The 71,408-nt window shown below is 36.3% G+C and overlaps 1 protein-coding gene across 1 annotated transcript; it reads left to right on the forward strand.

Annotated features, from left to right (window-relative positions):
* The first annotated feature begins 11,923 nt into the window (after positions 1 to 11,923).
* Positions 11,924 to 56,990, forward strand: HMGN3 (high mobility group nucleosomal binding domain 3). Its single transcript, XM_058176072.1, is given in 7 exon segments — positions 11,924 to 12,207; positions 43,714 to 43,764; positions 50,285 to 50,314; positions 51,076 to 51,123; positions 54,906 to 55,019; positions 55,129 to 55,186; positions 55,189 to 56,990. Coding segments are annotated over 7 exon segments (399 nt in total). The 5' UTR covers positions 11,924 to 12,192; the 3' UTR covers positions 55,272 to 56,990.
* Positions 56,991 to 71,408: the final 14,418 nt, after the last annotated feature.

The following is a 71,408-nucleotide window of genomic DNA, read 5'->3' on the forward strand; positions in this document are numbered from 1 at the left end:
GGAGAAACTGTGAAGTTCATCTGCCATTCTGTACTCCAGCTTGCATGCTGGAGAAGCAGGCATGTTTCTGCAATCATCAGCTCTTTGCATTGCTGAAAAAAAGTGTGAACCAAATGTGAGTTTTTTGGAAACACATGGGCAAGCTGCCAAGGTACTAATGAAAGCTCATTCCAAGAAGAGTTGTCAGTCTTTTTATTGTACTGTGTTTCAGTCATCCACCTCCACAAAGGCTACAGCTCATTTAGTTCCAACTCTGCTGTTGGTCTTTGCAGGAAAAAAAAAAGTCAGTTCTGTCACTTGCATGATGAAGCTTCTTCTGGAACGTTTTAACATTCACCCAAACCTTTGGCTGAAACATCTTAATGTTTTAACCATACATTCTCTGTTTATTAACCCCAGCTCTTAATGGTTTTGTTTTTGCAATATCCATATTTTAATGTTGCAGGTTTTTTAAAAAAAATTAACCTCATATATTAATAAGCAAAAATTAAAAGTTGGTTCTATACAATTAGCTGAATTAAAGTATGGTTGGCTAATTTGTGGATCAATGTGTTGTACAAATACAGCCATGATGAAGGAAAGAACTGTTAAATTCCAGCTGCATTCATACTGCTTAAATCCTTCTTAAATTTTTATAGAATATGAATAGAAAGGAATGGAACAAATAAACCATGATAGAAATAGTAAATATATGCTAACTTTCCTTGTATCCTAGATAAAGTCATTTCTCCACAGTTGGTATTCTGTTTGGTTTTCAGCAGCAACTTACGGTACTTACGATCTGTAAGGTTTTTTTTGCAAATTCAAATTTCTTACAATATTAGACAACTCTAGGATTGAATTTAATTATTTCTTGTTCATAAAAGTTCACAGGCCATCTCCATCCCTCTAAAAATAATTGCCATTGATCAATTAAATCCCCACATAATATTAACCCAGCACGGCTTAAATGAATGCTGCCAGCATTTCTTTGAAAATTGTGTTTATTGAACAGAACACAAAAAAAGAAAAACGAAATTGTGCATACTGGTATGTATGTGTGGTATGTGTGTGCATCTCTTGTTTGTTTATAGAGTTTTACACAATTGTTGCAACAGAGGATGACAACATTTCATTATAATTGTTCATTCAAAAGTCTACTATTGTTAATTCATAAGCAACAACTAATGCCAGGTATTCAGTTCATCGAATAATTGGGATCATACATTTATCTTTCCAGTACTGAAGAACAATATATTGACAAAAAGAATGGTGTAGAAATTGCATCTATCTCCATTTTCCAGCCACTAGTTTCCATGTAGGTACAGACATTAAAACCTGATCAAAATCAAGTTAATGTACGTAATTATTTCCTGTGGTAAATTCAACAAGAACAGACAAGCCATAGTTTGCAAAATAAAACAGGTATACAGAGAGACCAGATAGATACAGACACACATACTGACAGTGTATTACATGCTCGGGACTATAAATTATATTGTAGGAAATATCTTTGACCCTGTTGACCCTATTGCTGCTGCGGGAAGTGATGCCTCAGATTCCTTTCAGGGGAATCTTTGAAATAAAATCTGTGACTCATGTCACAAATCAATATAATTATTTGGGAATCAAATTCTAATGTTTAACAAAATAATATGGTGCCAACAAAAAAATATGCAAAAACATCAGTGGCGTTGTTTAATGATTTGGGGGAGTTAAGACTTGCAAGCCATCTGCTAATAGGAAATTAACTAACCATTTAACTGATCAATTACCAGCTGCAACTGCAGATCCAGGAGCATTTTGTATGTGTACTGATGATACATCCTGTACAGCATGTAAGTTTTTTTTTTAAACAATTCATTTTTTTAAAAAAAATATTATTTATTTTAAAATAATGACATACAACAGAGTTCTACGTCACCAGCATCAACAACAAAAAGGACAGTGATTATATTACCAAGAAATATAATTATAGTGAATAAAAGAAAACATAACAAGAAATGTCAAACAGGAAAATAACTACATAGTTAATTCAATAATTAAGGTGATATGTAAATATAGACCACTTAGCAACCTGCTATCTCCTCAAGTCTAGACTCAGTCTAGACTGCTGATACTTTTCAAAAATAGGTAATATATTCATATTCCTGATCCATTTCTTAAAATCAAGAGAATAATTTCCCTTCCAATTACATAAAATTATCTTAGTGTCCATCTCTTTTGCAGGGGCGGGTCCAGTGGTGGGATTCATGTAATTTAACAACCGGTTCTCTGCCCTAATGATTTCTTCCAACAACCAGTTTGCCAAACTGCTCAGAAAGTTAACAAACGGTTCTCCTGAAGTGGTGCAAACTGGCTGAATCCCACCACTGGGCGGGTCTTCCAGTAAACCCCCAAAAATATTTTCTGATGAATTAATTCCATTAATTCATACCTCCTGCTAAGACGTACATTTAATTTTTTAAATCCTTCAAGCCACCGTTTTTCCAAAACATTATATTCCAATTTGTCATTCCTCAATTCAAATATATATCTAAAACTGACTTATATTTCTCATTGTAATACCTCTTTTAAAGAAGCTAAGATTTCAGGAACCATGGAAGGTGATTTAGATTTTGATCCAGATTTAGGATAGATTTCAAAGGTGTTAAATCCATGCTTTCCAACAGGTCCAACAAGCAGAATAATCATACTAAATCTTATTCTCAAAAAATACAGATATAAACTATAGGTGATATTATTACCTGAGGATCCAGATTGTTGGGGGCGATATGCTGACTCTAAACCGCTTAGAGAGGTCTGTAAAACACTGTGAAGCAGTATATAAGTCTAAGTGCTATTGCTATTGCTATTACAGTATCATTAACCAAAAATTAATCTTTGTTTTGTGCAGCAAAAACATTTGATCTGCTTCTCAGTATAAAATTACTATAAGTCATGTTTAAAAATATCCTAGTTTATCTTTTTCATTTCACTGCTGTTACATAGTGGAATCTCAATTTATAAGACATGGATACAAAAAATACATTCAAGAGACTTAATTCTATGGTGAATTATGTCATTTACATAATTACATAATTCATTTAAGTGATGTAAAATTGCCATGATGCATTCTTCCCTCTCTTCAATAAGTCTCTTAAAATGAGGTTTCATTATGCTTATTTTCATAAGATTTTAGGTATTACAAGTTGTGTTCAAGCAGCAGATGCTGGTGGGCAAGAAATCAAGGTAAAATGTTGGAAGACAGAGCCCTGTATATTATACATTAAGACAAAATCATCAGAAATGCCCCGCTGCACTGAACTATTGTGAAAGATATCTTCCTACCCATGGTGTTTAAGGTAGAGTCATCTGTAAGTTCCAGCAACTCTCTATTCATGGAAGGAAAGATGAGACGTCAATTTGCTGTTCCACTCAAATAAAATCTCTTGGACTATCTATGTGCAAACTGCTTATAATGTATTTAAAGATTTCTTCCATACAACAGGCACCACTATATCAAGGAATTGTGCAGCAAGTGTCCAAATGGTGTCAGAGACATTGACACGAATTTGTTGTTTTGTATAAATAAATATATTTTACATTATATTATGTTATATACAGCAGACAAGGTAGTCAGGAACACAGGAACATCATGAGATAAATCATACAGCATCCAAAGCACACAGAAGAAACAAAGCTGGGGCGGGGGGGGGAAAAACTCCTCCTCTATACCCACAGCAAACAAACTTAGCCTAGATTGCCTCACGCGGGAGTTAGCACTCTCCAATCAATCAACTACAACTGTGTACTCTGGCCAACTGTACACTTTGCTAGCTACTACATTTAATTTTTTTTTTTTTACATTTATATCCCGCCCTTCTCCGAAGACTCAGGGCGGCTTACAGTGTGTAAGGCAATAGTCTCATTCTATTTGTATATTTACAAAGTCAACTTATTGCCCCCCCCCAACAATCTGGGTCCTCATTTTACCTACCTTATAAAGGATGGAAAGCTGAGTCAACCTTGGGCCTGGTGGGACTAGAACCTGCAGTAATTGCAGGCAACTGTGTTTTAATAACAGGCTTCTTACAGCCTGAGCCACACCGCGGCCCTACTAAATTATCCTACTAAATTTAATATCCTAATACACTAACTCTAAACTTATCCCTTTTTACCCTTTTTATGAGGTAACTATTTGAATTTTCTTCAAACTATTGCAAATAACTGTGATTTAGCTTCACTGGATTAGAGTGCTAATTGACTGGCCAAATAAACATTCAGGCATGGAGTGTCCTATGTTTTAATAACACTAACTTTGTAACTAGACTTCTCTGGATCCAATTCAAAAGATTAATATGTATCTTGACTGCTTTTAAATCTCTGCCTATTCATACTAGGACTCTATTTTCTGAACTCAATTTATAGTGGAATATGATAGTAAGCAAAGAAATGTCCGCTGTCTGCATAAACCATTTTATTAAAGCTTATCAAAATCAATATACTGAAGCCAGATTCATACCTTCTAGAAACCTTTCTAACAGAGGTGGGATTCACTTACCTTCCCTACCGGTTTGCAAATGTGAGCGTGCACGCACATGCACAGTAGTTGCGCATTACGTCCGGGCAGGTGGGCGGAGCATCCTGTAGTCGCTGCTACCTGTTTGCGCGATCCAGACAAAACCAGCTGAATCCCATTACTGCTTTCTAGCAATATACATAGGGAATCCACTGGTAAGTTGGTGAGTTTTTAGAAATTTCATTTTATAATTTGGAGCTGCTTTTCCTCTCTGAGGAAAATAATTTTCTCCCTTTTGTTTTGAATAGGAATTGCTTCTTAACCTAAAGTTGAGAAGGACGATGAGGGAGCACTGAAACAAAAAACTTCCAAGTGTAGAGATTTCCACAAAAGATGATTTGCTGTTTACAGAATAAAGATCAGACTATTGTCCTCTTACTCTCCTGTCTCCTATGGGTGTGTTTTTTCAGCCTGCAAGTCTCCACATATTTTAATTACAGTACAGAAACCTTGAAAAAAAGCCGTCCCAAAGTCAAAACTCAAGCAGAATTACAGAAATAAAGAACCTGAACCAAATATAAGCTTAGTAATATTAAAACTCCAAAGAGATGATGAAGTACCAGTGAACTATCCTCTTCCCTCCCTCTAATAGTACTGAAGATCTGGTATAAAGAAGGCAGTTTTGGGTTTCATAGAAAACTGCTTCTTGGAAAAATCAACAAGACACAAAGAAGATTAGCCTGGTCTCAGATAAGGATTGAACAGCTTCCTCTAGAGCAGAAGTGGAAAACTAAGGCCCTTTTATGACTTGTGGACTTCAACTCCCAGAATTCCTGAGCCAGCTATACTGGCTCAAGAATTCTGGGAGTTGAAGTCCACAGGTCATAAAAGGGCCATAGTTCCCCACCCCTGCTCTAAAGCAGGGGTCTCCAACCTTGGCAACTTTAAGACTTGTGGACTTCAACTCCCAGAATACCTTAGCCAGCAAAGCTGCTTTCTATTTCTTGCTAGAAATAGCCTTCTAATACCAGTTGCTAAAGGAAGACAGTTAGCGGTTTTTGCCACCTGAAAGAAGACCAAAGGCCTACTAGGAGCTTCTATCTCTTGTCCTCCAGAAGAGTAGGAGCCAAGATTTCAACTGGGTGTCAAAAGGGCATTTTTCTGGGGTGGTTGATCTTGCGCATTTGGCAATACCAAAAGAAATAAGTGGTTCTTATACTGCCTATGAATAGTAGAAATGATCTTTACATGTAGGTTGCTACGGAGGGATTTTAATTAATGTACACTTTCCTCTTTTGTGTTTAAACTTTGAGATGCTGGGAAGAAAATGAGTCATCAAAATCAAGAATTTAGAAAGAATGCTGGCAATGAAGCGATGGTACTTGGAAGCTCTAAAGAAATTATGAGTAATGGAAAGCTTGAGAATGCTACAGTCATTTCACCCAGTTCAGATATAGACACTCCTATTATTCAGGAGAAAGGGCCTCGATATGCATATTTTTGCATGTATGATATGTAGAAGACAGAACAAAAATCCAGAAAAATATCTAGTAAATTAAAGTATCTTGATTGACATCTGCTTTCCTTTCTTGTTAGCAAGTAACAAAAAGTTCAAAGCACATTTCTGGCATGGATTTCAATCTATAAAGATAAAGCGCTATACTTATCACTGACATCAATCCATAGTGGAATCTGAATGAGGTTGGACACTGGCTATATTAGCCTAGACAGGGCAATGAGACACATTCTAAGGCTTAAATTATCCTAAAATTTCCTGCAGTGTTTAAATCAGTGTTTATCAGCGTTACCAACTTTAAGATCTGTGGACTTCAGCTCCCAGAATTCCACAGCCAGCATACTGGTTGGGGAATTATGGGAGTCGAAGTTCATGTATCTTAAAATTGCTAAGGTTGAGAAAAACTAGTCTAAATAAAAGGTAGCTGTGAACACCCCTACATAAGGACTATATTCCAGAGGAGCACTGATGGGAAAAGAACAAGGAACAAGTATCAAAGCCAAGCTTTTCCATGATTTAGGGTTGTCTTTGCTTTTTATTTCTTTTACCTATGGTACAGATTTTGTGCAGCTTTCAACTAGAAATAATGGACAATCTTGCTCTGAATGTTTGGGTATTATAGTAAAGAGGAACCCAGGGCCACACGTCGTTGTAATGCTACAGAAAACATCCTTGTAATCAATGCCCTGATCAGAGCACCTCTTCTACTGTCATTTTTCAGCAGACAGTTTTTAAGGTGTGAGGTCTATGGTTCTGGACTAGACAGCTAGCAATATTAGCAGCTACTGATAGCGTTTGTCCATGGACCAGTTTTTCTCTCTTTCATAATGCTCAAATTGGCTACAATGTTACAGCAAATTCCAAAGTTTAATTATGTACTATTAAGAGTATTTCCTCTTCTTGGTTTTGAATACCTTTGTGTTTTGTGTCAGTGGGCAGCTTCAGAATCTTATATTGTGAGGGGGAAAATAATTTTTTCTATCCACTTCATGTATGGCTTACCTTTCTCTTGAGCAATATTGCTCTCTGTGCAATTTTCAAGGAAACTTTCCTTCTATTATTTAAAAAAGTCATTTTACTGTTTGTTCTTGATTTCTGCTTTCTCTTTTTTAAGTAGTTGCTCATCTGTAAGACAGTTGTCATTTATTCCACAATAGTTAAAACCTTTTTTAATAGCCTTGGGTCAGGATTTTTATCACAGCCATTTTAAAAGTTCACAGGCACAATACTTATTAGAAAACTTCTGTCAAATGATTGTTCACCTCTAAAAAGAAGTCTTCATGTAAATAACATAGGATATAACTTCGCAGAAGATATGCTGCTTTGTGAACAAAGTTTATTCTTCATTTTGCTTGACAATTTTATTTTATAATCTGTATCTTGCTTCCTAGCTGTGCTGCTTTCTGTTGTTTTTGCTGGAACAGGACATTAACTGAATGAGGCTTAAGGATTTTTGAAACCCTTAAGTTCAGCTGTAGAAACACAATACAGTGTGACGATATTGTCTGTAAAGATTAAAAAAAAATTCACTCTGGAATAAAATGTAAATTAATACTGTTATATACCTTCATGGCTGTGGGTGTCCTTTTCTTATTACCATTTTATTCTTTAAAATAACCTGAAATCCTATAACCAATGGAAGATACCTACAGAATCTCTTTGCCTTTGCTGTTATCCCTAAGCCACTCCTTTGGTTTAGAAATTCATTCATTCTTTTCCTTTATTTCTTTATACCTCTTAGGAAACTTGACTAAGTAGAATGTGGGGGAAATATATATCGGCAGTCACTTGGTTAAATTTTTAAAATGTCTTTTATTAAATATCTCTCAACTATTTATGAATAGGTTCACTTAACTCTACAATATACCTATAGTCAATACCTGTCTGTCCCTACAGTAAATTGGTTCCTAACCCTGTTTTCAGATTAAAGTCTTTCTAGGCTAGACCTCTGAACCTCCACTCCAACCCATACCTTCTAAATCCCTCTCTGAGGGAAGAGAATATTTGTAGCTCAGGGTTGAGCTGTTGGTATATTAAAAACATCTCAGAAACCACCAACTAATTATTATAACCACATGGCTTCACAATAGCACACAAACCAACTAAAGCCCTGCCAACTCAGACAAACAAGCTAACAGTAAACAGCAGCCTAATCAAGGAACTACCAAGAATACTCCCACCAACAGTGACAGGTATACTATGGAAAAAGAGAGCAAACCTCATTCCCTTCTACCACTGATGGTGCTGCCTAGTTGAGTTATGAAACATCTGTAAGAAAACAACCAAATTCAGGGAACACCAAGGATTCCACAAACTCATTTTTCCTAAGTCTCCTACTACTCTTAGAATATAGCACAGGAAGAGGATTCTTGTAATCCTCTGCTCTGATTGGCAGTTCCGTCATCCAATTATTACACTACACAATGTATATTTCTTAATAGCTGATAATTAACTACTGAAATATCTGCCTTTTAAAAAATTATCATAACAGTTCCCAAGAAAACCCTTTCTGGCCAAACTGCATAGGGATTTTAATAGGCATTCTATTGCATCTATTGCATATAATTGCCAGCATTTTTTGGTTTATGTCAGCCTTTCCAAAACCTGGTGATCTCAATATTTACTGCAACTACAACTTCTAGAAATCTCCAACATTGGCCATTTTGGGAACTGAACTGAAAAAACAATTTTGAATACAGCAAAGGCATTTTCCATTTTCACTGGGCTTCAAACTTTTTTTGTTACTGATTATAGCAGCTAAAATACCTGATACATCTCAAATGCAAGTGTTTATTCTGGCATAGGATGAATTCCTTGAATTATGCTGTTCCCAGCCTGCTAGAATGGTAAAGGCAGGTGTGATTTTGCATATCTAACACTACGTCTCTTTTCAGAGCAATTCTGCAGAATACTGTTTCTCCTTTTTGATTCTCAGTGGGTAGGCTTTCAAAGTTTATTTTGGATCAGATGGTACTGAAAACACACAGAATATCTTGGCAAGAATCTATTTTTTTCAAGGATGAGGATGAGAAGGGATTAAGAAAATAAAATTAGAAAAATAGGCAGGGCTGGCTAGTTCCCAAAGAAGAATCATTTAATAAAAGCCCACAAACTTCCTGTCTCTATTCAGCAATTTACACAGCTTGTGCCAAATCAGGTTCTGCTTGCAGTTTCTCAGAAAATTCAATTAATTCTACTTGGTTGGAGGGAGGGAAAATCAACAGCTGTATAAGTGTCTTCCTTTAAATAGTAATTTATACATTAGACTTTTCCACCTGTTTGTTGTTCAGGTGTGATAAACATCAACTTTCATCTTCCTCCCAAGTATGCTTATTGGTCTAAAAAAAGATTGCTTGTCTCCAGTTCCCATTAGTACCAACCAGAATGGAATTTGTAGCCCGACATGTTTGGAGGCTATTACACTGGGAATCTGTTATGTATTCTTATTATGTATTATTAGAGTGAGGTTAACTGAAGTCAAAATTTGGAGACAAACTCCAAAGAGAGATGTTACCTCAATATTATAATCTTGCCAGTTACTATAGAATTTGCATTTACCAAAAAAGAAAAAGTAATTGTTGCTTGGTTGCCTACAAAAAAAATATCTGCGAATGGTTACTTGAGATCCTGAAGTTAATGGGGTATTTTAAAACCAATATTAATAATTCCCTCTTTTCCTCAATGAGTCATGTAGCATGCTGGATTCCAAAAAATTCTAGTATATTTATAAACTGTTGGTTTTATTTGTTATTGGTTGAACTAAAAAGATATAAACAGATCTAGACCTGACAAAAGACATACAAATTTAATGGATTATTTAAATCTTGAACAAGATTATTTTGTTATTGACAGCAAAGATACCTGGGTTGACCATTGTGCTTACAACTACATGCTATCATCGGTAATAGGACAATACCTTGATTATGGGGAAAAATAGGGTTAAATCACAAGATCTTTAAAGAGGAATGAACTGAATGTCAACCGGAACAAGCAGACTTTGCAGCTTTTTATAGCATCTCCAAAACTGTTAATTGAGACTATCATTTACTGCATCCCATGAAAAAGCATTCAACTCACAAAGTTTATACAAATAAATTTGTTGCCCTTTAAGGTACCCTTGGTACCAGAAGAATCCTATGAAAAGGCAGAGGAAATATTGGCAGCTCCATTGGAAGACAGGAGGAAGTTCTATCTCCATTATTAATTTCTGTGGTGTTAACTGTTAGAGCTAGGACAGGAATATATGCAAAGATGAAACAAACCACAGCTTCCTTTTACTTTAGGCCTGCAAAATCTGTAATTTAATGAGTTAACTCATCCATCGTGATGTATTGAAAATAAACTGTATTGATTAACCTCTTACAACAATAATAAAATTATTAGCACCAGATTTATACTAAGATGTTCAAATATTTGCATATGTATATAATATAAATAAAACCAGAAACTTTAACATACAAAAGAGGAAAACTTGACTATATACATGCACACTGCAAATAAGCAGGGGAAAAGGGGGACACGAGTAAATTACTATACCTAATCATATAATAGAAGGACTATGATGGTGCCCTGCTTTGCTTCCTATTCTCCCTTGAAAAAATTAAGTGAAGTATTATTCAAGGTCTTATAGTGTTTTCTTGAATTTCTTGATAGCCATATGGAAGTTGTTTGCCGCTTCCATTTTTGTTTTAAATTCTCAGCCTAGCTTGCACATCTGGCCTGATCCTGCTTAGCTTCAGAGCGCAGATAAGTCAGGTAGATAGTTTGCTTATAAGCACCTACTTAGAAAAATCATCTAATTTGTTTATTGGGTAAATCAAGGGCTGGCTGGCTCTGATTTATTTTGCCTAATATCAATAATCTATTAGTGCCTATCCTCGCAGTATCTCAAATACATTGACAATTTATCTGCGCGGGACTGGATTAGATTTTAAAATTATGGGTTTTAAGGGGTTTTTATTATTTATACTATTTTAAATTTGGGCAATAGAATAAGTTTTTTAATTGTTGTTTTTTAATTTGTATTTATATGTATTTTAACTGCCTGTGAACCGCCCTGAGTCCTTAGGGAGATAGGGCGGTATACAAATTTGAAAAATAAATAAAAAAATAAAAAAAATAATGAAAACAGCAATTCCTCTTCGCAAAACGATACGCAAAATAATCGTTTAGGTCCCGCCGCTATACCAAACGCACCGATGGTTCCTCTTAACAGAATAACAGAGTTAGAAGGGGCCTTGGAGGTCCTCTAGTCAAACCCCTTGTTCAAGCAGGAGACCCTATTTCGGACAAACGGTGGGCCAATCTTTTTTAAGACAGAACCAAACCAATGCACGTTGAATTAGATGTCTGCAAGGAATAAATCCATCCGACCGATTTACTGAGAAACATATTTCAAAGAACACGGTACAGCTTATTCACCCCAGCAACATTTCAAACCCAATGTTTGTTTATACAACTGACATTTATACAAATATAAATTCGTACAGATCCAAATCTAAAATAACACACTCTTGGCTTTGGAAATAAATGAACAAAACAGGTTATCTTCTTAGCAAAACACGGAAGATTGCGCCATCGTAGCCTACTCGGCCCTAGGTAGTCTTCGTCCGCGGTTGTGGAAATGCAACTTTACGCAAAGCCCTCGAGGTTCGCAGCCACTCGGAGCGGAGGCACTCGGGTCTATCCGGCCACCTACCTACCCGGCGCGCCGCGGCTCTCCCGCTTCCAACCCCGGCGCGTTCCTTTGGGCAGCATCCGAGAGCTGCCCGCCGGCCAATCACGGGATCCCGCCTCGCCCCAGCGGGTCCTGCCTCTGAACCACAAGGACTTCCCCTCCTTCGGTTCTATTCCCAAATCGGGGGCGGGGAGGGGAGAAACCGAATTGGGGAGCCAATCGCAAGCGAGAGCTGCACCTCTCCATTCCCACCCACCCGCCCGCCCGCCTTTCCTGCTCGCCCATCGAAGCGGTGGGCGCTGAGCGGCGTCGCCAGGCGGAGGCCGCCCTTGCTTCAGCTGTCGCCCGGGGAGGGGTCAACCCAGCGGCAAGGCTGCCCTGCCAGCTCTGGTGATCACGGGCGGCGGGCAATTTCCCGAAGGCTGCCGTAGAGCGATCGGAGGCTGCTGGTGCGGCGACGAGCACAACCCGTGGCTGCTGCTTCGCTTGGGCTTTCAGCCGCCCGCAGGAGGGAACACCATGCCGAAGAGAAAGGTAACGCCGGAGATAGTGATGATGATGATAATAATAATAATAATAATAATAATAATAATAATAATAGATGAACACCCCCCGCCCCGGCCAGCCTTTCGCCACCCGCTGACTGCTTTCCAAGTCACGGGCTTGATTTCACTTTGGGAGGCCTCGGCGAGGTCTGTCTCTAAATCGCCCCCCTCCCCGCCTTAACCGCCTGTTGCAGCAATAGGGCGCCAGGTTCTCGCGTTTTAGCAATTCAACGCGGCCACATTTCCATTCGTACTCTATGCGGTTGCAGCGGTGCGCACGGCTTCTGGGCGCGCGCGGAGAAGACCCGTCACTCGGGTCGGTGTCAGTCTCCGCAGGGCCTTTTACTCGTTCCCAAGAACGTCAAGCGCGCTTGGCTCACCCCTTTGCCACCCCCACCCCCCGCTTTACACACCACACACATATACACCACACACACCCAGGGCAGGGCAGAAACTGCTCGCCCTTCTTACGCCCCGAAGGAGAAACGAAGGGTTTGCCAACACCGCCCCCCCCCAAAAAAAACCCCCACAACAACAACTCCCCGCGAGAAGCTCTGAGTGAAGTGCGCGGCTGGGGGAGTGTGTGTGTGTGTGTTGTATGCTTGCGCGCGTATTTACGAAAGGAAAGCTCCGAGAGTTCTCTCTCCGCCCCCCCCTTGAGGTGGGGTGGGGGGAAGGAACTCTTAGCTCGGGCTCGCGCGCGCCTCTCTCGAGCCTCCCTGGGGACTGTGTGTGTGTGTTTGTGTGTGTGTTGGGGGGGGGCTGCTAAGGTAACCTGAGAGCGCGAGGGGGCGGAAAGTAAAGGCAGAGGAGAGCCATATTTAACTACCCCGCTCCCTGCTTTCCGTGTGGCAGACCCATCTTTGCCAACTCTCCGGGTCTCTCGGGACCGGCGGCTGATTAGGTTGGGCCTTCGACCGTCTCAGCTGAGGCGGCGGTGACGGCGGAATCTCATGCCAAGGCAGCGGGAAAGAGTTTCTAAAGAGGCCCGAGGAAGGCTTTGGGGAGGAGCTTTGCACCTTTTGAGAAGCAAAGGAGCCGCTGCAACGGTTACTCGAGAGAGAGAGAGAGAGAGAGAGAGAGAGTTGCATGAAGCCGAGGCGTCTCTCTTCCTCTTCGCCGTTTCCTTTTGCCTTTTATTTCCTCTGCGGAACGGCTGCTGGATTTTTTCCAGCGACTTCTGCACTCTTGTCTCTCCTCCCGGCTCCGAAGATAGGGATTTCTACTCTCTTGGTCACATTTGACTGGGATAAAAATGCCCTTTTTTCCCTCTGGCTCTGGGTGTGTAAATTGAGAGGCAATCTGGATGTAAGTTCCAACTAGCACCCGAAGATGGAAGTCGTCCGAGATTATTCAACCTCGTTTTAGATTCTGAAAAGAATTAAGAGGTGTTTTGTGCTGGGTTAAATGACTCCCTCAAATGTGCTGGGGAGCAATTGGGAATGTGGGGTGAAGTGTACAAGATCGTAATTTAAGTCCACTGGGATCGATCACTCCTGCGAAGTCCAACCTACCCTATGGAGTTTTTGTTGCCAGAAAAAAAAAAACGGAGGAGGAAATTGTGTGTATGCTAGCAGAGTTCCTGGAGAAAAGGCAGGATATGCATCTAAAAAACCAGGGACTGTAATTGAAGATGTGGTTTATTCAGTTCAAATTTAGACGTGCATCGATAATTCCTTGTGCTGCAACTGAGATGATAAATTCCTAAGGGTAAGGATTAGATGGGTTTGTAATCAGGGATATAAAACTTAGTGTCTTCCAAAGCTTTGGGATTTTAATTCCCAATAGTCCCAGCCAACATGGCCAAAAACAAGGCTTTGTGGGAGTCATCCTCCAAACCTTATGCAAGACCTTTATGTGTTTAGCTGTTCTTGGTGTCCTCTGTGAAATATACTGTAGTGCGTGTACTGATGGTTCTGTAGAACACTAAGAAAAAAGTAAGAAACAAAATTGCACCACAACTGACTATAATGGAAAGAGGCTGCCTTTGTTTTGCCTCTTCAGAGAGAGAATAGAAATAAATTTGTACAGCTACTTAATTATGGATTTTTAGGCCTTTTAAGAAGCTGAGCTGTTTAAAAATACCTAACTTTTGTACTACTAATCATTTTATCTACATAATGCTTTTCCTTTAGATTTATATTTATATATTCTCTACAGTAATTAATATAACACAAAAATGTTGTCAGGCTAATGTCACTGAAGAAACAGCAAAAGTATTTCATTTCTGCATGATTCTTAACGGAAATATATTCATGTGCCATACTGGGAATAAAAGTGAAATAAGTGTCATTTTGACTAGCAATCCAGTATTTTAAGCTTCCTTTAAATAAATACTACTTTTAAAAATTTTAAGGTGTTTATTGGACTTTAAACAGTTGCAGAAGGAATTTTATCTTTTGTCTGAAAATAATGTAGACAGTTACCACATGTTCCTTCATAATTACTATTGCTTTTCCCTCTGGGGAATGAGTTACAATTTTGATTTATTACTGGTTGAAAGTTTGTGTTAGTTGAAATATTTAAATATTTTAAGGCCTACAACTATGTAACACATCAGTCTGACTAGGTGGTTCAATGACTAAGACATTGAGCCTGTCGATCAGAAAGGTAGGCAGTTCAGCGATTTGAATCCCTAGCATAGGTCTGCATGAGCAGGGGGTTGGAGTAGATGACCTCCAAGGTCCCTTCCAACTCTGTTACTGTTAGGTATCTCTTCAAAATTAAATGGAGACTTACTTTTGGATAGATCTGAGTAAAGATTTGGCTTTCATTAAGATATAATCTTATACTAAACTGTACACATTTACCAGAGAGTTACTTGCATTGGATTTAGTGCATTTTTTTTGTATTATCATTCTTGTCTTAGATTTATTTTTATCCCTGATAACCTTGTTTGCTGGTCTCCTGTGCCAGAATCTCATTCATTCTGCATATGTGTATAATGCCTCAGATATCATAGATGAGATATCATACCATAGAAAACTAGGGACAGGTCACTGTTAGAACACATTGGATATGAATAGCTCAAGGATTGATGGATGGCTTTATTGCATTAGAATTCTTAGAAGAAATCTTGATTCATTATATTCTGAATTAACATTTAGATTTGGCAAATACCCTGATTATCTCTTCCTCCTGGAAGAGCGGGAAGGGGGATGGCAACCTTATTGATACTCTTTGATTTCTCATTTGTGTTGAACTCATTAATCATCAAAAAACTGATGTACCATACTTGAAGAAGCTAGGGCCTAAATATACCACTTTATGATGGTGGCGATATTGGAAGAGATAACTGAGAGACACATACTTGACTCCTTGGAATTTTTGCAAAATTTCACCTTGTTTCATGTGTCTCTATGTAAGTTAAGCCACTGGACAGAGTCAGACATTAGCTTGAGGCTAATTTTCTAGAGGGTATTGATGATACTAAAATGTATTTCTTACTGGATGTTTTGAGAACTTGTGCAGATTTCCAAATTATAACGGACAGGGTATGGAAAAATAAATTTAAACTGAACTTTGACATGATTGATTTACTTCTGATTCTGGAAATTGGATTTCAGGATCCAAGGGAGATGGGTGGTTAAGAAATATGAGGGAGGAAGGAAGGGAGAGAAGGAGAAAGAAAGAAGTTCAGTATCAATATTCTTTCTATTCTATTTCTAAGTTCAACTCCATAGAACTTCAGAGGAAAGAACATTGCAGCTTGAGTCTGATCTTTGTTGGTATAAACAACCACAGAATATGCACAGCTTTTTCAAGGCCTTCATGCTGTATCAAGAGCTAGTCTGCAACTTACTTCCTGATTGGTGGTTCCTTTACTGTTGATAGTTTATCCTAAAAGGCAGAGGCTATCCACCACTTCAATGTCAATTGCACAGCGGTTGCTGAACATATCTATTGTCTTTATTTGTCCTCTTTATATTTAATCTTAGTCCCATTTTTTTCTCTTTGCTCCTTGACTTTCATTACCAAAGCTTGTAGATTGTTTGTATTTTCAGCTATAATTAGCATAAGGCAGGTTGTTGATGTTTCTTCCTCTAATTTTAAAATCACATTTATCTTTTTCCAATGTGTTTGTGTGTGTGTGTGTGTATTCTAAATATGCAAGGCTATATCACTTTTTTGTTAACCTGGAACCAATCTGTTTTATCTGTATTGTGGCTTCCACACCTGTATGGGGTTTTGTCTGAGGACCATGCATTGCTGTGAGATTCCTGTTTTTTTGGAAATACGCTGTTCCGATATTGTCAATACACTTACATTCTTTGGCTTTCTCAATTATCCAGAATGCATTTTCCTTCCCATGTAGGAATGCTAATGTACATTGGATGATATGCTGTTTTGCTAGAAGTGTCGTAACATGTACATTTTGTTAATAGAATAGAATAGAATAGAATTTTTTTATTGGCCAAGTGTGATTGGACACACAAGGAATTTGTCTTGGTGCATATGCTCTCAGTGTACATAAAAGAAAAGATACGTTCATCAAGGTACAACATTTACAACACAATTGATGATCAATATATCAATATAAATCATAAGGATTGCCAGCAACAAGTTATAGTCATACAGTCATAAGTGGAAAGAGATTGGTGATGGGAACTATGAAACGATTAATAGTAGTGCAGATTCAGTAAATAGTCTGACAGTGTTGAGGGAATTATTTGTTTAGCAGAGTGATGGCCTTCGGGAAAAAACTGTTCTTGTGTCTAGTTGTTCTGGTGTGCAGTGCTCTATAGCGTCGTTTTGAGGGTAGGAGTTGAAACAGTTTATGTCCAGGATGCGAGGGATCTGCAAATATTTTCACGGCCCTCTTCTTGATTCGTGCAGTATACAGGTCCTCAATGGAAGGCAAGTTGGTAGCAATTATTTTTTCTGCAGTTCTAATTATCCTCTGAAGTCTGTGTTTTTCTTGTTGGGTTGCAGAACCGAACCAGACAGTTATAGAGGTGCAAATGACAGACTCAATAATGCCTCTGTAGAATTGGATCAGCAGCTCCTTGGGCAGTTTGAGCTTACTGAGTTGGCGCAGAAAGAACATTCTTTGTTGTCCTTTTTGGATGATGTTTTTGATGTTAGCTGTCCATTTGAGATCTTTAAGCAATAGCACTTAGTCTTATATACCGCTTCACAGTGCTTTATAGCCTTCTCTAAGCGATTTACAGAGTCAGCATATTGCCCCCAACAGCTGGGTTCTCATTTTACTGATCTCGGAAGGATGGAAGGCTGAGTCAACCTTGAGCCATTCAGACTTGGACTCCTGGAGTGAGCAGTGAACTAGGCATTTTGTTAAGTCTCCTTCTTTAATAGTTTGTTGGTATGTAGATTGATCTTTCCCAGTCTGTTGGCCAGTGTGTATTACCTAGATTTGAAGGCATAGTTTGGTGAGAATTTTTATTTACTTCTGTTGCTTGCCATGTTTCTATACATTTTTATAGCCTTCTGACTTGGCAGAGCCTGGAATGCTGATCTAACTTCGTCAGTACAATATTCTTGTAAGTAAAACTATTTTCTAAAATATTTTCATTGTTGACATCTTCAAAGAACGTCCGTATATTCCTTCCACTGTTCTATCTTCTTTGAATCAGTTACTGTCCCTCTGATGATGTCCTTTAGCATACCCGTTCAAGGTTGGAATTTCTTTCTGATTTTAGAGATATTTTAGAAAGACTGCTTGTTTTTCTGTCTCTTCCCATCGTCAATGTCTTTACAGATGTTGTAATATTGCTTCTTGTTTCTTCTGACAGCTTTCTGAAATGCTTGATTAAGTTCCTTCGTACATTTTTGTCTTTAGTTTTACTTCTTTTCTTGGCAATTTTTATTCCAGAATGACAAGAGCCATCTCATAGAAATTGGATCTATAAATATGTAAATTAATTAATACTGGAAGGAGAACAGTGTCAATTAAAAGAGATGTAATTATAAATAGTGAAGTCTATGATGTTAAATTATGATCTTGGGCAACATGTACAAAGTTTATGTCCTGCGGCATTTCTAGCTTTCTACATGAACTTTTTCTTAATTCTAGGCAGAAGGCCTGTGATTCTTAGAGGCTAAATAATATTGGCAGAGCTATAGAAGGCAAAATATAGGAGATTAGTTTCAGAAGTGCAGAGACCGTATATATCACAGATATCTAGGATAATACCATCTCCACCTGAGAAATGCTTTGTTTTTTTATAGTGTCTCCTTGTCAAAGATTTCTCTGCATGCAAATTATGTAAGAATATCTTAGCCTAGCATTCATACTGTAATATTAACTTTGAATATTCAAGATAAAGTTCCAAACAGATTTTGCATTTTAGGAATATTATTAGATGCTGGATTATATCTCTTCTCTGCTTTACTTACTAGGCCCAAAGGCAAAGGTCAAATGCTTAAAGTTATATCTTTATTTTTTCAGATATCTGTCAGCAAGTATCTTGCCTTCTCCTGAATCCATTTTATCTACATGTATATTTGTGTATCTAAATCTCTCAAGGATTATAAATCCTAGAAAATCAAGGGAATGTCCAGATAAGGCTCTGCATTGCACATATTCATTGTTCAAATATAGAGGGTGAGATGAAGTTTGAGATAGTATTGAGTTAGTATTGTCAGAAGAAAATCAAGTCCTTCCTTCAGTCATTCTTCCTTTTCTAATTCAAAATCACAAATTGAAATAGGATTTAGAAAAAGACCAAAGTGCAATAGAAAATACCAGTGTAATAGGGTGAACATTCCTCCCTGTCGGATCCCAAACAGATTTCTTTGATTCTAACCTGAGATCTCTTTTATCAAATTAAAAAAGGCCCCTTTCCCACGAAGATACTTTCAGTCATCAAATACTAAATCACAGCCCAGCAGCGTTTTTGACTGCATAGGTGCTCCTTCTCATAATGCCAGCTAAGTGCATTTCCTTAGAATTCATAGCGGCTGTTTGTACATTTTTGAGGAATAAAGACAAGATTTTTCTATATAAGGTAGTTCTTGACTTACATCCATTAGTTTAGCAACCATTCAGTTATAATGATACTAAAAAATTGACAACTGGTCCTTCCACTTTCGGCCATCATAGCATCGCCATGGTCATGTGACCAAAATCCAGGTGCTTAGCATGTATTTACGACAGTTGCAGCATCCCAGAGTCATGTGATCACTATTTGCAACCTTCCCAGCTGGCTTTCAACAAGCAAAGTCAATAGACGAAGCCAAATTCGCTTAACAACCGCATGATTCACTTATCATTTGCCTTGCTTAGCAATGAAGATTCTGGTCCCAATTGTGGTAGTAAGTTTAGGATTACCTGTAAAGGGCTTTTATGAGAGAGTTAAACTGTGGCTGCCCACAATCGCTGATTTTTATGTATTGTGCTCTTGAAACAAACTTCACTGATTCAAGCAACTGCTTGCATTCTTTATTTTCAACTCAGAAATCAACCTGGTAAGATTACTTTCTAACAGTACTGTATGGTGTTTTTTTTCTGTCCCCCATCCCCTAAGTTTTTTTATTTTTTTTATTTTGTCACAACAGTATATACAGTCATCAACATAAACAATAATCAAACACGAGAGAAAAAGTATATATAAGTAAAAGTATAAATAAAAGTATGCATATAATACTATAATGAAGAGAACAATAGGACAGAAACGGTAGGCACTTTTGTGCTCTTATGCACGCTCCTTATAGTCCTCTTAGGAATGGGGTGAGGTCAATAGTAGACAGCTTTTGGTTGAAGATTTTGGGGTTTTGAGTAGAGACTATAGAGTCAGGTAGTGAGTTCCAAGCGTTAACAACTTTGTTACAAAAGTCATATTTTCTGCAATCAAGTTTGAAGCGGTTGACATTAAGTTTAAATCTATTGTTTGCTCTTGTATTGTTGCGATTGAAGCTGAAGTAGTCTTTTACAGGAAGGATATTACAATAGATGATTCTGTGTGTTAAACACAGATCATGTCGGAGACGGCAGAGTTCTAAGAGTTCTGGCGGATCAGGCGAACCTGATAAAAAGCTCCCCTGGCAACGGCTGTCAAGTGTTATTCCAAAGACAGCCATGCATCCAGGAGAACGCCTAAGCTGCGAACCAACTCCCTGGGGGCCAGTGACTCGCCCCCCACAGTCAGCGACGGAACTAACTGACTGTACCGGGACGCCGGCATCCACAGCCACTCTGTCTTGGATGGGTTGAGTCGAAGTCTGTTCGTCCCCATCCAGACCCGAACGGCTTCAAGGAACCGGGACATCACATCGACGGCTTCGTTGGGGTGATCTGGGGTGGAAATGTACAGCTGAGTGTCATCAGCGTACAGCTGGCAACTCACCCCAAAACCACGGATGATCTCCCCCAACGGCTTCATATAGATGTTGAACAGGAGGGGCGAGAGAACTGACCCCTGTGGCACCCCACACGTGAGGTGCCTCGCGGTCGATCTCTTTCCCCCCGCCAACACTGTCTGCAGGCGGTCGGAGAGATAGGAGGAGAACCACCGAAAAATGGTGCCCCCCACTCCCAGGCCCCCCAACCGCTGCAGCAAGATACCATGGTCGTTGGTATCAAAAGCCGCTGACAGATCAAGTAGGATCAGGATAGAGGAACAACCCCTATCCCGGGCCCTCCAAAGATCATCAACCAACGCTACCAAAGCCGTCTCCGTGCTGTACCCAGGCCGGAAGCCGGGCTGGCACGGGTCCAGATAAACAGTTTCATCCAAGTATTGAGGGAGCTGATGTGCCACCACACTCTCAACAACCTTCGCCACAAAACGAAGGTTGGAGACCAGACGGTAGTTCAATAAAATAGCTGGCTCCAGGGAAGGCTTCTTGAGGAGGGGTCTCACCACCGCCTCTTTCAAGGCTGGGGGGAAGACACCCTCCTTCAAAGAAGCGTTAACAATTCCCTGAAGCCAGCCTCGTGTAACCTCCTGTGTGGCCAGTACCAACCAGTTTGACGTTGTTGGCGAAGATAACACAATAACACAAAAATAAGTTGGTGATTATATATAATTATAATGCCTGAAAAACACTCTCTCTGTGAATGAATACATATGCAGACAATATACATACATAAGACAATCTAAACCAGACGTTTTCCGTTCTAATGGAATCTGAGTTTATATTTAAATATGAGTAATCACCAGTGGACTAGAAAAGGCAGTGCAAAGCATTTGTGCAAAGAAGGAGCTATTTATTACAAAAGTGAAATAAACTTCCAGTCAAACTTCCACATATATGCTTAGTGGTTGTAAGGTAAAGGTTCCCCTTGTACATATGTGCTACTTGTTTCAGACTCTAGGAGGCGGTACTCATCTCCGTTTCAAAGTCTAAGAGTCAGCCCTGTCCAAAGATGTCTCCTTGGTCATGTGGCCGGCATGACTAAAAGCCAAAGGCGCACGGAATCCTGTTAATTTCCCACCAAAAGTGGTCCCTATTTTTCTACTTGCATTTTTTACATGCTTTCAAACTGCTAGGTTGGCAGAAGCTGGGACAAGCAATGGGAGCTCACCCTGTTACGCGGCACTAGGGATTCGAACTGCTGGACTGCCAACCTTTTGATTGACAAGCTCAGCGTCTTAGCCACTGAGCCACCGTGTCCCTATAGTTGTTGTACTGCCATGTAATAAAGCATATAAAATAACATATTGAATGAGCATTTAAGTGTGATAATTTATGCCCCAGGATCTTGTATTTGTTTTTTACGTTTTAAATTCTTGCAGAACATAATGAAACTGAAGCAACCATTAACTAAGAGATTAGCCCTACAATTGATCTTTGTATGACTATTGTTTTTTCATCAGCCATTCAGAAAAAAGGAATTTTACTATGTGACAAATGGTTGTGTGTACATTAAAGAAATAATAATTTTTTAACTTTACCTCTTAACATATTTGCTAATGGAAAACAGTATAGTTTAATCGTAAACTCTCTATCTTTGTCATTTGTTAAACAACACAACAACAACCCCTGGATTGTTTTACTTGCTTAGTTAATAAACTCAAGGTTTTTTTTAATCCCAAAATCTGGCTAGTATATTAAGACAAATCATGAATTTGCTAATTAAATCTGAATTTTGGTGACTTCGTCTTCCTCATCAGTTGAGAAAAGGAGACAAGAAATAATCACTCTATGCTAAATTGTGGTTTCGGGTTACAAATGGAGATTGTTATTCACAAAATTTTAAAAAAACAAAATTCTGCTTTTCTTTGGATAAAACTGGTTTCAGATGTGATTCTTTAAATTCTGCTCTACCAATCTTCTAACTAGTAACAATGCTATTTGAGAGGGTTTTTTTTAAAATCCACAGGTTTTTGTAGGAAAACTAACAACTTTCCTATTTTATATTTAAATAGGAAAGCAAGGGTTTCACAAATAAAACATGCAAATGTTCTTGTTTTTACAGTTCTTACTCTGGAGATTAGGCCTTGAATTTAAACCATATTTAGTGTTTAAGGGTGAGCAGAGCCAATTGTGCTGCAAGGCAGGGAATGCCTTGCATACTAGAGAAAGTCTTCATTGCAAACTTCATGGCCACTCTGCCTTCTGATGGTTTTGCTGTTAACAATTATGTGTCCTACTTTGGATTTCTGTTAATAGAAAGTCAAGGTGTCAGGTGTCATCTTCAGTACAATCATATTTCATAACGCTTCTCTAACCATTCTTGGACAGAAGCAAGTCTTACATTAGATGTAGTCCCAAGAAGAATATGTGTAGAATATTACAACTTTAGGCTGTTAAGTTCTCATTAACAATTGTAAATGGTTTAGTATGATTGGATATTGATTGGTGTGTAATAAAAGTGTTGGCTCTGGAAGTAATACAGAAAACATTTCATGTAATGCCTTTTAGTGTGGCTACTGAAGAAGCATGTGACATTCAAAATAGCTTCCAAGCAAAATGTTTGGCTGAATCTTAAGGTTTTTGCAATGTCCGTATATGTGGCTTAAATCTCCCTGCATAAAATAAGTGAAATTCATTTTGATTTATTGAAAGGATCTGATGTAATTCATTTAGCATACTACTTATATACTTTTGTTTAGATTTACATATCTACCTGTCTCAAGTTGAAATATTAATCCTGAATCCATGAGTGTGCCCTTAAATTGAAAGCAAATGCTTTCCACAGAATCTCATGAACAAAATAACTATTCCCTATTTCTTACTTCAGTTAGTTACTGAAGTTGCAAGATGATCATGAAAGGAACAGAGCAAACGTGTATTTCATACCAAATACCCAATGACAGGCAAACTGGGAGAAGAGAAAGTGCCATGAAATCCCTAATAATTTCAAGTTGGGAGGAAAAGGATAATTTATGGAGAAATCTGATACCAATTCAGGAGTAGGTAACATGGTTTTTGGGAAAATTCAGGGAAAGTATTTAATCGTGAATGTTTGTAAGCAGAAATCTTTCACTCCTAGATGAAGTAAGGAAAGGTTGCTATAAAAAAAAACAACACTTCTAAATGATAGCATTTTTTCCCCTCATAAATGATATCATGAGACATTCAAAAGTTCTGTCATATGTTTTATTTAATGGTGAAATCCAAGAATTAGAATTTGTTGAATTTTCCAAGGGACCTCAATTTCAATAACTGAATTTAGAATGGATACAATTGAAATATAGAAAAACAGCCTTGCTGGATTAAATTATTCCATCAAACTATTGTTCTGTTTCTTTGCTGGATGCTTCCAGTAAACCAACAGGAAAAATATGGAGGCAATAACTATTTCTATTGTTGGATTATATTTCTACAATTCTATACATCACATTGTCAGAATTATTATTCATGGAGCACAATTGTTGCTCTTCTTGTGCTAGGAATTAAATATTTCCAGAAAAATTAGAGAATGGTAGCATTATGTGTTATATTTTCTCTTCCACTGTATTTATCTTTTTATTATAAAAATACTGATATTTGCTAGACATGAGAATGAACATCAAGTTAATACAGCATGAAGAAGCAAAGGCATATCAGATAGTAGCCAACCCTGGTCTCCATCTTTTCCGCTGTTCTATTTGATCAGAATACACAGTTCCCCCAAACAATAAATCCCTTTTCCTCTAATTAGTGTGTTCTCTGAAATAAATGAAAATAAAGCAAATGCACTGAGAAGGGAGGAGGAGTATAAAATAAAAAGCTGGTACTGTAATTTGTTATTGCTGACATTTGTATGCTGCTGAGTCTTGTGACTCTGGGTGGCTTACAATATATGAAAACAACAATGTACAGAAAATACAACAGAAAAAAATATAAAACAGTTAATACTGATCTACTTAATGCTATTTTAGTTGATAAGCACCTTCCCATGTTTCTTTTGCATCTACTGGTATTTTCTGTTTATTCCTCTTCTAATTTTTCTGCTTTTCTTCTTTCTGTTCTTCAAATCAAACTTAATCATCATCTGTTCATCTCTTAACATGACATAGTTCCTCAGAAACTCTTCTGTTGACAGTCAGAAACCTTTCTGTTGACCATCAGAAACCTTTCTGGTGACCGTGGTAGAAAAGGAACCCTTTATGGGAGCTGAATGACAGTAGCTCACTGAGCTGTTTGATCTTCTGTTTGCCCTCAAAGGTAAAATGGTTCTTTAGATAGCACAGCAAGCTGTATTTTAAAAAAGGGATTTTCAATTTCTTTGCACACAAGGGGAATGTTAGCAGAGGTTGCCTGCTATCAGAAATGTAAAGGTGTCCATTTTATTTGAAAAACTTTGGATCTAGTTTTAACTTCCATTAACGGAAATACAATATTTTTTTTCTACACTACAGCTTCATAGACTACCTTCTGTACTATTCTGGAGGCTCCCCAAATCTTGGGGGGCGGGGGATTTGGGGAGCTTTACAGGGAAAAAGAATGATCTTTCTCAAAGAGTCAAAGTCTTATGATTGCTGTATTGTATTGTATTGTATTGTATTGTATTGTATTATTCTTTCACAAAAAAACAAACAAACCACCATTTCATATAACTGACAGAATTTGCTTCAGAAATATTTGAGTGGATCCAAAGACCATGAACAAATTTTTTAAATAACAATTTTATTAAAAGTTTTGATTCTAATAATAAAACATAATACAGACTAAAAAAGAAAAAATGGAGGGAAAACCATTAAAAAGCATCTTCATCCACAAGTATAAACAATTTCACTATCTTTTTACCTGTCCATAATCAACAAATATAAAACTCTTCATCCCATAACTCCTAACTATAGGCAAATCCAGTGAGTAATGTATTCTCCAATCCAGGTTCTCCAATCCAATTCAGCAAAAAATCCAAACAGCCGTAAAATGATAACATTAATTAATATATATAAAACTCAACATTCCAGATCACAGCTCTTAAAAGTGAACAAATCCATACTTAAAAGGCATGAGATATCTTAGGATAACTCAATATTCTAGTGTAAACAAAAGATTAAAGTATAACGACAGAATGGGGAGGATTTATCTTTTAAAGAAAACAAGCTCACAGATATCCCTTCCTTTAAGTAAAAAGACAACTACATACAAAGCCAATTTAAATGCTATCAGTTCACAATACTTAAAATAACTGCAGGGAGAAAAGCGTAAACATTATGGTAACGAATGAAACCCACTGTACATCATATTCCTATTCCAGATGTCAGCAAATCCAAAGAGAACCATCCCAAATAACATGTTCCATTCAAATAAACATTCCATCTCTCACTATGAGCAAATCAAAATTTAAGAGGCATAAAAAAATCCTAGTATCCTAATATAAATAAAAGAGCAAAATTTTAACATGACAGAGCATCATTTCTCCTTTAAAGAAAATGTGCTCACAAAATTCCGTGTTTTAAGTGGAAAGACACTTAAGTACAAAACCTGTTTAAACACTATCACGTTAGAATACATAAACTGTAGGGGGGGAAATTTGAACAGCATGAAAACTGTATGTAAATCTAATATTGTACATTTTTCCAGTCCATGTCTCCAAAATCCAAAAAGAGTCACCCAAAATAACATTTTAATCTTGATCAAATAAACTGACTTTGTGTCCTTCTTTTTACGAAAAACTTGATATTTAATCCATTCAGTTGATTGTTTCTTTAAAACTTTAAATAGCTTCTTTTGCAAATCTAGCAAAAATTTATTCCAATTGCTCTCTGGGATTGTAATTTTATTTCCTTTTTAATTTTTAATACCTCATCCAGGTTTTTTTTGTCTCATATTCCCAAGAAGCTGATCTTAGTATGCCATTCATTCCTAGAAATCTCCCAACATGCATTTGAAGTGTCTTTATATGTTCTTGAAGATTTCTGTGGCATCGTGTACTGATACATTATTTTATAAAAAATTCTCTTTGAGATCCTAACAATTTGATAGTAGCACTATTCCATAAAATAATATACAAATAGTAACAAAAGGCACATTATAAGATGAAACAAAAGTTCATATAAGAAATTGCAGTATTCTTGTAATAATTTACATTACGAACCACCAGGCAATATTTATTCAGAGACAGAACATAGTTTTGTATTTAGTTTCCCCAACCTGGACAGGTATCCTGTATTAAGTCAGGAAAGGCCTTTCTATCTATTTAAAAGGCTTGAAATTCATAGAAAGGAGTCCCTGCATTAAATTAAATTACGTTTATTTGTATGCACATTTGTTTGATAGAATAATAATTCATTCTTTGTGTGATCGATTAACAATTTGTTTAATTGTGTTGCAGTACTGATTTAATGGCCACAGGATTGGAAAAGGTCAGTTTACATTCTAATTCCAAAGAAAGGCAATGCCAAAGAATGTTCAAACGATTGCACCGTTGAACTCATTTCACATGCTAATAAGGTTATGCTTAAAATCCCACAAGCTAGGCTCTAGGAGTATGTGGATCGAGAACTACCAGAAGTACAGGCAGGATTTCGAAGAGGCAGAGGAACTAGAGATCAAATTGCCAACATACGCTGGATCATGGAGAAAGTTAGGGAGTTCCAGAAAAACATCTACTTCTGCTTCATTGATTATGCTAAAGCCTTTGATTGTGTGGATCACAACAAATTGTGGCAAGTTCTTAAAGAGATGGGCGTACCAGACCATCTCATTTGTCTCTTGAGAAACCTATATGTGGGTCAAGAAGCAATCGTGAGAACTGGACACGGAACCACTGATTGGTTCAAAATTGGGAAAGGAGTCCGGCAAAGCTGTATACTATCACCCTGCCTATTTAACTCATTCGCAGAGCACATGATGATAAAGGCAGGGCTGGATGAATCAAAAGTTGGAATTAAGATTGCTGGAAGAAATATCAACAACCTCAGATATGCAGATGATACCACTCTAATGGCAGAAAGCGAAGAGGAACTAAAGAGTCTCTTGATGCGGGTGAAGGAGGAGAGTGCAAAAGTTGGCTTGAAACTCAACATCAAGAAAACTAAGATCATCCATCCCTCTCAATTCCTCACAGATAGATGGGGAAGAAATGGAGGTAGTGACAGATTTTATTTTCCTGGGCTCCAAGATCATCGCAGATGGGGACTGCAGCCAAGAAATTAAAAGACGCTTGCTCCTGGGGAGGAAAGCTATGGCAAATCTAGACAGCATACTAAAAAGCAGAGACATCACCCTGCCAACAAAAGTGCGTATAGTCAAGGCTATGGTTTTCCCAGTTGCAATGTATGGCTGTGAAGGTTGGACCATAAGAAAGGCTGAGTACCAAAGAATTGAGGCCTTTGAATTCTGGTGCTGGAGAAGACTCCTGCGAGTCCCTTGGACTGCAAGGCGAACAAACAAGTCAATTGTAGAGGAGATCAACCCTGACTGCTCTTTAGAAGGCCAGATCCTGAAGATGAAACTGAAATACTTTGGCCACCTAGTGAGAAGGAAGGACTCACTGGAGAAGAGCCTAATGCTGGGAAAGATTGAGGGCAAAAGAAGAATGGGACGACAGAGAACGAGGTGGCTGGATGGAGTCACTGAAGCAGTAGGCATGAGCTTAAATGGACTCCAGAGGATGGTAGAGGATAGGAAGGCCTGGAGGAACGTTGTCCATGAGGTTGTGATGGGTTGGACACGATTTCGCAACTAACAACAACAACTGATTTAATGGGTTGCAACCTTAATTGAAACATATTACTTTCCTGAAGCAATCTACATTAGTAACATCAATGCATTTTTTAAAAATAAAAGTCTTATTTTGGTCATCATTTAGAATTTATTTCCTTAAGCTTTTACTTCCAGTTCTATTGGATTGGAATTTGTATAATGCCCAAGACAAGAATAAAAAAATCATATAGCAGCAATCACTCTGACTGATGATTAAGTATAATTAAAAGCTACCACTAGAGTGTTGCCCTCATTCCAACAGTCTACCTAATTTGCCATGTACAGTACTTTTCTCTGTCTTGATTCTTTCACATTATGTCGGAACTGCAGGTCTCAAAATTTCCAGCTAATGTGTGGTTAGAAGAAAATTTTAACAGTTGCAGTTGCAACCATATTTTGAGATTGTCAGGTCATATAGAGCTGTTCTCGAGCCTAAGAATAGGCTTGGAACGAATTTGGACCTTGTTGTCTCTGGATATTAAGTAGAAATCATGACTGTTGCTGTTCAGAGATTAGTCCTAAGGGCATACATTTTTTGGAGGTGTGTGTGAAATAGTTTAGATTTGATTTGCAAAAAAAAAAAAAAGGTTGGGGGGATGCAATAGCATAAATATAACTTATCTATAACCCTATACTCTTCGCTTTTCCTCAGATTGTATTGTAGTTGCAATGAAATGGTTTGATGAAGCAGTCCTGAAGCTTGAAATCCGGCCACAGTTTTGCAAATCTTCAGTTCACCCCAGACCATTGCTTTAATTATTCTGATATTTCTTGGCATAGAGATTAGGGCTGTGAAGCAGTGCCCTTTCCTGGTAAAAGATACATTTGGTTAAGGAATGGCAGACAATGATAGCCACATTCCTATCCCTGTATGCCTTGAAGCATTTTTCTGCTTTTAATATAAAGCACTGCTCAGAAATAATATCATCCTTCCTGGTCTTGTCTAAGGTTGTCATTGCTTTCCTTCCTAGAGTTAATCTTTTCTTTGTTTCTCCTGCAAACAATCCATCTTTACTTGTGAACCCAAGAAAACAATGAAAAATTAATTTATTCTCTGTTAGCTGTGAATTAATTATACATACAGGCATTATTTTTAAATTCTTAATATTTAATATCAACCCAGACTGTAGTGCTTGTTTAATTTCATTTCAAGAAAGTCTTATTGTATGATGTTGACATTGCCGTCTTTGAAAATAAAAAACATCATTCAGCATTTATTTTTAGAGCATAAATGCATTTGTATTTTTTTTTTTGCTTTATAGTTTGTTATATATTTAGTAATAACCTTATTCAGCATTGGAAAAATAACACAGCGTACAAAGTTAGCATAAAGAAGTAAGCCGTGACCATTGGTTGTGCATTGCCTCTTGTAGGCCACGACAGCTGGAGAGCTACTTGTCCTAGTCTCTGTGTTCTTCAGGCTTTTAACTTGGTTTTCTTAACAACAAAATAAAATAAAACAAAAGAATGCCCCAAGTTAAGCCACTGCAATACACCCTATGGATTTTTGGAACACAATTGGAAAAAGTTCATAATGATTAGTTCAAATTTTCTTTAATTGTTTACTATTATACATAGAGAAAGAGTAATTTTTAAAAGTTAGGGAACTGATGCAAGATGATTACTGCTAAGTAACAGAAGGTCCATGGAGAGATTCAGGATGGACAGAAAGACTTTCTCATGCCACACACACTTAAATTGGAATTCATTGCTACCAGTTATGCTAGTGGAAGCCATTTTGGATTGCTTTGGAGGGGAATTGAACAACAGATTCATGGAGTACCGAGCTATCAGTAGCTACTAATGATGCTAGTTCGATTATTATTACATCCTAAATGGTTTAGGTGCTGGTTGCTGGGAAGCAACACAGGAAGGTGGCCATTTCTTTGTCCAGGATTCTGAACTTCCGAAATGAATCCAGTTGACTTTTGTTTGATAGTCAGTTAGATAAGATGGGTCAATGGCCTGATTCTGCCGGATTCGTAGGTAGGTACTATAAATAGGTTAGTAGGTAGGTAAGTAAGTGGGTGGATGGATAGACAGATAATATATATGTGTGTATATGTATATTAATAAATAAGAATCTTTCCATATAAATACCTGAGATATTTCTCTATACCTAACATTATTTATATATTTGATAGATATTTAACAAATAGATACTGTTAGATATATAGAGATATTTCAGAATGTGTGATTATCATGTTATAATCTAATGCCATTCAGAACTGTTCGATTACCTTCCCAAATTAACACAGTTATACAATACTGCATTGGTCAGTTATGGCTGGAATTGCAGTTGTGTACATCTAGAGGTGGTATTAGATGGGGGAAGGCCAACATAGATAAAAATGCTACTGTAGCATTATCTGCTTTATATGACTTATAGGATATGGGCTGCATATTTCAGGACCTCTATATGTGCTAAATATAAAGCTTCTGTTTACTTTGTAAACACACAAAGTGTAAAGACACTTTGTCTTTGGGTTCATATTTGAAGAAAAATACATTTAAGGCAACAAAGAGAGCAATTAATTTATTCTCTGTTAGCTGTGAATTAATTATACATACAGGCATTATTTTTAAATTCTTAATATTTAATATCAACCCAGACTGTAGTGCTTGTTTAATTTCATTTCAAGAAAGTCTTATTGTATGATGTTGACATTGCCGTCTTTGAAAATAAAACATCATCCAGCATTTATTTTAGAGCATAAATGCATTTGTATTTTTTGCTTTATAGTTTGTTATATATTTAGTAATAACCTTATTCAGCATTGGAAAAATAACACAGCGTACAAAGTTAGCATAAAGAAGTAAGCCGTGACCATTGGTTGTGCATTGCCTCTTGTAGGCCACGACAGCTGGAGAGCTACTTGTCCTAGTCTCTGTGTTCTTCAGGCTTTTAACTTGGTTTTCTTAACAACAAAATAAAATAAAACAAAAGAATGCCCCAAGTTAAGCCACTGCAATACACCCTATGGATTTTGGAACACAATTGGAAAAAGTTCATAATGATTAGTTCAAATTTTCTTTAATTGTTTACTATTATACATAGAGAAAGAGTAATTTTTAAAAGTTAGGGAACTGATGCAAGATGATTACTGCTAGGTAACAGAAGGTCCATGGAGAGATTCAGGATGGACAGAAAGACTTTCTCATGCCACACACTTAAATTGGAATTCATTGCTACCAGTTATGCTAGTGGAAGCCATTTTGGATTGCTTTGGAGGGGAATTGAACAACAGATTCATGGAGTACCGAGCTATCAGTAGCTACTAATGATGCTAGTTCGATTATTATTACATCCTAAATGGTTTAGGTGCTGGTTGCTGGGAAGCAACACAGGAAGGTGGCCATTTCTTTGTCCAGGATTCTGAACTTCCGAAATGAATCCAGTTGACTTTTGTTTGATAGTCAGTTAGATAAGATGGGTCAATGGCCTGATTCTGCCGGATTCGTAGGTAGGTACTATAAATAGGTTAGTAGGTAGGTAAGTAAGTGGGTGGATGGATAGACAGATAATATATATGTGTGTATATGTATATTAATAAATAAGAATCTTTCCATATAAATACCTGAGATATTTCTCTATACCTAACATTATTTATATATTTGATAGATATTTAACAAATAGATACTGTTAGATATATAGAGATATTTCAGAATGTGTGATTATCATGTTATAATCTAATGCCATTCAGAACTGTTCGATTACCTTCCCAAATTAACACAGTTATACAATACTGCATTGGTCAGTTATGGCTGGAATTGCAGTTGTGTACATCTAGAGGTGGTATTAGAAGGCCAACATAGATAAAAATGCTACCGTAGCATTATCTGCTTTATATGACTTATAGGATATGGGCTGCATATTTCAGGACCTCTATATGTGCTAAATATAAAGCTTCTGTTTACTTTGTAAACACACAAAGTGTAAAGACACTTTGTCTTTGGGTTCATATTTGAAGAAAAATACATTTAAGGCAACAAAGAGAGCAATTAACTGGGTATGACCCTGTTAGCTTTAGAAATATATACAGTAGTATTCTGTTTTTATCATAGCCATTCTAACACTGTTTTGTCTGGTTTGAAAAATATCTAAATTTGTTTACTGAAACTATAATTTTCAATCTGCCAAGCTTAGGTTAATGTCTGCAAATTTGGCTTGTGTTTTTAAAAATATCTTTCAAATATATTAAAACTAGTTAGTAAAACATAATTAAAAATTATATAATCCCAATGATTTTATTCAGGGTTCCAATTTATTTTCTTGATTGTGGCTAATCTCTCTCGTATCATGCCAGACATGTGGATTGCCAAGTGCAAGGTCTTTTATGAGTATGTCAATAACGTGTTATAAAACGAATGAGAACAATATAGATTTATTACTGCCTAAAATAAGAGCTCTTGTCTGAAACCAGGCCTTTTCATGATTTGTGCCACAAAAGAAAATAGCATAAAACCTGGCAAGGAATAGAAATGGCAATTTTTGGCACAGTAGAGGCAATAGTCATTTATTATTGCCTTTAATTGGAACTGATCTCTATACTTACTATGGAGGCTTTCTGGGAATATCTTGCATCAGAATTGTTTTTCTGGAAAATTTTGGAATGTCTTAAATCAGTTCGGGATACGAGATAGCATTTTAACTTGACATACTCAATAAATGTTATACCTAATCAATAAATTATTATTATAGTTCATTGTACAATCAGCTGTGTGTTCAGACTGGATTTGGCATTGTTATCCACCTATTGATTCTTTCCCAAAGACCTGGGATAGGCATTGGTGTTCAATGGTGTTAAAGATATTGTTGCAGGATGTAAGCTGTTCCAAATAAAGCTGCTTTTACAGTTGGCCAGTTGTGATTCTGTCAAGGCCAGAGATGTTCAAGTTGTGTTCTAGTTGTTTTGGAATTGCATCCAAGGTGCCCATTATTATTGGTACTACCTTTGCTTATTATTATAGTTAGGGTTCATTGCACAGTCAGCTAGACTACAATGAACACTTAATATATAGTTGTTTCCCAATGTGGTTCTATATTGTTTTTGAACTGTTCTCATTTAGCTAATATTATATGAGTTTGCCCAATAAGTCATAACTATTTACTTATCTATAAGATGAAGTCTGATTCATTAAAAAAAACGTAGTTGAAACATCTTGGTGTAGCATTATCTGTGAATGCAGTCATTGGCTTTTATCTTAGGAACCTCAAGTGGTATTCCACATAAAGGGAGGCATTCCAAGTCTTCATTTGCAGCTCTTCTACACCACCCATCAAACTGGATCTGAGGGTTAGGGCTCCCTTAGAATGATATGAGACAGATTGGAGAGTTCTGAAGGAATCGTAGAATGTAAACACTTTCTTTTTATCACAATGAAAATATTTAAAGATGAACCATTCCTTGGAACTTTGGTCAATAATTTGATTGCCTCAACAAGGGGCAACATGTTCTGCTAGTCACCTCCACATAACTGACTTCAGCTTGTTACTTCAGCTCTCTGTCCACTTTGAATTGCCATTGCCATTGCCATTGCAGGAACATAAAATCCCACAATGAGAGTATTAGCTTTGTCCCTTCTCAATGGGTCAATGCCATAGGCACAGAAGAATAAGAAAAATGGTGGAAATGGGAAGTAATGGAAGAACTGACCTTCCAAGTAGCACCTTACCATCCTCAGGCTGCCTACTTTATAATATCTTCCATTTCAGTAACCTTATCCCCAATCCTGAGGACACAGTTCCTTTCCCATTTTTTTCCCTAGTATCATCACCCATCTCTCTATCCCCTCCTTTATGATCATAAAGGGCAAAAGACAAACTGCCCAACACATTAAAGATACACCTTCCATCCATTCCTCGGTCACACAAACTGTCCAGCCAGTAGTCCTAAAACAGAATTATTAAAAGTTATATCTGCAATCTTAACAAAAAACATTTTTTTAACAAGAAAGAGAATCAGCAGCGAGAAAGCTGCATGGGGATCTAGCACAAATTGGGATGGGGACTAAGAGGAACCAAAAATAACACACACCACCACCATAGTCTGCCTCTTAGAGAACTGTTCTCTTAAAGACCATCAATCAAGTGGCTGTTCTGCAACATATCTTAATGGCTTTCATAGATGCTATGAAGTATACAAGAAGTAACTGTGTCATATGAGACTATTACATATTTTTGAAGAAGTTATAGGACTGTAATCTATCTTCTCAAGTATCCCATTTATCTTTACTATAACTTGAGATAATCTTGGCAACTGTTAAGAGAGTTATCAGCCACCACTGATCCATTTTATGAGATGGATGCTAAGTTTTCCTAAGGCAGGAATGCTCATTTACACATGCCCAAAAGCCAGTTTTATCATTATAGGAAGGAAAATGTGGGAAGAGAGAGTATTGCATTTGAATGCAAGGCTAAGTGGGATGTTAATTTATGCTCAATTCTGTCATTGGAGTGATGGTTGGTTCTGGCCACAGGCGCCATTTATAACTGCAGCAGCCTGGTGGTGAACAGGAACGGAGAAGAATTGAGGAGGAGAAGGAAGGAATATCGGTGGCGTGGTGGAGTGCTCGAGTGCGGGGGTTTTCTCCCCTGCGGTTGGAAGGAGCACGAGTTATTCTGGAGAGAGGAGAACTTAAAATAAGAAGATTACCGGTTTTGTGTAGCTCTGGAGAGAAGAGGTGATGGAGAAATTTAGGAGGGAAGGTTTGAGGCCATACGTCCTTCTGGGGAACAGTGGTGGGTGCCAGCTTCCGCCTTCACTATGAGAATTTTGATGACATCACTTCCCTTGACTTCCTGGTTGACTAACTGTACTCTGGACTCGTTGCTCCTGTGAGTGCCCCCTGGTGGATCCGGAGGAAATTACAAGGATACTGTGCCTGCCTGAGGATTTTGTATTTTTTTTTTTTTTTCCTTAATGGCAAAAGGTCAGAGACCAACTGCTGGAGAGATGGAGAGAATTTTGGAAAAGTTATCTAATATGGACAAGAAATTGGATGAAATAAGAGCAGAAATTGTGACTATCCAAAAGGATTTAAAGGATACTCAACAAGTTTCAGCAGAAAACAAGCAGAAAGTGGAAGGTTTGGAGGGTGAGATGCGGGCAGTGCAGAAAAGAGAGGAGACGACAGGCAATGCTGTGCTTGGACTACAGATGGATAAAATGTCTTATTTCCTTAGGTTTCAAAATTTGGAAGAAGTGGACCAAGAAGACTTGAGAGATGTTGTGATTAAATTGTTGGGAGAATTTCTTGGGAGAGGTGTTGATTTCATGAATTGGGATGTGGATCGAGTTTATAGAGTTAATTCGCAATATGCACGCACGCATGCAGTTCCCAGAGAGGTTCATGTCAAATTTGTGAGAAGAGAGACGAGAGATGAAATTCTTAGAAAACATAGGAGTGGGGCACTGATTTACAGGGGCAGGGAGATAGCCATTCTGAGGCAGATTCCCAGACAGGTGCGTGAAAAAAGAAAGAAATATTATTTTTTGTCAAGCAAATTGTACCAGAAGGGAGTGGGCTTCAGATGGCTGATGCCAGAGGGATTGATGATTTTCCGGGAGGGCATTACGAAAAAATCAGTACAATTATGGAGGCTACGGCCTATGTGGAGGAACACAAAGCCTCCTGGAATCAGATGACCCAGGAATTGAAGAAGGGAGGTTATAGATCATGGGGCGAGCGGCTGCCGCTGTTGCGCCCTGGAGTTGGGTCAGGCTGAACCCAGAGTTCTGAGATCCAAAACTAGGAAGTGATAAAGATATTTGGGATTGTGTTGGTTTTCCTTATTCTCTTTAGTACGATATTCTGTTTATTCTTGACCCTTCTTTATTACGTATTTAAAATTTGTAAACTTAGCTACTTCGTGTTACCTGCTTGCCATATGGCTGTTGTATGTGTTAAAAAATTTGAGTAAAATTCTTATTTTAGATAAGAAAAATGAAAATTTACCATACCTGATATGTATTTGTATAAACCTTTTTTTTGACTAATAAAAACTTTTTGAACAAAAAAAAAAAAAAAAAGAGAGTTATCAGCCACCACTGATCCATTTTATGAGATGGATGCTAAGTTTTCCTAAGGCAGGAATGCTCATTTACACATGCCCAAAAGCCAGTTTTATCATTATAGGAAGGAAAATGTGGGAAGAGAGAGTATTGCATTTGAATGCAAGGCTAAGTGGGATGTTAATTTATGCTCAATTCTGTCATTGGAGTGATGGTTGGTTCTGGCTTCACAAATTTGAGATGCCTGTCAAGGAACCGTGTGTAATGGGAGTGAACGCACCATAAAATCTTTGAGACGGTATAAGCGCTGAATGCACTACATAATAGGTATTATTAAAGCTGGGATGAATGGGCAATCATCAGCAACCGCCCTGAGTCCTTCGGGAGAAGGGCGGTATATAAATCAAAATAATAAATAAAAAAATCTAGAGGAGGGGTCTGCAACCTTAAACACCATTTGGACCCGTTTCCCACAGAAAAGGAAACACCAAGAGCCACAAAACCCTTCCCGTGCTGGACTATTTCTTGAGTAGCCACAAAACTAGCATATGTAGTTGAATTAAATGTTCTGTTTTCTTCTGAAACTTTTCTTTTCTTGGATTTATCCATGGTTGGCCTACCAGGATTTACTGAAAAGTTCAGTAAATCACATTCCAGCGGGTGCCACACATTGGCAGTTGTGACACATATTTTGAGTGACGGAGCCGCAGTAGAGGGGTGAAAGTGCCACATATGGCTTCAGAGCCGCAGGTTGCTGACCCCTGATCTAGAGCTTTTGGGATGTAAGTTTTCTGCAGTGGATTGGTCCATGTTGGCAACCTTGCACCTGAAGAACTCAGTCCTGAATTCCCCAGAAAGCGTATTACAACATGGTGCTTGGTATGTGCCAAGTGATTCATGTGATATCTGCCAGTCTTCCCTCTGGTGGGTATGATTTAGCTAAACCTTCCAGGAAGCTCACACAAGATTAGTAGAATTAAATGTGAACCGTAACAGTAGCTATTACAAACAACTGACAGTCTTTTACTATTAAGCTAATTCCCAAACATATAGCATTGTATCAGATAGGCTGTTCCTGAAGAGGACTGATCATAACACTTGCCAAAATTTGACAAAAGATTCTCACAGCTTCAGATCAGTAGGTTTATTGCAAGGAATATGGGGATGGGGGTATTCATATCTTAGTCCTTAGTTTTATAGTGAACATGCTAAAAAGTGTGGCTTCTGTATTGTCTTTGGTACTCTTACTGAGAATTAATTTAATAGGGAGTATGGTAATTTCTTATTTGATACCATAAAAAGGTCTATCTGTTCTTTCACAACCCTGGTGCGGCCCTCAATGAAATTGGGTTTGACACCCTGTTGTAGAGTTTGTATGACTTGGCTGCTTAAGTAAGGATAGTTTCACCGCAGAGTATTTTAGAGATGTTTCAGCTAAAACCTTTAGATGGTGACTGAATTGTGATGTTTAGGTAACACAGAACTCCACCCATCTATGATGCAAGCATGCCATGTTAACAAACAATTTTTTTCTTTAATGTCAGAATGAGATTATTGGTACCATATCAGTTTTGTCCTGTGTTCTGTAACATACACATACAGTATGTGTGTGTGTGTGTGTGTGTGTGTGTGTGTGTGTATATATATATATATGATACAATTTTTGTTAGGAGCAGGTTTTTGAATTAGATACTAAACCTTGGAAATCTTTTGATCACATACAACCTAGTTATCTATACCGCCTTTAGATGTTCTGCCTGCTTTTGAAAAAGTAATATGTCAAACCAAGTTGACAAAATAAACTTATGCCAGATGTTACCTTGCAAGTCATTTTAATTTTGCAATTATGAAAGGAAGGAAAGGAACAAAGTAAAACTATAAACGAAGACTTTTTAAAAAAAACTGGGTTACAAAATAAAGTATTCTCTTGGACCTGCTGGTTGAAGAGGATGAAAAGGTGGTCAGATAAATGACAATTAAATTTTTAAAATCATTTTTCCACAGGCACAATTTCGCTCAGCTCTTGGCCTGGTTTGGGAATATTTTCTCTTCAGTCAGCGGGAATGGTAATTGAAGCAGTTAATAAGGCAAGGCTTATCAATACATTTTGCCTCATCACCAGCCCATAGCAACATTGCATTTAAATTCAGGAGATACAACAAAAGAATAATTTACAATTAGATAAGATAGTCTTGGAGAATCCAATTTCACCCTTCACCTCCTTCAGTTCCCAGCCCTCAACTTTGACATTTGCACCAAACATTTGCAACAATGCAAGGCTTTAAATTGTTAATCCTTGCATAAAACAGTCTATCATGGAGTTGATATTCTCTTCCGCAGCTTCTTTTCCACTGGTTGAAGGATTCCCTGAATAGATTCTGATCTGCAGTTGTTGCTGCCTGCAAAAAAACAAAACAAAACAAAAAAACAAAACAAAAAAACCCTCAGGAAGCACCTCAGATGGTACAGAGAATCCCCAAACTTAGCACAGCTACTAGTTGGAAGCATGGGAAGACCATGCCCTCTCTTTGCATTCCACAGTGACATTCTTTTATCAAATCTGAAATGCCTCCTGTGGTGAGAAGGCCGCCTCTTCTGTTGTGGGGTGGGGTGGGGGGCATAGCAGAGCCTAAGCCAGCCCAGTGTATTGTACTGCAATCTTCTTAATTGATTCAGCACCTATTTTATAATTTCTATAAAGTTGTTTGACTTTACATTTTTTAGGCTTCGGCAATGTGCTGATAGAGTTTAATTTAAAACATTCTGTTTCTTCCATTATTGTTATTAAGATTAATGAATTTAATAAAGTTTAAACAAATGGTTTAAAACTGGATAATTTAAAAAATTTAGGAAGGGAGAGAGAGAGAAGCATAATTATACACAGCACATTCTTTATTAGAGGAAGGGTGTACATTCTTGCCTGTAGCTAATGATTCATCCAGTGAGACGTTTGTTTGTTTGTTTGTTTGTTTGTTTATTTATTTATTTATTTATTTGATTTCTATACCACTCTTCTCCCGAAGGACTCAGGGCGGTTTACAGCCAGAATAAAACAGCATTAGCAAAAATTAAAACATTTTAAAAAACTGATTTTAAATTTGGCCACAATAAATTAAAACTATCCTAAAACCCTCATAAAATCCCCACATTTAAAATTACGTTAGGCCAGCCCCGCACGGTGGAACAAAAAGGTCTTAAGCTCGCGTTTAAAGGTCCGGAGGTCAGGGAGTTGACGCAACCCCCGAGGCAGCTCATTCCAAAGAGCAGGAGCCCCCACAGAGAAGGCCCTCCCCCTGGGGGTCGCCAGTCGGCATTGTTTGACTGATGGCACCCCGAGGAGGCCTTCCCTATGGGAGCGCACAGGTCGGTGGGAGGCTATTGGTGGCAGTAGGCGGTCCCGTAAATAACCCGGTCCTATGCCATGGAGCGCTTTAAAGCTGGAACCTCTGTTCTTTTGCACATTTACTTTGAATAAAAGTGTAAAGCAGTGAGAATAGTGTTGAGTGTAAGATGGCACTTATGAGACCAACCCGATTATATGACCTTTTGTAGATTTATTTATTTTATTTATTTATTTTATTAGATTTTTATACCGCCCTTCTCCCGAAGGACTCAGGGCGGTGTACAGCCGGAATAAAATACAGAATATATACAATTAAAAGAAATTAAAAGAAACTATTAATAAATGGCCGATAATTTAAATAATTTAAAAATTTAAAATCACTAAAACCCCAATTTAAAATCAACTATTTATGCCAGTCCTGCTTGAGTGAATAAATATGTTTTTAGCTCACGACGAAAGGTCCGAAGATCAGGCACTTGACGTAAGCCAGGGGGGAGTTCGTTCCAGAGCGTCGGTGCTCCCACAGAGAAGGCCCTACCCCTGGGGGCCGCCAGCCGACATTGTTTGGCGGACGGCACCCTGAGAAGGCCCTCTCTGTGAGAGCGTACGGGTCGATGGGAGGCATAAGGTAACAGCAGGCGGTCTCGTAAGTACCCGGGTCCTAAGACATGGAGCACTTTAAAGGTGGTAACCAGGATCTTGAAGCGCACCCGAAAGACCACAGGAAGCCAGTGCAGACTACGGAGCAGTGGTGTTACGTGGGAGCCACGAGCGGCTCCCATTACCACTCGCGCAGCTGCATTCTAGACTAACTGCAGCCTCCGGGTGCACCTCAAGGGCAGCCCCATGTAGAGAGCATTGCAATAATCCAGCCGAGACGTAACCAGAGCGTGAGTGACCGTGCATAAGGCATCCCGGTCAAGGAAAAAGTCCTCCTGGTGACGGCCGCCAGATGTTCATCAAAGGACAGCCGACCATCCAGGAGGACGCCCAAGTTGCGAACCACCTCCTTTGGGGCCACTAACTCGCCCCCAACAGTCAGCTGCGGGTGCAGCTGACTGTACCGGGGTGCCAGAATCCACAGCCACTCCGTCTTGGAGGGATTGAGCTTGAGTCTGTTTCTCCCCATCCAGACCCGTACGGCTTCCAGGCACCGGGACAGCACTTCGACTGCTTCGTTGGGGTGGTCCGGGGTGGAAAAGTACAGTTGAGTATCATCAGCGTACAGATAATAACTCACCCCGAAACCACTGATGACCTCGCCCAGCGGCTTCATGTAGATGTTGAACAGGGTAGGCGAGAGAATCGACCCCTGAGGTACCCCACAAGTGAGGCCCCTCGAGGACGACCTCTGCCCCCCTGAAAACACCGTCTGCGACCGGTCAGAGAGATAGGAGGAGAACCACCGATAAACGGTGCCTCCCACTCCCAATCCCTCCAACCGGCGCAGCAGGATATCATGGTCGCTGAGAGATCTAATAGGACCAAGGCAGAGGAACAACCCCTGTCCCTGGCCCTCCAGAGGTCATCCACCAACGCGACCAAAGCCGTCTCCGTGCTGTAACCGGGTCGGAAGCCGGACTGGAACGGGTCTAGATAGACAGCTTCCTCCAGGTGCCGGGGAAGCTGCCATGCAACCACACTCTCTACAACCTTCGCTAAAAAGCGAAGGTTGGAGACTGGACGATAATTTCCCAAAATAGCTGGGTCCAGGGAAGGCTTCTTCAGGAGAGGTCTCACCACCGCCTCCTTCCTTCATGTGATTGTAATCACATGACCACAGGATGCCGCAAACAGTGGTAAAGGCAGAATTTCTGAATGCCCCAAATGTCTTTGGATCATGTGAGGGGTGGATGTCTCTCAGGACTTTGGAACTTTTGGGGGTCTGTTAGAACTTCAAATAGTTGCTAATGGCCAGTCGTAAGTCGAGGACTACCTGTAGATGAATTCATCAGATTTGATCCAACTGAGTCAATGCAGTGTCAGATTGGATTGTCATCAAAGCATTTCCAGTTGAAACCCATTTTCTACCAGAAGACTCGTTATTAGCAACATGTAACAAATTAGGGATGAGAAATCTTTTATTTGTTGTTGTGGGGAGAAAATGTGGGTTGTTTTAAATTTTGGGGAAAGTTCACCCTATAGACCATTGGTTGATTTGGGATTTCAAACAGCCAATGTGGGATTTAATTTTTTTAAAAATGGAAATGGATATTAGTTTGTTGTTCAGTCACTAAGTCATATCCAATTCTCTGAACCCCATGAACCATAGCATGACAGGCAAATACCTGTCTTCAGGCAAATACTTTGCCTTCCATTTATAACAAATTTAGTTGCTGTGTGAACTACTGGAATAATACCTGCCATTATTTATTTTCAGGAATTTTGGAGACTGTTGGAATACAGTTTGTGTAGTAGTCTCTGTCCTGGTCAGGGCAATCCATGAGGTGTGGCTTATTATACTACTGCAGTTATAGACAACCTCTAATTGTTTAATTCTGGACGTTGTAGTTCCAATATATTCTTTGGCATTATGTGTTGAAGGCTGTTTTAATCTGTCTGTAGCAACTATAAGAAATCTGGACAAGCCAACTAAGACATGAACTGTAGAAATCAGTTATCTTTTTTCATTTTGTTCTTTATTTCTATTCCATACAAAATTCTGTGTACATTATTACATATTTGGGTGATAAAGGCATTGCTTGGGAAGCCCTATAACTATGTTTTTCTGCCCCAAAAAAGTATCTACAGCAATGGCCAGTGCTTCAAAATGACCAGGTAATTATAGGCTGCCCCTTTTACGCAGGTGCAATACAGGTAATCCTCATTTAGCAACCTCAATTAGGACTGGCAATTTAGTAGTTGCTAAGTGAAACTTCATGATTTTACAGTCTTTTTTGCTTTACAGCCCTGAAAAGGTTACAAATACAAGGACTGGTCGCAAAGTTACTTTTCAGTTATTTGTGTAACTGTGGATAGATAGTAAATGTGGTAACTGCTAAACGAGGACTACTTGTAAATACTCTGTCCTGCCATGTTGCCCATTTGGAATCCAGTTACTATTGCTGCAGATGCCCTTTCCTGTCTAGCTGATACTGTGTTGAAATTATATTCCAAACTGTTGTGTGGATCCTCCTGTACAGGGGTGAAATCTGAACCGGTTTGCATGCGTAGTACGCGTCAAAAGAAAGCAGGAAATCCTGCTTTCTAGCAAAGCTAATCCGCGCGGCACAGGTGATCGTTGGATTGTAGCTTTTTTAAACTACCAGTTCGACTGAACTGGTAGCTTTTTTTAACTACCAGTTTCCCCGAACCGGTAGTTTTTATCGCTACAGATTTGCCCAAATTGGAGTGAACTGGTAGCATTTCACCCCTGCTCCTGTGCCATCTACATATGGGACATAGGTCCAGATGAGGCTTTACTAGTTTCATATTTTTGCTGCTTTGAAATGGTTTTAATGCAATATTATACATATTAATTTATTTATAAGTGTTTTGGAAGTTTGAATTGTTCACCTAAACATCAAAAGCTTCTTATAAAATATCCAAGCCAAACAAAATTATTCTACCAGTAAGAATCTAGATTTAAATACACCTAGTTGAAGTTAGTCCTACTAAATTAAACTTAATTTTCCTTTAAAAAAATTAAGATTTTCTTCTCTCACCACAGATTTTAATTTGTAGTATTACTAATAAGATATGTTGTCTGTTTCCATTATTGAGCACTGGATGGGAGATAAATAGTTGCACTTCTATGTTTTTGCATCTTCATCAAAACTAGATTATAGATTTTCATTTTCATTTGAAAAGTAAACCTGAATATGGCACATATGTAACTGAATGGTTCTACTTAAAACTGCCACTTAGTCTCTTTTTAAATAAATATTTTTTTAAATAGAAAGTTGCTCATTCCTGGTGTATGTTTATATCTTCAAAACACTTCAGTTTATAATAATCTACTTCTCAGGTAATCTCTAACTCATTAGAAATGAGGTATAACTTATAAGATTTCCATTTGGTTCTATATTTCTGATTGTCTGTTTTAACTAAGGAGAATGCAGTATACTTAATCGTATAATTTTCTTTCTAGTCCCCAGAGGGTGCTGAAGCCAAGGATGCAGCAAAAATAACAAAACAAGAGGCAAGTCTGATTGTTTCAATTCTTTCTTTTATTGATGGCAAGATAATAGAGACAAAAACAATTACATTCCTCTCAGGCCATAGTCACTATCTAATAAAGTGTAGTGGTGCTTTCATGACAGCTGGTTAAGGCTTCATATCTTTTGTATATTTAAGCAAACCGTCTTCCTTGAAACGTAAAATTTTGATAAACAATGTCCTTGTTTATTATCACAATGTCTGGTTGATCGGCTAATACCTGCTTGTCTGTGAGGATCAGGAAGTCCCACAGAATTCTACAAGGGCAGGATCAGCTTCTTTTAGGATCAACAAATGTTGATCTATTAGTTGCAACAGGAATTGGCCAACCAGCTTGTTGTCCAGGCCTGATTGACAGTCTCCTGGTTTTTACCCTGGTGCAAAGGAGTGAGCAAATGACAAAACATGCCCCTTAGAAACTTCTGTGCAATGTTATGAGGGGAGTTTGAAATGTGAGATGTGGCATTGTAAGTTCATGTTTTGTCATTTTGGCATCATTCTGGTTAGGAATAGATGCCCATGGATAAACTTAATGTTCTGTCAGTTACAGTTGCTACAACAGTTGTTCCCAGATGGCCTTTCATCCACTATATTAATGGGCACATTGAGAGATAATCTATTTCCCAGGCAGGAAGAACTTCTTCAATAATTTCCACATGCTGGGGCAGACACCTTTGGCAGTACAAACCTCCACAAGTCATGTTGCCAAGGGGGGAGGGAGGGAGGGAGGGAGGGAGGGAGGGAGGGAGAGAGAGAGAGAGAGAGAGAGAGAGAGAGAGAGAGAGAGAGAGAGAGAGAGAGAGAGAGAGAGAGGATACTAAGAATGCCGAACTTTGTTTCAAGTGAGAATTGCTGTAGTGATTACTGTAAGTGCAAACTATACTGTATTCTCTGGTTAGATTTTGAAGCAGAGTTGTAAGTTCTTAATGGAGACTTATGAGCCCAGTTTGAAAGGGCCGGGATAGCTCAGGCAATAGAGAAGCCTGTTATTAGAACACAAAGCCTGCAATTACTGCAGGTTCGAGCCCGGCCCAAGGTTGACTCAGCCTTCCACCCTTTATAAGGTAGGTAAAATGAGGACCCAGATTGTTGGGGGGGCAATAAGTTGACTTTGTAAAAAATATACAAATAGAATGAGACTATTGCCTTATACATTGTAAGCCGCCCTGAGTCTTCGGAGAAGGGCGGGGTATAAATGTAAACAAAAAAAAAAAAAGTAATGGTATCAAGCAAGGTTGTGGTGCTCCTGACTTGTCCTTCTGACAATACTGAACTCACAGATAACATCTCCCAACAGGAAGAGACAAGGGAAAGCAAACAAGCAGCTGTGTCTTGATATATTTGCTCCTTTGTAATGAACCAGAATCATGTGCAACTTGGCTCATTGCATTTTGGGACTATTACACTCTCAAATCCCAAAATACAAATATTTTTGCTATGATATAACTTTAGAGCAGTTTTCTCCAACTTGCTCACTTCTAGATGTACAGGAGCTATAGAATGCACAGAGAGTTCAAAGGACTTCATACACATTGCTTTAGTCATTCTTACCATCTCTAAAGCAGATTGGCATCATTATCCCACTTTTGAAAAAGTTTGGTGGGATATCAAAGAATATTCACTTGTATAAGAAAAGATGGAGTATAATTTTGCTTTTCTAACTCCATGGGAATTGAATGAAGTGGGCAATCATAGCCTCATATACCATGACTGGATGCCCCCATGCCCATGTGTACCATGAGATGTGAGATAAAAACCCCACAACCCTTTATATTCTCCTACAGAGGTTCATTGCATACAAGTACAAGTGTCAGTGTGGACAGGATCAAATGCCAACTACTTAAAAAATCATTTGGATGTTCACATTTAAAAAAAAAATTTGCATGGAACATACAAGTTCCAAAGTCTTAATCTAAGTTGCTGCTATTTATAAACTCCCTTTTGAAAGTATAACTTCCTTATTTTAAAAGCAGAAGGAATGTGCAAATAAGCGTGTGAGAGATAGAATGCTCTTCTCTCAAAGGACATGTCTGCTCTGCAAGAGAACTCATTCCCATCTGGTACAAAGTTAGTTCACTCCATTGGTGAACTGAAGCAGCTGAAATGAGGAATCTGCTTCACAGACTTAGAATTGTTCCTCATATTGGAATCTTTTGGAAATAGCTTGAAGTAGGGTTTTTTTCTGCTTGTCACACTTTTTAAAAAAGAATTCCCTCCCCCACCCCACCAAGAATACATCTGCATTTGTTTGCATGGTTTCCAATTATAAATGCAATTGATTTTAAGGGAAATAAGACATTTGGTAAAAATAGCAGCAGCAGCAGTAATATGAGAAGACAGTCTTGAAGTAAGTATTTCTGTTATAGTATAATCGTATTTACTTTGCAGCAGGGCCAACATAAGCTAAGATTAGCCTTGCCCCTACGACAGAGGTGAAATCCAATTTTTTTTTACTACCGGTTCTGTGGGTGTGGCTTGGTGGGCATGGCAGGGGAAGGATACTGCAAAATCCCCATTCCCACCCCACTCCTGGGACCAGCCAGAGGTGGTATTTGCTGGTTCTCCAAACTACTCAAAATTTCCACTACTGGTTCTCTAGAACCTGTCAGAACATGCTGGATTTCACCCGTGCCCTAGGAGGAAAGTGTGTTGGATATATTTACCACCTTGAGTTATTTGTAGAAATAATAAATGTGGGGTATATATAATCAAATAAATAAATAAAAGACAAGTAGGGAATTGGGTACAATTCTGTTAAGAGCAGACACTGACCGAGAACCTTCTAAAACAGAATCTTCTGCACTAATATCTGTTGAAATATCACTTTATATACTCACCTAAGTAGCTTTTCTGTGGAAAATACAAAGGCTTGTATGTGCTATCAACATAGTATGTAACACAACAGCGTATTTTGATCATCTGTGCAATGTTCCTTTTTTCCCCTGAAATACCCATATTGCATGTTATGCTTTGGCAGCTAAGAAAGTTCATTTTGGGAAAGATCTTACTGATAAAATGTGTAGAGGGAATAGGGAATGGCCCTGGAAGATAGAGGGAAGAACTGTTACCAAGGCAATAGTTAGATAAGCAGGGCTTGAGCCTGGCCTTCAAAATAACTTGAAAAAATATTTCACACGGAGTCCTTCCAGGTTCATATGAAGATAAGCAGAAATACATTCAGACTTGAAAGACTTTTGTTGCGAAAGCTGTTAAAACAAAATTTGTCCTGGCATTGTTTTCTAAATCTCATATATCTTGTATATGATAGCAAGGAACTTCATCAGAACATATATATTTTCTTTACCATGAAGAATACTTCTAATTATAGGAAATCCATTCAAGTGGCTGAACACCAAATGAGCCCTAATTAATACTTGCTTAGGTATTGTTTTTCTTTTTAATCAGATTTTTTTATAATCTTACATTCTGAGAACAAATCAGTACAGCTCCTGTTTGTTTCACTGGGGCTCATTTCTAGGTTGTATTTTCCCTTAGTTCCATAGAAGTAGATTTTATGACAGATTTACTGTATTTTTGAGTTAATGTTCCATTAAAGAACATTTGATTGATGTTGCCTTTAGTGATAAAGTGATACTGGACATATTTGATCAGGATATACTAAGAAAATGTTTCCAGATCAGCTGAATTGAATGCATGCTTTTTATTTTTTTAAAAATGTTGACAATTTGAAAGCACATTTTAATTTACCAAAGCAACTTTCCTGAATAATTAACCATGAATTGCCTCTCTTCTTAATCAAGCTAGTGTTCTCCAGGGATTATTATTATTTTTTTTTTAAATCTTGTTACTTGTTGGAAACTAGAAATGCAAAAATTTGTGATGCTAACTGGATTAAACTGGATTGTTCATGTGCATATATTTTGAAATATGTCCAGAAGGATGTAAGGTTTTATTTTATTTTTGGAATGTCTAGGAATTAGCCACAACCAGCAATTTTTTGTTTTTTTAAAAGCTGAATTATTAATTTGCTGCAGTTAAATAATAATCCTTTTTCTGATAAAGGATCCTCGCTATAAACACACCCACCCACACAAACACACACACACACACACACACACACACACACACAAATATAGGCTCTCCATTTAACTATAATAGTTACTTTCATTACAGTGGAGAAATTTGCACACAATTTTTCTCTGCATGCTGGTAGTTTTAAATGCACGTTTAGAAAGAAAAGTGCATTTTCAAAGCAATTTTACATTTGCATGACTTTAAGAACTGGGGAATTGATACAGCATCAATCCACTGGTAGAACAGCTATCACATCTGGCGGCCTCATATTCCCAAAAAGGGAAAGAGTAACAAGTACAATTTTTAGACAATTGTACTGGAATTGTACTGGAATAGCTGCCAAAGAGGCAACATATTGGAAATTTAATTGATTACCTTCTTTTGTAAAATGTTTGTTTACACTGTCACTTCAAACTTTACACTTCAAACTTTAAACTAATTTCCAAAATGGCTTAGGAAAAAATGGCTATTCTAATGTGAATGAAAAGCAGAGGCCTCCTTCCTAGGAACACTATATAATGGAACAGGTCTGTAAGAATAGAAGTCCCCTCCATCACATTGTAGGATAGTCTCTCCTGCAGGTTAGAGGCAATCATTTCCAAGCCTTTGGTCTATTTTACACTTAATGAATGAAAATGATGGAAATAAAAAATAGTAATTATGTTTAGGGAAAATGTATTAAATAGATACTTGCAATGATGTACTTAGGGTAATTGTACTAAAATTACATCCTATTCTAGAAAGAACGGCTCTATACACAAGCAATACAGCAAGACATTTAATCTAATTTTAGAAATAAGAAACATAATTCAGACTGTTAATGGTAAGATTTGTAACAGCCTTTCCCAGTTTGATGGCTACAAATTAATTCTCAAAATTCCCCACAAATCTGAAAGGCACCCGACTAAGTAATATCATTTTTAACATAGCAAGGAAGTTTAAAATCCATGGCTGGCAGAACTGAATTTCAAGTTTCAGTCTGCATTTTTAATCCTACTCTGTAAATGCTTTGTGGTGACAAATTGAGAAAAAGAGTATTTGAAATCCTGGGGAATGGTGTCTCCAGTGATCTTTTTCAATATTAACAAGCAAATTCTTCCACATGTGAATATTTCAGTGCTGCAAATAAATTGGAACAACAAAGCCAAATTTCCAAATTCTTATATCATAAAATATATCCAAAAGTATACCATAAAATATTTTCCAAAATGTGGCCAGTGGCTTCTGCAGCAATATATTGTTTCTAATATTAGCGCATTCAGAAGCATAGCAGAAGACTGTGAATCTTATGATTTTGGTGTTTTCATTTTGGTGTTTCATGTAAGCCATATCATTGGCACAGCCTGTTGTACTAACAAGCTTTCTTGTAGGCAGTGCAACAGGACAGAGTAACACCTTCCCCAGTTGGATATGAGTATGTCTTCTCTCCCATGTATAGCAATGTTATAAAAGTGTTATTTTACCAATACCGATACCAATACCATATTTTTTGTTAAAATGGAAGAAAAAAGAATCAAGTGATTCAGATTTATAATATGGTATTTAACCTTTATTTTTGGAGCTCAATATCCTAAAGCAAATCTTTAAAATCCTCCTGTCTCATTTTTCATTTAATGAGAATTCTGATTCCCCAAGATTTTCAATGTAAGTTTACATGTAATACCAGCATTCAGTTAGAATTTTTCAAGTTTATATAGGCTGTACTCAAAAGGAAATAGTAAATCAAACCAAAATTATTAATGTCTATTGTCACAAGTACCAAATATTAATAATCAGTGCTGTTTAGACCAGGGGTCCCCAATCCCATTACCACGTTGTGCCAGTTCAGAAGTGGGCCATGTGAGCAGCGGGCTGGCTGGCTTAGATTATGAAATAAAGAAATTCTATTTCAGCTATTTGTGTCTGTGTGTCTATCTGGATTCATCCTTCCACCATCTAATGCCTTCTAGATACATTGAGCTACAACTATACTGCCTAGGGTTGATCTCATCCAGAGTGTTCCAGGTTGGGAGGGGAAGGTTGGTTTATACAAGATATTTATCTGTATATTAATTTGTGTTGGAACATTAATAAAATATGTCATTTTTAATTTTAGAAAGCTCCAGGAGCCACATAGCAAATATTATGTGGCTACCAAAATAATGATTGAAACTGCTATTGATTTGCACTGTACTTTTGAGTGTAGTCTGTCAAATCTTTAGCCCTGATCCTACCACAAAATATTTCCATTACAATGGAGAGAGAAAAAGGAAGATAATATTTCCAAGTATAAGAATTAAATTATCCTACTTTACATCACATGTTTCTAAAATAATTCCACAATTTGTAAATACTTTAGCATAAGATACAAAAGGCTTCTGCTGCTTTTGATGTATATTTTATTTTATTGGCAAATGAATGACAACCCCCCCCCTTCCCTTTTACTTAGTACCATGAATCTACAAAGAGATTTTATTTCTGTTTTATAGCCAACAAGACGATCTGCAAGATTATCAGCTGTAAGTATTTGTAGGAGTTATTTTTGTAAGTATGAAGCCCCAATATCTCTTAATCCAATCCATACAGGTTAACATTGGTTATGCCATATGAAGATATGTAAGATAATCATATCTTAATTTTTTAACTCCCTACAAGAGAGGATAGCTCAATTTTCAAAGACGTTTAAAAGAAGAAAAAAGTTAAAATCCTCTTATTGTCAGTAACAGACACACAGACATATATATATTCATGTTTCTAGACCACCCATCTCTTTCAAGAAGGACTCTTGTGAGGAGTTCTTGTGAACATAATGTGGCCATATGCATAACACTGGAACATTAACATTCCCACAGGTTATCTGACTAGAGGCAAATTTCAGGATATATGGAAGATATTGCTGGCCCCATTAAATTTGGGTCCCATTAAATTTGATTTGTTAAGTCCTGGCTCATTCTTAACCAATCAATTCACAGCAAAGATGACTAATCCAGTAAATATTTGTTGATTATTTTCTTCATTTTCTTTACAAGAAATAGTATTTTTTAAACAAGAAAGAAAAAGTGATATATCTAATTCAATTACCAGGAAGTTTCTTGCAATATATTTATAATTTATAGGAAAAGAAACATGAAATGTTTCTGAGGAAGGTATAGGAATTAATTTTTACAAAGGCGAACTGTGTTTATGGACATCAGCTCGTTCCTTATCACAATAAGAAGGAAAGGATTAATCTTTGTTATTACCTGTGCTAATGGTTGCATTCTGTGAATATATTTTCTAGAAACCTGCTCCACCAAAACCTGAGTCTAAGCCGAGGAAAAGCGCTAAGGTAAAACACTCATGATTTTTACTATGTGCAGTGAATGTTTTCATATTTTCTTAATCACCCTTTTTGATCTGCTCTAGTTTTAGTCTGTCTGTAAGGAGCTCAAAGTGGTGTGTGTAGGGGGACACCCCTCATTTCATTTTCACAGTAAGGATTCTCTGAGATAGTTTGGGGAGAGAAAAAGAGACTGGCCTAAATTCACTCGGTGAACATTGCATTCATACAGGCTAGAAATTAGATTTCTCCAGTCACCTGATCATTATTTCAGATTTTTCTCCTCCAATATTTAAAACACAATTATTGTTAACACTAGAAATAATAATAGTGAATTGTAGGTTTTTATGTCAGAAATTATTGCCATGTAAGAAACTATTATCATCATAGACTGGAGAGGTGATCTTCACTTAATAAGAGTAATGGGTAGCGAATTTCTGTCACAAAGTGATGCAGTCATAAAGCTTGATGTCAGGTGACAACAATACTTAATGATGGAAATTCTGGCATTTCTGGTTGCCTTTATTGAGAAACCCCATGCCTTTGTTAAGCACAATATTATGTGGTCACCATTTGCAGCTTTCTCTGGCTTCCCCATTGACTTTGGTTTAGGAAGCTAGCAAAGAAGATCGCAAATGGTGGTTATGTGACCATGGGATGTTCTGACATTGTAATTGTGTTCTGATTGCAAGCCATCCCCCAGCTTGCATTCATTGTCACACTGCAACCGTTGTAAGTAGAAGGATCAGTCATTGTACCACTTGTTCAGCACCCTCATCAGTTTGAATAATCATTGAACCAGTGGTAGTTAAATGAGGACCACTTGTATCTGTACTCAAAGAAGAAAAGACTAATTATTGTGGAAAGTGGAGCCATAAATGTATTCTATTTTATAAAATCATAACTGAGGAAGCTGTAGAACATATATTGGATATGGTTTGGAGAAGTATATGGAAAGTGGATTAGCTGTATTTTTTTCTTTCCAAGATAAAGATGTTATAATATTTTACAAATTACAAATTTCTTTATTATGAGAACCCAAACACACCTCATTCTTATAAGAGAAATCATCCAGTACTGCTGGATGCAGTACTGACCTCTTGAGCAGGGGGTCAGACCATTACTTCCTTTAGGGCAGGTGGAAATTCCTTTTTGCAAGGAAGCATTCACCACTGGTTGGAACCAGCTGTTTGTCAGCTCTCATGAGGTGTTGAGCAACTAGGAAGACGTGTCTAGTACATTGATAATCAATGTGTATTAATATGAAGTATGCCAAGGAAGCCCACTGGGTGTTGCTGAGCTAGTTACTATCATCAAAAGGTCTTTTTGAGATAAAATACAAAGAAAAGTGTACTTAGTTCTGTGCTCCTGGAGCAAAGGCAGGATATAAACATAATAAATATCACAGTTGGCAATGCCATTTGTTTTGGGTGCAGCCATGACAAGGTAATTGGTTTGAGATAATATGGTGATAAAAACCTCACAATTAATGAAAAACATATTTTATAAAACAGTTACAAGGTCTGCCCTCTATAATTTATTGCAATATCTAATTAGTTCTTACACCTTTTTAAATTCAGTCCCACATCTCACTTAGTCTACCTTCTGCACCTTTCTCCCAAATATTACATCAAAGCTCTTTCTAGATATATGTTTAGCTGGAACACTCTCCATAGCAGTCATTTCAATCCAAATATCATGCAAAAGGAAGCAATTCACCAATAATGGTGAATTCTAACCCACCAATCTAGTATAGATTAATGAGGTCTTCCAATGGGAATATTAGTAATTAACTTGTTAAATATAATTAATCAATTGGTTAGAATGGCCTTCTTGATGTAAAAGTACTCACAATGGATTCCTGTGCATGTTTATAAACAAATAAGTCTCTCTGTTTTTAACTCAGTAAAATATATATCACAGGGTGATTGTTCAACCTAAAGTGACATAATTCCAACATTCTATAGGGTGTAACCTTCTACCCTCTGATCTGGCAATAAATCCTATTTTATTTTAGTCTCTATTTACAAACAGTTGGAGTCAGCTTCTTTTCAATTAACAAATAATTCTGAATGGAAAGGATAATCTAGTGTGATTTTCAGCAATTCTCCAGCTTTTGGTCAAACTTTCTCTCTCTATTTTTAGGAGGTCTCCAGGAAGTAGGATATAAAAGTGCAGTGGAATTGACAAAACCATTCTTCCATTCTTCAGCAAAATTCTTTCTTGGGTCTGAAAGCACTCATCTGTTTGAGGCAGCATCCAGATCCAATCCTGTATTAGTGTGTTTAATCTGAGATATAAACAACCTACCAGCTGGGAATGTTGCTCTGGATTATTTCTTAAAATTTCATCCAAAAGCATATTCCATGTTCTTTTCAATTAATTTCTCTACCTAGGAACACTTCCCAATTTATTATTTGATGTGGTAAAATAATATTGGATAATATTTTAGATACTTCCCGATAGATTAACCAACAGTAATAACATATTTACATTTCATATTTACAGAAGGGAGAAAATAGCGTGAGTTATCTCATTTTCTTTCTTGTACACAAAAGAGAGAAACATATTCCCATGATAGAAAGGTGTTTATTTATTTATACTACTTTTACTACTTTTAATAAATAACTCAAGGCAGCAAACATGCCTAATACTCGTTAAATATCTCTTTTCCTTTTCTTCTTGAAAGTGGGCCAAAAGAAGGGAAAAGTACAAAAGATATACTATACTTTTGTACAAATGTACAAAAGTATACTATACCTTTATATCTTTCAAATTAATGGTAGGAAAAATGTATAGCGGTGCCAAATCACATAATTTGCTATGCTAAAATTTAACCACCTAAAAGTCATTTGGTGGTTTTTAACTTATTTTTAATTGTAAAAGTGACATGGTGCTTTGTCACAAATTTTGTATATATGTATGGGCAGAGCCTCATTCCAGGGCATCCTAGATGTGAGAAAACTTTGGCAAGGCTTGATTTCTTCATGCACCCCTACCATTCCCTATCAATGGTTTTCAAATTACAGAGTAGAATATAAACTGCATTTTTGTGAGATACTACTGGTTTACTGCAGTCATGCAAGATATCATGTCAGACCTAACTCCAGTTGTCCTAATGCTACTCTCTGCAACATCGGTATAATTATACTGCTACCATATTCAGTTTCTTGGGAAATACAACCAATTCATTCTCCTGCTAAAAATATGAGAGATCACAATTACTACTGCTCAGAAGCTAGTCATTTGTTGTTCCTGTAAAATGTCATTTAGTATTTCTTGCCAGCCAGCATAGTTTTGATTCTGTTTACTTGCTTCTGCCAGGTGTCTCCTCTATGAAGATAAGGAGCCTCACTATCTCACCCGTCAATCATTTCTGTATTTCTCATGTGTTGAGGGATTCTCATTTAGTTATTAGATAGTAACAAGAGTTGCTATTTGCCATTTGCCTTTCTGGTTTCTTCTTATCGCCTTCATAGTCTTGATTCAACTGAAGTTTACACTATGACAGCTATAATAATGTTATAAATAACATAAGAGTCGCATTCCGAATGTGACATGACAGCAAAAGATTCCTTGAAGGTGTGCATCAAAGTAAGGTGGGTTTTCACCAAAAATTTCTCATCTCTGTAACTTTGATTATGGCTCTGCATAATTTCAGAAACATATACTAATGTTTTATCAAAGAAATGGAGTTGAAAGCAAGTATCTTGTATTATTTCTGGAGACTTTTACCTAGGTGCTTTCTCCAGTGTGTAATAAATCATTCTGTACATTTGATCTGTTATCAGAAGGAACCTGGAACAAAGGCTAATAAAGGTTCTAAAGGGAAGAAGAATGAAAAACAGGAAGCTGCAAAGGAAGGTACTACACCATCTGAAAATGGTGAAAGTAAAGCTGAAGAGGTACTTTATATATCCTGCTGATTCAGTCAGTGTTTTACAATTCAGTTTCTGAGCTGTTGAAAGCATGTTCATAATACTTTTTTTTGTTGCCCCCGTAATGTTATTACAGATTCTCATCTCTCGCTCAACTGTTAGTGTTTCAACATCCAGAGGTGTCCCACCCAGCACATGTCAGTAAAAGGGCAGATTGAAACAGTGAAAGTTAAGGGTACAGTAGAGCATTCTGCATATGCAGTGAATAGGAGCAGATAGTAGTGTGGTGCTTTTCATTGTGAACAATGGAAGCTAGCAGGTAAGGTTTCTATGGCTTTTACAAACCAGGAACCTGTAAATGTAAGAATATTTATAGTTGTCCTGTCTATAATACAATAGTTGTTAAATAACCTGTTTCGTCTGCTTCAAACTTTTGTAGCAAGGAAAGATGGCAAGTGCTGAAAAGTTGTTTAGAGAAGATGAAGTAGGGTTAGTCTTTCTTTATAAAAGGCAGACCGGCATAACATTTTCCCTTTTCCCTTTTACAGGCACAGAATTGAATCAGTAGATGACAGGTGCATATGAACTGACATGAACATTTGAGGATGTTTTTATGTACCTCTTGACAACTTTTAAAAGATATTTTTATCAAGGATTTTGTAAATGCTAATTTTTTAGGACTTACAATAAGTTGATAAACTATATATGAACTCTTCTTCCTTCTGTATCAGTACTTCTAGAAATTCCCAACATTGTCAAGTTAAGGGGAAAAAGCATCATTAACACAACTTTTGGAAAACAAAAGTATTTATAAAATTGAACAAGCATTCCATATATTTGCTTTTCAGAGGTGTAAGTCTTGGTGCATATAGTGATGTTTTTACTATGGGTGTTTTTTGCCATTTTCCCCTTAGAGCAATAATCTGTGGTGCTTTTGTAATTAAGAATTAAGTGTTTTTAATGAAACATGTATACATTTGGCTACCTGCTGCCCGTTATGGGATCATTTTCATTTTAAAAAAATAACAAAGTCTGAGTGCTAACAAATGTGATTCATCAGTATCTTTCTAAATCAGAGGTACGCCTTGTAATGCTTGTCAGAAAAATATTAAGCATACTTGTTTAGAAGTTTGGTTACAACAGTTATTTCAGAATCAAGATTATAGCTCATAGAAAACAGCGGGGCTTACAACATAATACTAAAAATTGATTGACTTTATAGTTAGGAAATATAAAAATAATATTAACAATTCATATATTTTAAGCAAACTAGCAGAGCTTTAAGAGGCAGCCACCCCCTTTGCAGAGCTATTTGCCAAATATACCAGAACACCCAAAGCCTGGATGCAAAACTAGAGTCTTTAAGGAGCTCTGATGAGCTATCTTACACACCTGGATGGTTCACACATCTTGAAGGCCTTACACTTTGTACAGAAAAATGTAAATTGCCCGTGGATTATGTAACAAATTATTTTTTTCAGCACTGTTTTATGCTACAGTATTGTAAGTGGAAATTAGTTTATGCTTTCTTGAAAGAAAAGTTATTTCACTTTTGTATCTCCTTCTCTTAACTATCTCCCTATCTATCTATCTATCTATCTATCTATCTATCTATCTATCTATCTATCTATCTATATGTCTTAGTTTAACCTTTAGTATCTTCTGCTGCTTTTTTGCATTTACTTAATTTTGTATATCAAAATGGAGATTTAAAACACTGGGGTGGTCTTCTGAAGCAATGATGTAAAAAATACCTTTGAAAAGAGTCTATAATTGTAATGATGTTAAAATAGGGATTTTTTTTCCTAACTCATTAACACTGCTTTAGCCTCTTGTAAGCATCTAGTTATTTCTCTCTTTTTTTAGGTTGAAATTTGAGTACTTTTATTTTCTGAGAGTTTGGAAAATTTTTCTTCATAACATTTTTATTCCTGCACTTGTGGCCATAATGTTTGGAGTTATATGCATGTTTCAACCAATAAAGTAATTATCATCCAATCCTAATGTCTTTATTTAGTATTTTTCAAAAATGATACTAACAATAATGATTAGTTATATTTACAAATCTTAGTTTTAAAAGAGATGCAGTTCCTCTTCTATGCTTATGTTGCTGGAGAAAAAATGATATAATGTAATAAAAGTATTTCATGTGTTGATATACATGATAAATACAATATTATACATCAAAAGCTTGAAGATGTGTAAATATGAAAATGATTTTTCCTTGGTCCTTATCGTTTTGCAAAGATTCAAAGCATTGAACGGGTTTTCAATAATATTCAGCTGAATCTTTTCATATAGTAAAACATAATAACATCATTTGTGATTGTTTTCTAAAGTAAAGCCCTACTGATTTTCTTCTTTAGCTTTTATCACAATAAAACCTAATAATAGGTTTATGATATACAAACACTAATGAATTTCTTTGCAGCATCTCTTTGATGTAGGATGCTCTTATTCTCTATCTTCCAGTTAGGTAATTAAGACACAAGAGATTCATTGCCCAATCTTTAAAGCTTTTCTAATAGAAGAAAAACAATGAATAGTACTTGCATTGTCCTAGAACTAAAAAAAAAAACACCTAAAAAATTGTTCATGGGAAAATTAGAAATTAAATTAGATGCTCCTGTCATAGTATTAGAGACTTTATGTATCACATGTCCATGATTTCTCCTCATGTCTAATATATTTTAAAACCTCTTTTACTAATTTTCCATTGTTTGATAAAGTGTAATTTATACACATTTCAAATTATACAAAATGCCATTTTAGTTTGCTTAATGTATCTGAAAAAATATATTACATTGGGTCATACATTTTATTTAATGCAGGCACAATTGTAGGTAAAATCTGTAAAGCTGGATTATTTATTGATCAAAAATAGCATTCCATATACGAAATGTTAATGTTCTTCAAAAGCCCTTTTTAAAAGTATATTTGAATCCTATTTAGTGTAGATTTCTTTTCCATAACAATTAACAACCTACATTTAAGATAGTACATAGAAAGAAATGGCAGATGACAGGAGATAAGGCATATGTTGCTTAAATGTCTCAGTTTTTTTAAAACCCATACAGTAGTACTATGATGGAACTATCTATCCTTTACTAAGAAAACACAAATTAGCATCTACTTGGACATTTTTTGCTCACATGATAATAGAGGAGAGATATCATTTCCCATCAATATGGACTCTGATATATGCTATAGGGCAAACATCTAAATAGAAACCTCACTTGCATGCAGAGGCTAAAATCAAAGTTCTAGATTTTATAAACCTGAAGCCTGCCATGGAATACAAACTCAGCAAACATAAAGCAGAGATGGTGAATGGAATAGAAGTATCACCTTTACATTTGCTCTTCAATGTTTGATTCTTTGCACCATTGAAACATACATCAGAATTGTTGGTAGTATCCTTTCTCAAACCATTACAAGCATAAGGTTTAGGTGGCTAGGTAGAATATTTGGTTCGTAGTGAAGAGTATTTTTTCTCATAGCACTTAACATTTCTACAGTTTGAAATAATTTCAGAAAGATAAATTTAAAAAAAGTAAAATTATGTAAGAAATATAAGTGATTGCATAATTACTTTGTACAATAGTTATTAGAAAATCCATTTCCAAAAAGCAAAGATCCAAATAGCAATTAATGTAGGTGGGCCTCACTGATGAGAAAGTCAAAGGGAGAAAATGCATACACCTTATATTTATAAGATCGAGATCAAGAAAAGATCAGGAAAAGTTGCAAACTAAGAAAATAGAAAAACTACAATTAGTGAGATTAAAATGAACTTTGAAGATTAAGGGAAACTTAATCTATAAATGAAAATTACAAAGCAGAGATCACCACAAAACTTCACAGTAAAGAGAAAGAGACATTACTTGCAAAGCAGGGAACATATCTGACAAGAAACAGGGTAGACATATTACTGGAGTATTTTCTGTTGATGGCAACTCTCCACAGCATTATTTGCCTCAGATTAATTTCTCTGGACAGAAAATTCCTTTCATGACACATCACAAACTTATCTAAAATTATTGTAGCTTTCAGATCTTGGATAGTAGGGAGACCTGGATGAAAACTTACTGTAAGTATGGAATTTTCTGTAGCAGAAAATATTCAAGTAACTTGAGTCCTGAGTTTATAGGATTTAAAACACCTGTATTTTGAATTAAAACTGAAATTGATTGGTAGCTAGAGAATTTTTAGCAGTATTAAAGATACTAAAAATATAATTAACCCTCTCATTTTGAGATTTAAAAGAACATGTGTGAAATGTATGCTGTAAGAAATTTGCCATCACTATAAATAAGAATTATTAAATACCCATGGCTTTAATAGTCCATAAAAGAATTTTACAAAATTCTTGAGTGGTAGGCATTGTTGGAATTTGTCATTTGAAAGTGAAGAGACTAATCCTGAATTTGCCAAAGTATGCATCCATATTACCGAAGTATTTTACTGTACCGAGGACGAGGAAAACAGGAGCACTCCACTGTCCTACTCTGCTTCCGAAATCCCTTGCTGTGGCATTAAGGGAAGACACCAGACTCCACTTCATCATCTGTCTTTCTAATAAGGGAGCAGGTGCTGTTTATCTGCTTCAGCTTTGCATCTCTGCTTTTCTGCCTGAAATAAGTCTCTAGCCAGACACATCAATGCTTTCACCCTGGGAACCACTACAGAGTGGAAGTTGGAGTGTATCTGCTATGTCAATAGGGATGTCCATCTTTATTTTTTGCTTTCTTTGTAATCCAGATACATAAAGCAAATATAATTTCAACTCTTTGTTATGCTCAGTGCCAACTATTACTTTGCTCACCATCAAGATTTGTTTAGATAAACTTAAATAATTGCTTTCAAGGTAAATCCTAATATCTTTCAATAAGTATGTGAAAGACTAAAGATTGCAAACCTGATTTGGTTCATAAGATTATGCTTTACTTCCTGACAAGATTACTAGTCAACCTTCAGAAATTTGTATCTAATTTGTATCAATTACTATATTTTGGCCTTCAGTTAATGCATTCTTGCAGTTTCCGCACCTCCTTTATTATCACATTTCTCATTTAAGTAGTTAATTCACTATATTCATTTTTTTGCAAGTATGTTGCATGTAGCAGTCTTAATTCTCAGGATGGGTTTTTGTATCATCTAGAATGCTGCTATTTTAGGATCCTATTATAAAGAGAAAGTGAAAATTAATAAGCACTCTAAAAGTGACTCCATTTAAGAAACCCTTATGGTGTTGTTTAATACAATAATATTTCCTATTACACTTACATAGGTAAAATATGAACAGATGCACATCTTTAAAACGGGCATATCTGGGCAGCTTCATTGAGTTGTACTAGAACATATATACAAATTTTGTTACATTTTTAATACAGATATTGATGAAGAAATATTAATTTCTCCATATAGACTTAATTTCTAGTTACATGTAATTGTTTCTTTTTTGAGGCCCATATAACAAGCCCACCAATGTCGATGTCTTTTCAGTTATGCAGGCAGTCTACTATTTTAGCAAAGTTGTTTAGATTACAGTGATTAATTCATCCATTACATTTCCATGTTACGTTTCTATATAGTTAGTATTCCTTTAAGCAGACACCACTAGCATGGCTTGGTGGGTGTGGCTTGGTGGGTGTGACGGGAAGGATACTGAAAAATTTCCATTCCCTCCCCACTCCAGGGGAAGGTTACTGCAAAATCCCCATTTCTTCCTGATCAGCTGGGATTCAGGAGGCAGTGAATATATGGGGGCAGGGCCAGTCAGAGGTGGCATTTACTGGTTCTCCGAACTACTCAAAATTTCTGCTATTGGTCTCCAGAACTGGTCAGAACTTGCTGTATACCACCTCTGATCTGAAGACGAAATGGAGGCCAGGGCGATGCGTGTGAGTGGCGGCAAGCAGCTACAGAAGGCAAGGCAGGTGTCGGGGTGTGCGAGGCCTGGTATGTAGGGCAGCTCCACACCCCCATTACCACCCTAGCTTATTTTTTTACCTGTGTGCCTCACACCACCCCCTGCACCCCGGGTTGGGGTCTTAGTGCTAATTTTGTAGGTGGGGTTTAATTTGATTGCATGCACTCAAAAACCTGATAGGGCTTTTCAAGGTGGGTTGTCTTTTTTGGAGAAACACGGTATCTATCAGCTGATTAAGAATGATTTCAAAAGAACACTGTAAAATAGTTTGCTTAGACTTCTTTTATTATGATTTATACATGTCTGAAGCATTGAAATTAGCTGTTCAATTCTCATCTTTCTTTGGGCAAGTGTTTAGGAAAGCAAACTATTAATCCTATACATTTGTACAATGATACATAAAATATTAGAACTCTTATTTTTCTAGCAAAATCTAAAGAAACCTAGTAGCAGTGACAAGGAGAACATGACTGAAAATGACCAGGTAGCTTGTCATGCATGAAAGAAACTTGAAAATAATATTGGAATATTAGGATTTTAGAAGAGTATGTTGTTAAACTAAGAATGGTTAAGGCAAAGGTTAAGGTGACTTCATTCGCCAGCAAATCATTTATCACTTGAAAATCCAAGGATCATACTGGACTTTGAACTCTGTTGTGGCCAAGAGGGCCTTGGCAATGACCCATCTAACATGTCAATTGCACCCATTTCTAGAGTAGGAGCATCTTTAGTTACTTAAGGCCAGACTCCTGCAATAGCCTCTACGTTTGGCTGCCCTTGAAAATTACTGATTCAGAATATAGCAAAACATCAATGACATGCCACAATATGCCTATGAGCCAGCCCTGCTTTGTAAAATAAGCTAGTTACCATTTGGCTTCCAGGTGCATTTCAAGGTTTTGGTTATTACTTACAAAGCCCTTGATGGCATAAGGCCGGTTATTTGAGGGACTTCTCATTTCCAATAATTTTTTCCTACACATAAGATTAGACAGAATGGATGCATTCCGGATTCCTTCAACTAAATAGTATCTCCTATCAGACTCTAGAGGCACACCTTTTCTGTACGATCAGAGTCCCAGCCTGCAAACATTTTAAAAGTCTTTGGAAACATGGTTTTCCCCAGGCCTGGGCTATGATAGTTGTGAAGTCTCTGTTGGTTTTCCCCACCCCCACAATAGATTGGGCTTGCTTTTTTTTCTCCCCTGGTATCCATGTTGTTCTCATTTTGTTTCACACTTTTAAAAGGTAAGTCACCCAAAGATGTGTGGGTGTTTGGTAACCATGAACTCCAAAAATATGAAACACTAAGTAAATAGAATTGATTCTTATTGTCATGTACTTTGAAGTATACGCTGAAAAGTTGGGGAATTTCAGATTTGAGATGCACATAGGGAGAGTAACGGAATTCCAATTGTAGAAGATGAAATCTTCATGGATGCTAGATGTAGCTCCATAACAGGTAAAATATTACAAGATGCACACAAATTCTAAAGATCAAACCAAATTACATCTTTATTTGATCACAGACCAACAACTTAGAACTAAGGAGAAATTTCCTAGCAGTTAGAACAATTAATCAATGAAACAACTTGCTTGCAGAAGTTGTAAATGCTCCAACACTGGAAAAAAAATAAAACAATTTGCAATTTCTAAAAAAAGTCTGAATTTCTGATTCATCTCTTAATTACTGAGATTTGATGGATTTTTTTTAAAAGAAACTTTTGCAACTAATCACAATCAATGACTGCTGTTAGAAGTGCCAGGATTTTAAAGGGAAATTAAATAATAGCTTATATAAAATAGAAAACAAACAGGATATTAACTATAGTTCCTTTCTTTAGATTTTGATAAAGGATATAAGGTATTATATCAAACTTAACTTTTGTTCTACTTTCTAATATGAATAATTCATTTATACATTTTTTACATGCTGTTTTTATTTTTTTCCAAGTTAGCTGTTTTAATACATTACAAAATATGAATAATACATTATAGAATACAGATAATAACTGAATATAGTGTTTATACAATAGAAACTGGAAAGTGTTAGCTCTGTGATGATTTAGATCAATGAAATATTAAAAGATGAGACAAAAATTAGATCAGCATTAATATGATTTCTAGGACATTGATTAACAAATTTAATTATATTAATGTTACATGTGATTGATAAAAAGTTGCAAAATGTGTTATATTAGATGTTTAAGCTTAATATTAAGTTTCTGCTATGTTAATATTTATTGTTCGGCAGAATATTGGGGGGAGGGGGGGAAGATAAAGGAAATTAAAAAAGGAGCTATTTGAAATTTATCCCTAACTTTCCCTTTCTTTATACTCTGATTTATAATATAATAATTCATATATATTCTTTAGCTGAACTTGTTTGAAAAGAGTATAAAGAGGTCCTGCTCTACATTGACAATTACAGGGAATCCTCAGTTAACAATGGCAGCCTGGATTGGAATTTCTATTGCTAAGCTATGCTATCGTAAAGTGTGAAGTCACATGACCATGCTGCTTAGGAATGGCAGTTTCAATAGCTGTTGATAAGCCTGTTGTTATGTGGTTGCTGGATGCAACTTCCTGCAACCACATGACATCATGCTTAATAACAGATTCCCAGCAAGTTTTCCAGCTGATGCTGCTTGCTGGAAGCCAGCAGTAAAGGTTGCAAATGGTGACCACATGACCATGGGACATTGAAACATCTTAATTGTGATTGGGTTGCAAAGCACCCAAATCACAATCATGTGACTGGAGACACTATGTTGGTTGCAACTATGAATATTGGTAGTGACGCTTGTTCAGTGCTGTTATAAATTTGAATGATTGCTGAACAAGAGATCATTAAGTGAGAATCGCCTATATTTAACACTGATAAATATATGTTTATTAAACAGTTTATTTTCAATTAATGATAGGATTGTGAAAAATTATTAAAATCTGTATTTACCAATAATTAATGCTACTTTGCATTATACTAAACTAGGCTGGACCTATTAAGTATTTTTGTATGGGAGAACATCAGGAATTTCAGAACCATAGGATAGACTGAGAAGTTGAAAAATATTCTGGAAAAAACTAATAGCAAACCACAACTATACTGCTGCCAAGAAAACCACATGGACGTATTTATATAGTCATCAAAAGTTGACTTTGTTGCAAAGTTGTCTCTATCTTTAAATTAAGCACAACAAATTATTCATATTTCCATCAGTTTTCAATGGAAATTCCTTTTGAGGAAAGAAAGTCCTTTTGGGCTTTCTTCTGAATGATTATGTTTATGATACATTGCTTCATAAATTATTCACCTTAAGATCTCATTTTATTCTAGGTTCATCAGGTAATTTTCTACCTAGAAAAATTTTCAAACTGGAAAATTATTCCAAATTATGGAAACATAAGTAAAAATCATTGATTTTTAATATCATTTTTGTAGTTAATGCTCAAAAAGTGATAAAGAAATTGAACAAAAGCTAAACATTTCTGTTGTTTTATTTTACTCTAGTTCACCTCACCTAACATTTGAGGACTTGGTTCTCTTTCAATTCAGAATTCAGGGCAAGAAGTAGCTTGCCCACCCAACCCTGTGATGTCACTGTGAGCACAGGATGTATTACAGTAGCATTGGCTTAATGACTTAAAAAATAAGTGTGATCATTCACTCTACAAAGAATAAATTTATATGTAAGTAAAAATCTTCACTTTTTGGATGAAAAATACAACTGAAATCCAATAAAAGAGGCAGAGGTAGCAGATTACAATTTTAAAACTATATGTTTGCAGTTGCATAATACAGATATTCTCTGTTATTAGTACATTTATGTAAATACATTGAACAAGTGAAGAAATAAGTTTTGAATATAAATACAGCAATTAAGACTATCAAGGAAGCTTCCAATATAGATAAAGAAACAGTTGAGAGGCTGCTCTTTCTTATTAGTGCATGGACGTGTGTTGTAAAGACAAGGACAATCTTAGCACATTGATTACAAACACACATTTAAAATACTACGTTTGAAGTGGCCAACAGGGATAACACATATAGTACTGCATTTTTGTTCATATGTGAAATATATCACTAGTTTTACAATATTTTTGCACTGAAAATTTATCTCTAATATTTAACCTGTAACTGGTACTAAATATTAAAGGCACATTGTTTTAGAAACATTTTAATTTAGTATGCCTATTACACATACATATAAATCAAAAATACTAAAATGATTATTAGAACTTCATTGAGATCTAATTAAATGTTCTCAGAATTCCTTGAATATTCTAGGGCAACTTTAAATATATATATAGGTTTTTTAAAAAAATATTTAGAGTTCAGATGGTTGTCTAAGAAGTTTTAATGGGTAGACAACCCCATATATAATTGATTTCACAATGACTGTAGGAATTAAATCTCCAAAGACAGCACATGTACACAATAGAGCCAATAGCAATTGATTTTTTTCTACAAATATTTTGTAAATCTTATAATAAAGTACTCTTGCTATAAGGTTTATTTCTGATAAACTTATTTTTGCTTTTATTTAACAAACACATAATATAAGCTTCATATTTAATGATACACTAATCTTTTAGTGTTTTAATTAATTCTAAAATAAAATAGAATAGAATTTTATTGGCCAAGTGTGATTGGACACATAAGGAATTTCTCTTAAGACAAACACAAGTGAAATCAGGCTTCTTCAAACACTTGATTGGTCTTGAAAATGTGAAGGTTGGTATATAACAGTGATGGCAAACCTTTTAGGCACCGAGTGCCGAAAAGGGAGCACATGCACCCTTAAATGCATGCCCATAAATGAACTTCTGGTTCCCAGCGCACTAGTGTTTTTGGTTTCTGGCGTAAATGTCTGTGCGATGATCAGTGACAGACACGCATGATCACGCAGGAAAAGGGAAGACCAGCTCGTCTGGTTTCTAGCATTGCTGCACACACCAAGGACAGCTGATCGTCACGCGCTCGTGCATGCCAGAAACCCAAGAGGAATGAACACCACCACATGTGCCAGGCGACATGGCTCTGTGTGCCACTTCGGGCACATGTTCCATAGGTTCACCATCATAGGTATATAATTTGATGGTGAAATCTGCAAGAAAGCATCTTTCTACTCATGCTTACAAGCATCTCTTAAGTATGTAAAACTTTGGAAACATTTCTTCTCAAAGAATACCTCACTACGTCTATAGAAAATGCTACATTTATTTATTATTTCAATTTTCTGCCCCTCTCCTCAACTCCAGGCACTTTATAGGTAAAATTTAAAAAACAAAACAAAACAGTTCAAGATGAAAAAAAAGGGAAGGTAGTTAATTAGACTGTGTGCCCTAAATCTCAACATTTGAAAGTTTAAGTTTAATGCAGAATTAGATAAATAAACCACCAATGTTTATCATCTTTATTTTTGAAGAAATTAAGACTATTAAAAGGAGTCTTAGGATCTTGTCGACCCGGTAGTGCCCATTCTGGGGCCCTCCCAGAGTGGTCACAGGACGACAATTTCAAATGTAGTAGAAATATTTTAAACACAATGAAATAATCATATTAATTGTATTTAATTATATATAAGACAATGCTTGTCTGGTTCTCACTTTACTAGTGCACACTTCACTAAAAAGTCACTGGCAACTTCTATCTGAAAATGATTGTCTTTGTTCTATACACTACAATTATCTCTTCAAAAAGCTATCTATATGAAACTGAATGTTTATATAGAAAGTATAACCATTTACAGAATGAAGAAATAAAACACACTTGAAAGGTAGATCAGATAGTTAATTCTTCCTAAATTAATCAAGGTTTATAAAATAATATCCCTGTAGTAGGGAGCAGGAGGATACCTGCTCCCTACCTCTACTTGTATATTAATTCAGATGCTTCAATCTGAACGTATATTAACCAAAATTCATAACCAAGAAATTCTGACTTAATATCTCATATAGGCAATTTATGATGCTGAAAGAGATCACAGAAGTTGAAGTAATGAACAGTTATATGACTAGTTGTGTGAATAAATTTAAATCTCAATAATAGTGCGTAACTACTGTGTTATTTGCTAATGGCATACAATAGAAACTATTGATATATGTAATAGTAGCATAAAATATAATGTTCTATTGCATAAAACTACAGCTAAATGATTGCATTATTGGGCTGAAAGATTTAAGACACATAAATGTGACAATTATTTTTAAATATTTAAAATTATCATCCTTTTGTGAAAGATAAATAAGTTTTGAATTCATTTCTTAGACAAAGGCTAAGTTTTTTGAAAATGCTTTCCGGACACATTGGAATATTTTAAAAATGATTCCAAAGTGATTCTTAATATCTCAAAAGCTATGCAATAAATTTTCAAATGATGTTCTATGGCTCGTTAACTTAAGTCTTACAAGCTAAGAACTAGATAAATTTTGCTTGTTTTGTTCATTGTATGATTTCATTTGCCCAGAAAAAATTTAATAGAATTACACAATAAACAAATAAATAAAGGGGTCAATTTTTTACCTTTGCATTGCTATGAATAACATTTTATGACTATTATTGAAACTATTAGTTTTAATTCGGGGTTCCCCTCAGAATCTTGTATTAGTAAAGAAAATTCCCCTTTCTCAAAAAAATAAAAAATAAAATTAGAAATTTAGTCTTGATTTTAAAAGCAGACATGCTGAACCAGGAAACATCAGGAACATTTTATTATACACTTAAGTCTTTATCATTACAATGTCTCATAATATTGGTTTACTGTACGCTATAATACACTGCTACTTCTTAAATAATTATTAAGTTTTTGTTCCTTCTGCCTTTTTGGTAACCACAGTGAAATATAGTAGGCAACTGGAAGAGGCAAAAATAGCATGAATCACAATCACTCTTCACAGATACATCAAAATGTAAAATGTAGATCACTTGGTCTACATATTGCATTCAAATACATCACCTTGGAAAGAAAAAAAATAATATAAAAGATAATGAAGAAAAGAAAAGGTAATTGATATCATATCTGATTATCTAATTTATTTATTGAAAATAAAGTCATATATGTCTAATATAATAATATTAGATTCCAAGTATCCTTAGTTTGGTTGTTTTAATACCTAACAACAGTTTGAACTTTGCAGATTGACTATCACTTGTTCTTCATTATAAAATGTAGAAATTTCAAAAATGTAGTTCATTTCAGGTAAAAGATAATTTTTTTGCAAAAATACTTTATACAATTTTTAAGCATTTATAGCAAGAATCTTCATTTCACAGTTTTGTAAAGGATTCTTTCTTGAAACATATTTTAATGCACTGATAGTATATCTGAAATAATTTTGTGATGTTTGAACTAAATAGAAAGTGTTAAAACTATCTTCAATGGTATATATCAATATTACATATTATATACATATCATTTATTGTAATATCAGACATAATTTACAAAATGTTTGTTCCCAAAATATCCATTTTACTTTTAAGTTAATAATTAAGTAGAAATATTTTCTAAAAAAATGATCAGAACTATTAGAAGTGATTTTGACAGGTCAAGTCTTGAACAACTGTTTAAAGTATATACTGTACAGCCATTTGCAACTTTTAACTACTGTAATTTCTCTAGATTAAATCAAATGTCCTAGAGCCTGAATTGAAAAGGACAAGCAGTTGCTACACAGAGAACAGGGAAGCATAATTGATTCTCTCTGGACTAGGCAAACATCTGGTAGAGAAAGTTAGACATTTTCTAAAACAGCATGGGATATAGTGCAAAAATGTTGGAGAGGGAGGTGGAATTAGCAACAAATGTCTCTCTTCATTGTCCCTTCAGGATTTGCTAATGTATCAAAGTTCTTCACAAAAAGGCTTCTTATCCCATATATTTAATAGTTCACTGCTAATATCCTATTCATATTTGTAAAGCAAATCCAAATAAATTAGGTGCTGCAAGTTCCTTATTACAAAGCAAGCCATAAAAGCTGTGATATAATTACTTCTGCATTGGAAAGCAAATCATGCAATGCAAAATTGCATAAATCCCTGATTTTCAGTAAGACTTCTACAATAGACAAAGTATTTAAACCAACATTTATTCCTATATGTGGCCCTACAGAACTATCACATGATTAAATGCAGTTTAGATAATATCATGTTTTGCATGACAAATCAGGTATTAACAAAAGAGTTCACATAATTGTCCTAATTAAGTGAATACAAGTTCATTCATGAAGTTTATCTTAATATTCTTCAGAAAATATCCTATAGAAATCAATTATTCACCATGAATAGTTAGGAGTTATAAATAACAGTAAATATTTCTGATTTCTTATTAAAAATGAGTCATTTTCTTTATAAAGTAAGCTGTTATCCTCTAGCAGTACTATCATGGATGGGAGATGATAAATTTTCTGAGTATATTAATGACCCCAAAAATGAGATGCTCATATTTATAAAAGTTAAAACAAAATCATATGTCAACAATAGATTCCCATAATACAATATGATTTTGTAGAAAATTATAAAATCACAATTATAACATACTATATTTTGAGCAGCCATTTTAATTTAAAAGAGACAATGTTATTCATATAAAGCAAGGCTCATTTATAACAGAATTGGCTCACAAAGAATCATTTCATCACAATGAACCAGTACAACTAAACAAGAATGATAAAAATTCAAAAGCAGTATTTTGTAAGGAAACCTGGAAAATTTTACTGAGATTACTTTACACTACTAAATTATATTGAAAACCGAATTAATAGAATATAGTTATAATTTCAGAACTGAATAATATCACCAGTAATCTCAATTTATTATAATACCAAAAGAATACTCAGTCTTCTATGGAAGGAAAAATAGCTTGCATACAAGAATAATAAAAAATAAAAGTTTACAACTCTTGTCTTTAACTCTTCACATATAGGATTAGTATTTTTTGATACAGAATCATTTTTGTAATATAAATTTGATTATGCAATATGAATTCAAATAAAATTATTATGCAACATGCAAAATAATAATATCAGAGTAAAAAAAATTAAATCTTTCCATATTAAATAATGAAATATACCCTCAATCTGACATAAATGTAATTTGTTAGAATAAGCTTGTTTTGCATCCATAAGCAATTAAAAAATCAGGTATGACCATTTTTAAATCTATCTACAATTTCTGAAAATTACTTTTTATATTCTGTATCATAAATAAAGAGTTACAGAATACTTTATTAAAAGGAAATCTTTATGGAAAAGAGCAATGGAAGTAACATTTGTATCCAATTGATTATAGGCAAATACTAGAACCTAGAATCAAATGGAATCCATAAAACAGTAGTACAAAAATGATTGATATAATAGATTTATTATACTACTAAAACTAGTTAAAATGTTACAAAAGTAACATTCTAAATACATGTAACTTTAGTTTATGTTATCATATTAATCAAAGTACCATGAATGCAATGTTTCTTTTTTTCCAGATATAACCTAAATTGTGTTGGACTAGCTACATACAACAGTTTATTTAATTTTTCTGTACATATTTTCTAGTGTAAAATGAAGCTGAAACATTATTGCTATAATTCCTCTTAAAGCAACAGCTTTATGCTAAAACAAGCATTTATGTAGTAACTGTTTCCTTTTGTGGGCCCAGTTGTGAGTAACTTCATTTTAAATCATCACAAACAGACTGCAATACTATAACTAGTTATTAATTAAATGCTATATAGCTTGCATCAGCTAAACCGTTTTCTAGTAAGGAAAAAAGAGCATTTTAGCTTAGTTTTACTGTTAAGTATTCACTTATCAAAATGTAAGTGTAATTGGCCTATAACTAATGCAACCCAATTATTCCAATGGCTACATATCATTCTTATTGGAGGCAGAATACACACACAAAAAAATCTTATTTTCAATCTCCAGTCATAGATTCTTCACACAATCAATAGGTACCGGTATGCTTTTGGCAGAACATAAATAAACTTGCTCTTCACAATGAAACAAGCAGGTCATTTTTGGCAGATTAAGCCTATTCATTGCCTATATGCAGCATGAAAGACAAAAAGGAAATGTGACTAATAAGCTTGCCTAACGCTTCTGTTTGTTATTGATCCAGCTGTAAATTACCTCACTTCAAATCCACCATACTTTCATCTCATTCCATCTTTCTCAATGTGTTCATTTTCATAAAACTGTATTGTTGGTACAAAATTGGGGAGGGGAGAAGAGAGCCCACCATCTCCCATTACTAAACTGGCAGCGACCAGGAAGAATACTGAGGCTAAAATTAAGCACAATTGATAACAGGATATTATTCATCATCTCAACCGGAGAGAGAAAAACAACAACAACAAAGGACAATTTACAGAAAACGCTTAGCAAAACTAGACACTTTATTGGTCACTCACCCCGATTCTCCCACTCATACTGAGAAACACGCACACAGGAATATATACATATAACTATATACATATATATGTATATAT

Source organism: Ahaetulla prasina, chromosome 1, assembly GCF_028640845.1.
Source record: "Ahaetulla prasina isolate Xishuangbanna chromosome 1, ASM2864084v1, whole genome shotgun sequence".
NCBI lineage: Eukaryota > Metazoa > Chordata > Lepidosauria > Squamata > Colubridae > Ahaetulla > Ahaetulla prasina.